This window comes from Barbus barbus, assembly GCF_936440315.1.
Source record: "Barbus barbus genome assembly, chromosome: 33".
Classification (NCBI taxonomy): Eukaryota; Metazoa; Chordata; class Actinopteri; order Cypriniformes; family Cyprinidae; genus Barbus; species Barbus barbus.
Window position 1 is genome coordinate 11,352,342 of NC_136761.1, and position 72,089 is coordinate 11,424,430.

Consider the following 72,089-nt stretch of genomic DNA (forward strand, 5'->3'; position numbering starts at 1 on the left):
CAGTCACAATACAGTAAGATTTCTACGCCATGAAGCATTAAAAAGACTGACGTCAATAAAGCAGCAACAAGCCTGGGTGCGCGCGCGCTCTCTCTCATCTCGTGCGCAGGGAAACCCCGAATCAGCCTCCGCGTGATGGCAGTATGAGGCAGTCCCTGCAAGCCAGAGCGTGGGAGTTCCTGTCTTCGCCATGTCGGGGTGGTGCTGCAACGCGTTGAGGATACCCTGAACCGAGCAGAAGTCTCCCAGCCCCCCTCCTGCTGCTCCATCCATCCATCTATCTGTCTACCCATCCGCCCCCACACGGCACCAGGCAGAGTCCAGCATCTCCAGCATAACAGTTTCCCCGGATCAACTGCGACACATCTTCCCCCCTGACCGACGGTGGACGGAGGAGAGACGCACCAAGTGATGCGGCTTCTGCAGCCCGCGCATCCCGCAGCACCGAAGACCGCACGCTCACCCGTTAGGAGTAGGCGCACTTTCCCCGTTATCTACAACAACCCATGAGAATGTCCAGCGCAGACATCATGGGTTTAAACCCTACCGACCGCTTGATCAAATGTAAGTGTTGTGTACCTTTTTAATCGTACTCAGCATTTTTAAGCATGCAGCGTTATGTGCGATTGTGCATGTTTCGCGATGATTCTGTTTCTGTGATGATGCGCTGTAAGGAAAATCTTTTTATCGAAGATTTTTTGAAAACCTCAAACGTCACGCATCAGTGATTGATCAGTGATCAAAGGATGCTTCGGTTGGTGTGTTTGCATCCAAAAAACTCTTTCCATTATATGAGATTGGCAACCCATTAAGGCTCCCTATATGCTCAGCGATGCTGATGCAGGAGAGGTATGGCAAGCCATGTTAACATTTTTTCCCCCCTAAAACTAACATTTTTATCTTAGCAAATTAGTAACAAGTGCTTATTTACTACAAAAAAGTTGTAAATAAAAGATTATTGGAGTGAGTTTTTCAAGAAAATACTAATTCAGTGTTTCAATTTCAAAATTTCAAGTTTAATTCAATGTGTTCCCTAACATTTATATGTAATTGTGATATTTAGTACCACTTTCTGAGTGAAAATTGTTTCTACGCATTTTTTCAGTGTACTATTTATTTTTTGCAACTAGTCACTTAAAAGCATCTTAATAGTAATCTCAAAAGTAAAGGGGGAAAAACAGTTGATAACTAGTGAAATAACAACTGAGGTAGTAACTAAATGGGTATGTAATAAGTGCAATAAAACTGAAATACACAATTTTTTTCGAAGATGTAAATACCCTAAAACAACACTGGAGGATGTTTTAAAAGAAAATACTATTTTGACTCAGTGTTTCTACTTCAAAATGGCACATTTAATTCAGTGTGTTACTTTTTCTTTGTAAATATTTGTGAATTACTAGCAATTTCTGAGTGAATGTTGTTTTTACACCTTTTTTGTTGTTGTTGACTGGATTTTGAATAAGTACTAGAATCTATATTACATGTATACATGTAGTAATTAAATCTAAATAGCAGTCCAGTCCTATAAATCTAAGAAACAGTTTTAAAGAAGAAAAGGCAAACAGCTTGCCACATCTGTGGAGCGCATCGACGGCTGCGCGCGCCTGCTGGCGGATGGATGAACTGTTATACAGTGCCAGGTTACCCGAGAAAGAGAGAGAGATAGAGGGGGGGAGGAGAGCAAAAGAGAGAGATTAACACCTCGATCCAATGAAATATTTTTGGCAGTTTGAGGATGACAGCGAAAGGACGACTTAAAGGTAGCGTGGCTTTTGTTTCATGCATCTCCTTGCGCTCGCCCATTCGCATCTTTTACTCCAATGTCAGTGCGCGCGCTTGTCGCGTAGCTACCAGCGCTCGGATAACGAGGTGATCTCGTGAGTTACAGTATCGATTGTGCGTGTAATGATGTGAAATGTGCAATGCCTCGAGACCTTGCACGAGTGCACTATTGTCATTCGGGGAAAATGCGCTGAGATGCTCGCAATGTTAGTTCGTGCACTGACATGTACATCCTTGCATAGACGGCCTATGAGGGTATTTTAGTGTATCATTCCGAATCAGTTTATCGATTCGTTGGTACAGCGTTACACACTGTAAACAAGGCTGCCCATAGAGGATGCGCTGCATCCAGAAATCCCAGTGGCATTAAAGCGAAATGTTATTGCAGAAAAACAAGTTGCTTTGCAGTACTATATATTTCATGCGATGTGATGCATAACTACGTTAAGAGACTATGCAAATCCATCATAAGTAGCCTATACCAATGCATGCGCTCACGCACTGTAAGCTTAGCAAAATTTAAAGCCATATTTATATTTCCAGTTTTTGTAATAGACAATAAATATATAATAAAAAAAGCAACAAATAGAATGGCAAATAGTGAAGATGTGGGCATTTCAGCATCACTGGATGATGGGATATGTGTATGTGGACGTATAGTGTAGGCGGTTAGTGGAGAGAGGGGTTAATTAGACTTCAGCGATGCCTGCAAACTGAAAAGCTACCCAAAAGCATCTGTATATGTGATCAGTTTGTTTGGATTATGGAAAGCAATTAAAGCGGACAGGGGAGACACGTTTTGGACCACCATAGTGTGTGAGCAAGTGTGGTTTGGGCAGAGAGAGAGAGGTGTCGTGTACTGTAAGGGCTATCCCGTCAACCCTGGAGTGTGGCTGCCTGTAATTATTTAGCAACATATGCCATTCTGCATTAAATAATCATATTGCAGCATATGCGTCACATTTATGTAATATTAACCGTTAGGTATCTTGGGTACTAAGCTTAAGGGAAGGTCTGTGTGAGAGCGTGTCCAGATATAACTGGCGTACGAGGAAGGCAAAGCAGCCAGTGTGAAGGTGAGAAAGGTATGAGGACACAGCGGAAGTGAGAAACTGCCTGATGGTTCATGGAAACCTTTAGGAAAAAAGTACAGTGGGTTATCCTTGATTATAAAAGCAGCATGGTGCGTTTGATATATATGCACATATTGCATGGTATTTACATATACTCCATATTCCCATGGTACATATCCAAAAATTCAAGAAACATGCTCAAAAAGACATGACATTACCATGGTACATTTTTGTTACACTTAAAATGTACCAAAAAGTACTATGATATTTTGAACATATACCACGTAGATACCAGGGTACATGGATTTCAGTACCATGGCATATTTCAAAGGACTATGGTATTATCATCTGATAACATCACTGTACTATGGTACAACCACAGAACCTGTTTGTAAGATTTGGAAAACGCCAATCCTGAGATTTATGTTATTTTGTCTATAAACAATGGTAATACTGTGTGGTACCAATGTCCAATATTTGGAGGATGTGATTCTTGACATGACTAGAATTTGCTTGGACCTCCAAAAGCTTTAATATAGTACTGTCAAGACAAAAATTTCAATGGTTACATTGTACTTTAGAAAGCATAATAGGTGTTTTAGTAAATTGTGTGCTTTGCATAATTATTTACATGTTACTCAAATAAATTCCAAATAATACTATGAATACTATAGAATACTAAAGAATACAAAGTATTACCATGATACTTGTATGTGTCCTATGGTAATACTATGGTACCAATGTCCAGTGCTGGGAAGATGCAATGCTTAGCATAATTATTTAGATGTTGCTCCAAGTATTATTATTGTATATAGTTTTTTTTTGTCTAAAAAAAACATAGTATTATCATAGTACTATATTCAGAAAAATTAACAAAACCTTGATGATAATACCATGGTGTTTTTTTAGTCTAGAAGATGCTTGGGATAATTATTCACATATTATTCAAAGAAACGTCAAAGAATACCATGGTATTACCATGATGCTTGTATATTTGTGCTAGTCAGAAACAATGGTAATATGGTATCGATATCCATTGTTGGGAAGATGGAATAAGATTCCTTAATTATTTAGATGTTGCTCCATGATATTTTACCATGGGAGCATGTCCAAAAAAACAAAGTATCACTATTGTACCATGTCCATGGTAATACTGTAGTACTTTTTGCAATTTTTTTCTATGGAGTAACAGAGAGTAAAAGTGGTGCATAGAAGATGGCACGCTTGAGACAAACACAAAGTGAGTAAGCAAGTAGATTGCTTGAGATGAATTTGCTCATTTCCACAAGTTATTATGTGCTGCATTCTCCATGAGACAGAATGCGCTTCACTGCCGTCTGTCTCCTCAAGGAATGTAGTAATGCGACAATAATGACTAGATTATTCTAATTGCATCATAGTGTATTTTTTATGATTGTTACTAATAGGTGTTCTTGGCCCATAGGAATGGAGAGGTTTTGAAACAGGAATATATTATTTGCATGCAGTCATAAACACACACTTTCATGGCATTACCGAAATGGCTTCAAAGATCGACATTTATTCGCCAGATTTTGTGTCTGTGTTAGTACATGCATGCCTCCTGCCGAGTGCCAACACGCAACATGAACAGGATGTTAAAGCCCAACACTGAAACTAAGAGAGTGTTGCCATGAGCCTGGAGATAAATGAAACGAGAGCAGGTGAAAGAAAAGAGAGGGGGAATGTGTGAAAAGTGTGGAGGATGAAAAGTGGGAGAGATGGGGAATTAGGCACTTGACATCAGATAGATGGATGGATGTGCATGCGCTGGTGTCCCAGCAATCTCTTTCTCTCGCACACAGGGGCAAACGCTCAGGCAGTGTTTGGAATTCAATTCTAGAGTACTGCATACTCCTCAGTATATACTGAATAACTGTGTTTAAAAAATAGTATGTGGACATTATGCAATTCTAATCAAACCAATGGTTTTTATTATACCACATTTGGAGAAAAAGGTACTTTTTAAAGAACATTAATTTACTTGATGGCCATATTTACAATGCAGCTACTTCGAGCCTGCAAGACCACCTCTTATATATCTGAATACTTCTAAATACTGAAATCTCAATGGCATATTTCAAATCAGCAATAAAGTCTGGCTTGTCTGATAAATGCTGAAATAGAATTAAAAAGGCATTAAAACCATAAAAATATAATAAATGCCAATAGGATGCTTGGCATAATTATGTAGATGTTTCTTGGTACCATGTCCAAAATAACAAACCTTTACTATAGTATTGTGTCCAGAAAAAAAAGAGAAAAATATGGTAGTACCATTACAATGAAAAAGCATGATACTACCATGGTGGTTTTAGTGAAGAAGATTGTGTGCTTTTCATAATTATTTACACTGTACTCAAAGAAACTTTATGGAAAACCATGGTATTACCATGATACTTTTGTATGTCCTATAAACCATGGTAATACTGTGGTACTAGTGTCCAATGTTGGGAAGATGGCATACTTGGCATAATTAATTAGACGTTTCTCCAATATATTATAGTTTTACCATGGTATCATGTCCAAAACACCATAGTATTACCATAGTATCATGTTTAAAAAAAACATGATAATACCAAAACATTGAACCTAAAAATGCATGATAATACCATAGTGTTTTTTCATCAAGAAGATTAGTTATATATTACTCAAAGACACTTCAAAGAATACCGTGGCATTATCATGATACTTGTAAATATTATAGAAACCATAGTAATGCTATGGTCCAGTGTCTAATTTTATCCAAAACATAAACTCTGAACTTAATCCTAGATGAGAAACTATAGCTTAGACAAAAGCAATGACCTGACATGGAACAATAAAGTGCTTCAATACAGAAATAGGAAAAATGTCAAGCATGAGGAAGTAAATTCAAGACTGTGTTAATCACATAACATAATCAATAAAAACAAGATAAGACAAAAAAACATGAACCAGTGAGAGAACAGAACTAATAATGAGAAAAGACAATGAAAACAAGACATGACAAGCTGGAACTGGAGGTCACATGACATGAATCAGGAAACATAACTGATACCAAACTAAAACACATGACATAAAAGACATGCCTTGATAGACCTGAACTGAATACATGAAACATGAACAAAAACCGTAGACAGACGCAGGGCTCTGAACCGGTTCAAGGAACGAAAACGAAAACCGGAAACAAACGAAATTTTGACTGGAACAGAACCGGAAACAGAAACAAAATCAAATTGAATAGTTCCCAACAGAAACGAAAATTTTAAATGGCCATTAACCGGTTAATAACGTTATTTTATCGTTCCATTTAATATTTGAAATTTGCTGTCAACCAATCAGGAATTCAAGTAGTAGGCTACAGACTATGCAAATATGACGCTGAGGCATCCAACCAGTTAAATGCCCGCCTGTGCTCAGCTGTGAGCTCTTGGTAAGTCGCAATGGCAATGCACTGGTGTTAAGGCCCGTTCACACCAAGCACAATAACGATAAAGATAACGATATTAGTGTCCACACCAGCGAACGATATCGTCTGTTTATTCTAAGCGCACGTGCGTCTGCCGCTTTAAATTCTCGAGCACATTACAGCAGGATGGATTCTGATTGGCTGTCAGTGTTTTTATCGTTCATCGGCTGGAAAAAAATCGTTCTGGAAGTGATTCCAACCATATCGTTTCTCTGTGCCTTTATCGTTATAGTTGTGGTGTGGACGCTGCTATTCTTTAATACTGAGAATGATTTTTAGAACTATATCTTTATCGTTATCTTTATCGTTATCGTGCTTGGTGTGAACGGGTCTTTAGAGTTTATCCGAGGATAGTGTAAGATGGATTCAACAGATCTTAGGCACCTGCAGCGCTTCTGTGAACGGAGAAAACGGAATAAAACTATAGGCATACATAAAAAGGAATATATGCATATACACTAAATATATTTAGCTTAAATCATTTACAGATTAACAAAACAAAAGAAAATATATGCTGAGTTAGGCCTACGGTTCACTATGATGCATTCCAAAGTTCTAGGAAAGACATTTTGTTGTTTTTTGGGGGGGTTTTTTGCAAAAGCTTTACAGTTTTATTTGTTTTGCATGATGTCTTGCACCTAACCAACCAGCTTTGGTATGGCCATATCGCACTGGCGCCTCACGCGCACAAAGACACAACATATTTTTGCGACATTGCAGCCTGTTCATTATCAAAATAAAATACAGTTAAAGGAACGAATAAAAAGTTACAGTGCTCTGTTGTCCGATCTGTTGCGTTCAGCGTGACCGCCTCACTGTGCTGATATAGCCGATGTGAAGGGTGATGTTTTACGTCAATGAAAGTACAAAGCCTATAATAACCTAAATAATATTTTAGCATCCAGATACGTCGCGATTCTCGCGAATATGGAAAAATTTGGATTCATGCCGAATGAGAGAGGTAGGCATCAGTTTCACCTTGAATTTGTTTTTGGATTGACGTTTTTATAGCCTATATAGTCTTAAATTTAGAGGATTTGTTGTGGAGAGAAACTAATAACTGTGTTTATAATGTTTGTAAACATTTTTGATTTACCGGCATTTTAGCCTTCATCATTTCTGAATGTAATAGCCTAATAAAATGCGACGCCACTTGTTTTTTGTTTGTTTGTTTCTTCCTCAAAATGCAATTTAATACAATTAGTGTTTTTTAACAATGCATTGATAGATTTTTTCTTTTGTTTAGTAGGCCTAGCCTACATTTAGGCAAATCTAGAAAAGATGATGCTGGATTGGCTGTGACTAAGCGCAGCGGGTTAAGATACCATCTCTTCCTGTTTTTTACTTTTCTTTATTTTTTTGTGTAAAGAAAACACTGTATTATTATTATTATTATTATTATAGGCAAAGACAATAAAAAAAAATAACGTTATTAACCGTTATTTTTTCTACTCGAACCGGTGTCGTAACGGTAATAATACAGAGGAATGCAGGAACAGAAACGTTAAAATATCGATTCTGCTCGGAGTGAACCGATTGACTCAAGCCCTGGACAAGTCCTGGACAGACGTGACATAAATAGAATTAAGAAAGTATGTTTTTCAGATCGGTCCCACCAATGCGCATGTGCAGTCTTAAGTGTATGCGAGTCTCAGGTTTCTATGGGAACCAGAGCTTCTAATGGCAGTGACTCTTTTATTTAGAAGGCAGGAGCCGTCATATTGCGCATTGCGGTTTCTCCCATTCATTAACTTTGTCACATGACCTCATTACATGCATGTTTGATCCTATTGGGATGTTCCTGCTTATGAGTTTAGAAGTCTTTATTATGATGTAATTGTGTTCAAGTGATTTTGTTTTGAAAAAAATTAATGCATTGGCCAATTTCAAAATTCTTTTAGTTTAACTATTGACAAAAACCCTTTAAAGAAAACAAATTGCACATTAAGTGTGTAACTGGTGCATTGTCAGTATATTTAACATTCTTCTTCTGCCACAGAGAATGTTGGGAAATATTTTGTCAAACAAGCCTGTTGCTTCAAAAAGCACGTTAACATGGTTTTATTAATTTACAATACACAAAATGTGTACAAATTAAAATTGTACAGAAAATATTCACAATTACGTAATGATAACCAATACCAATTTGTTTCCACCATTATTTTTAAACACATTCATATTTAGATCCTCCCAACTTAGAAAGTCAGACTCTCTTGCTGGTAATGACAAAATGTTGTGGTTTTCAATATGCAGTAAATTAGCATATTACAGTAAATGGAGTCAAGTTTCAGTTTTTTACATTTTTAATCCAATTTTCTGTAAAGTCATCTTAACTCTTGGCAGTCTGTTCATAACGAGGCCAGAAAAAGATGTATAGCATTGCAGCTGATAATACTGCTTGATTTGTCACACTGAAAATTGAAGGTCAAGTACACTGCATTGTGGGATATAGTACTCAGTGCATTGCATACTGCAGTACTCTTTTGTATACTGCAGATTTTGGCAAATGTCAAAGGTCATCCAGGTAGTTCGTGCATACAGAGAATTTGCATGCTGTATGCAGTGTACATCCTGCATACTGCAGAAATATTAAGACTGTAGTACTGTAATAAGAAGTATATAGTATGCTATTCCAAAAGTAGCCATAGTGTCACACACTTCAGTTCTGTTTCAAGCATGTGAGAATGCTTTTATTAAGGACTAAAGAGCTGCCCATCTAGCCAGATACTGAGCTAATCAACTTCATCGCCCACCTGAATGATGCAATGGAGAGAGAGAGTGAGAGAGAGGCAATCTCGCATCAAATGCAGTGATACAGAACTGCAGGAAAATGATGAAAACTGTTTCCTCCCACACAGATGCACAAACACACACAGATACACACACACATATGTTACGGGTCACTAGAGAATTTAACTTGAGCACACACATATACACTGAAACATACAGATGTGTGTAATGGAGAACGCTCACACGCTTGACCACCTTCACACACCGCAATCTGTGTCTCGCACACACACACACACACACACACACACACACACACACACACACACACACACAGGATGGAAAACAAAATGCAGTCATCTGTGCCCTGGGCAGGACCTCCAGCTAAAATCACACTCACCCCTAGTCTGTCTATCTATCATAACTTTTTATATGTCGTAAATTCATTTAAAGGGATAGTACAATTCTGACATTGTTTACTTATTAACTGCTTATTTACTGTATGCAAAAATCATGGCCCAGTGCACCAGCTGTTGTCAACAAAAGAAAATCTTAAAGGTCTTCCATCAAAATAAATGTGAAAATAAATATTCATTATTATAGTATAAGTATTTTTTTAAATACTCATTTTATTTTCAGTGATATATTACAATATGAATTAATTATTATTATTATTATTATAATCACTAAATATTGGGCCAAATTGTCCAGCCCAAGAAACAAGCACAAGACAATTTGGAGCTTGCTTGCTTGTCTGTCTGTCTGTTTGTTTGTTTATGTGTGTATGTATTTTTTTATTTATTTAAATCACAACTGCAATTTTTTTCCCTACATCATGCAGGCCTATATGTGATCTTTTCCCTTAAACAGGGTTTATTTATTTATTCATTTATTATTATTATTATTTTATAATATAATTACAAAATATGTATATTATATATGTGTATTTTAATATATAATCACAAAATGTGGGGGCCAAATTGTGCTCCCCATTAAACAAGAACAGCCAACTTGTTTTTATTATTATTTTGTTGTTGTTCTTGTTGTTATCTTTAATCACATTTTAACTATTAATCACAGTTTTATCAGAAAATTCACGTATCGTATTCTGATTTTTTCCTGTAAAGCAGCATCAGAATATCTCCTTTTGTGTTTGACGAATAAAACATAACAACATGCAGGTTTGTCTCAACATGAGGGTGAGTAAATAATGCCAGATTGTTCATTTTTGGCAGAACTGCTCCTTTAAAATGACACTAGACCTGGATGAGAATGCAGCAGGGTGACTGCCAGGAAATTGTAGGATATTCAAAATCATTAGTACACAACACAGGATGTGGACTAGGGTAAAAATAACATGCCGCCACATAGAGATACCCATACGCAGATCTGGTTCAAAACAGACTAAAGGTGAAGCTAGGAGGAAGAGTGGAAGAGGAAGAGAGAAAGAATGAGTGACACTAAATTTAGCCTCTTTAACATAAATACTTTGGGTGCGAGTTTGGAGCACAGAGGACACAGTGGATAGTGCAGAGCTGAGACCTAATGAGGCCATGCGAAAGCAGGAACGCTTCTGTGATCCAGAAATCCAGTAGAACGGATCTTTATCCTATATTTACTGCTGCCTGAGTGGATGACCTCATCATTTCTGGCCTGTCAGTCAACTCAGCTCACTCTGCTGATTGGTTCATCGGTGTGTTTGTCATCTTAAAGTCCCGCCTCCTGCTTTTGTGCACGTGCAGATGGCCCCTTCATGTGTGAAGCATGCATTAATTGTGCAACATCAAACGCCGCTTGTAAAAATCCCTCCGTCAAAGGCGCGTGATGCTGTTACCTTCTCCCGATCTGGGTCAGGCGCTACTCTCCCTCTTATCCGTCCTTTTAGTCAATTTTCTCCATTCTCATTCCGACAGTACATTTTCTTTCTCTTTGTCTCATCTCTATACAGAATTCTGGGATTGTCAGAAGATGTGGCAGCTGTATTTTTGAAGCTTGCCTGTAGTAACAATACAATGTTTATGTCTGACGCACAGCAAAATGTGTGTTCCATCGCTTTTAGGTCTCAGGGGCTGAAACAGAGCCGTCCCATGGCTGTGTGATCACAGGATGATGTATTTCAGATAGTCAGCAGTTTAATTACAGGATGTTGCAGCTTGCACACTGTAAGTGCTTCTGGAACGGTTCCGTGGGTGTCTGATGGTCTTCACTTGCTGCAGTTACAGCCACTTCACATCTCACAAGTTTGTTGTTCGACATCACAAATCTCTGAAATTATTTGTCCTACTCAGTGCAGTGCAGTGTGCTTCATAGAAGAGAGTCGTACAGGTTTGAAATGACATGAAAGTAAATCATTTCCATCTGTTTAACTGGCTATAATGCTACCATGCAAAAAGTACAACACAAATACTATGCTAACGCTAGAAGTATCAAAAATGGCTCAAAGTTTTTTTACTTTGATATCAGTTTTCGTTCATTCAATATATTCTTGCATTCATGCATAATAAAAGGTTTAGGTTTTCAACTGTAAGTAAATCCTACACTCTTAAAAATAAAGGTGCTTCACGATGCCATAGAAGAACCTTTTTGTCTAAATGGTTCCATAAAGAACCCTTTAACATCTGAAGAACCTTTCTGTTTCACAAAAGGTTCTTTGTGGTGAAAGAAGGTTCTTTAGGTTATAAAAAGTTAAGAAAGAGATGGTTCTTTAAAGAACCTTTGACTGAATGGTTCTTTGTGGAACCAAAAATGGTTCTATGGCATCCCTTGAAGAACCTTTTGAAGCACCTTTACTTTTTAAGAGTGTACTGTTCCAAATTTTGGTATCAGTAAGAATTTATGCTTTCAAAATATGTCTCTATTATGTTCAGCACGGCTACATTTATTTGATTAAAAATACGGTGAAAGCAATACTTTTGTGAAATGTTATTTCAATTTAAAATAACTGTTTTCTGTTGTGTTAAATTATAAGTGGAATTTATTCCTGTAATGCCAAAGCTGAATTTTCAGCATCATTACTCCAGTCTTCAGTGTCACATGATCCTTCAGAAATCATTCTAATATGCTGATTTTCTTACGGTGGCCGAGAGAGCTCAACGCACTGCCAATAGATAAACACCTGCAAATAAAGAAAACAACTTCCTCAATTTTACAATGCACACGCTGCAAATGCTCACAACAAAACCAAATAAAGAAACACACTGCAAATAGAAAAAAATGCCTGCAAATTAAGAAAACAACTTCCTTAATTTGACAACGCGCACACTCCAAATGCTCACAACAAAACCAAACAAAGAAATGTATTTGTTTGTGTTGTGAGCATTTGCAGTGTGTTTCTTTATTTGTTTGTGTTGTGAGCATTTGCACCACTTGCTGTCAAACTGATGAAGATGTTTTCTTGATTTGCTGGTGCTTTTTCTATTTGCATATGTTTTCTGAAGTTGCAGCGCGTTGAGTTCTCTCGGCCACCATATTTTCTGATCAAGAAACATTTATTATTATTGTCAATACGCGTGAGGGAGGGCCGGCCATTTGGAAGTGTTACTCTGAGAGGAACGTATCTTACAGGAGGTAGTCAAGGTGAGGTCGACTACTGGGAGCAGGAGGACAGAGTAAGAGACCGAAAAAATAGCAGGGAGTTAAAAGGAGAGAGAGTATCAACCAAAATACTGCACATTGTGGTTGGACTGCTGTTCATTGATATTTTGTTATATAATGCAAAGATATTTATTCGTACATACAAGTTTGACCTGAGTCTTGTCGAAACACACTAAATTATATTTTGAAAATAAATTGGATGTAAACAACAGTGTATACAACATATGTATATTTTTGAAAGTCACTCTGTGTTCCACATTTCTTATTATTGTCAATATGTCCAAAATTATCATTTATTCATTGAAATTGAATGCTTTGAACAGTAGTGTATATTGAAAAGACAAGTTATTTATTTGTAAAAGTAACTTATTGTATTTATTATATTCAGCTATTATATTCAACTTTCCTGCTTAAAATGTTGTTGCAGGGATTACTTTAAGAATATTTTAGTTTAAAGATGTTTGTCTGACCAAAAAGCTCACTAGGCTATTGCGCAACAAAAATTCCTAGATTGCTCCATCTATCATCCAACCAGTGGTATTATGGTACATTCAGTTTAAAGATGAATACTACTTTGATGTGAAAAGCAAGATTAAAAGAAAAAAAAAATTCATGTTTAGCTAACATGATTCATGATAAAACGCTAGTCTTTGAAGATGGTTTGTTTTGAGACAGCATGCTCATGGCGTTTATCGGTCTTCTAGTTTACTAACAGTTTCTCCTCCACAGCAGAGGTTCAGCCTCTAAGGCAAACATTTGTGAGTGTCTTCCTGTTAGTGGGGGTCAGGATGGGGCGAGGGCAAGAGTGAACGGTCAGGGAGGAGAGGGAAGGAAAGAGTGAGATAGAGAGAGAGAGTGAGATAGAGAGAGAGAGAGAGAGAGTGAGAGAGGCTCTAGCACAGCTGTGACCTGATTGAGTCCCTCCCCTCGTACCTCTGGGGTCCGGGAACAAGTGCGAGCCTGTCAGCGGCCTACTTTCCCAAAGTATGATTCTAGACCATTATCTGTGTTACCACTGGTGGGGCTCCAGCGGGCTCAACGGATCCGCAGAACAATCCTTTTCATCACCCGTGAACGCGTGAGGGAGGGCCGGCCATTTGGAAGTGTTACTCTGAGAGGAACGTATCTTACAGGAGGTAGTCAAGGTGAGGTCGACTACTGGGAGCAGGAGGACAGAGTAAGAGACCGAAAAAATAGCAGGGAGTTAAAAGGAGAGAGAGCATCAACCAAAATACTGCACATTGTGGTTGGACTGCTGTTCATTGATATTTTGTTATATAATGCAAAGATATTTATTCGTACATACAAGTTTGACCTGAGTCTTGTCGAAACACACAAATTTATATTTTGAAAATAAATTGGATGTAAACAACAGTGTATACAACATATGTATATTTTTGAAAGTCACTCTGTGTTCCACAGATGAAAAAGTAATTTGGAATGACATGAGGGTGAGTAAATGATGACAGATTTGTCATTTTTGAGTTTGAACTGTGCCTTTAATTCGTGTTCAAACTTGATGGAGAATTTATAGACAATCTCTAAGCTTTCTGACTAATTAGATCATTCGTTCATAGGCTCTATGTGACCCACAGTCTCTATCAATACTGTCACATTCCTCAGAGTCAACAACTGACTTGTTATTTCAGCACAATTTTAGCTGAAATAACAAGTTTAATAACGAGTTTAACTGCCATACAGTGGCCTCTTATGTATCTTACGTCTCTTTCCTAACCAAGGCTGCTTGATTGAAAATACAATAAAAACAGTAATGTTGTGAAATATTACAATTTAAAATAACTGTTTTGTCATAATATTGTTAATAAATTGTAAAATGTAATTTAATCCTGTGATGCAAAGTTGAAATTTCAGCAGCCATTACTCCAGTTTTCATTGTCACAAAAGAACAGCATTTATTTGAAATAGTAAAAACATTTATGATGCTACAAAAGAGCTCTCTCACTGTTGACCAGTTTAATACATCCTTGCTGAATAAGAGTATGAATTTCCTTTAAAAAAAATTCCTTTAAAAGAATTTAACTATCGATATGTTCCACTAAGGTTTGACAACCACAAATAGCCTACTTTTTGTATCTTAATTTAGAACAATATATTTTCTGTTATTATCAAAGCAGTTCTAGCTATACAAATGAAAACATAGAAGAGGATGCAGGAACAACAGCAGTAACTCAATTAATACATAAATTTTGGTTTCCAGCTGAAAACTGTGCCGCTCCTGACAGGATGAAAAATGGTACTACAGCAAACACAATCAAAGAGTTACAGAGTCTACATCACAAACTATATGTCTGCCATTGGACAGATTCACACAGACAAGTTTTTGATCTCCATTTCCTCTTGCAAGCTAGTTAGATGCATTTTTAATTTACCTTCAGACAACAATAGCTCAAACTGAACCACATGTTTTTTTGTTTTTTTTTGTCTTTTTAAAAGCTTTACAGCTGCTGGTGATTGTATAGAAAAGAGCAGCATAAACACTCAACAAAATGTCTCCTTTTCTGTTCAATGGATGAAAGTAAGTCATACAGGAAAGTGAGTAAATCATGACAAACTGGGTGTGCCAAGATACCAAATTCTGCAAAATATCAGTCAGAAAGGAGATGTGAGCAGTCAGAAATTTCTTTTTTGTTTGTTTGTTTGTTTGTGAATGCATTTGAGGCTTTTGTGAGTGTATTTGTATGTGTGCATTTGAGTGAGAGAGAGGGATCAGAGTGTTTGTGTGAGTGTGTGTTTGGTCTGGTGCTTGTTTTTTCAGTCTCTAGTAGATGCACAAGGAGTCTCAGCATCTGTCTCAGCAGCTGGAGGGTGTTACACACACATACACACATGCTCTCACACGTGGGTCAGTTATCCTGACCTCACACTGCCGCTGCTTGTCCTGCCTTGGCCTGCTGTATCACACATGCACACACATGCAGAGAGCGTGCAAGCTGTGAAAGGGCTAGAAGGAAGTTTGACAGAGAGAAGAAAATAAAGGCGCAGCGAGTATTCATGAAATGCTGATATTAAATTTCCATGCCAGAGGTCAAAGGTCAACACCAATGTTGACACAGAGCAGATGGCAGCTCCATATTGGCACTGCTGATCACAATATGCAAAAATGTGTATGTGGGTAGCTGACATGAAATACGTGTCCTATTTTAGGCAGCATTTTGCTAGTTTTCTTTTTTTTTAAATGTTTTGTTTGTTTAAAAAAAAACTTTTTTTGTTAATTAGAGGCACTAGTTGGAATATTTGAATATTTTTTCACTACAGGACTATTTAAAATAAACTACTAAAGAAAAATAATAATAATTTTAAAAAAGGTGAAAATGTATAACATTTTATATTCTGCACATTATAAATTTGAGCGAATCTCACTAAATTCAGCATTTAATATGGTTGACTTGAAATTGTGTTTTAATTTTAGACCAAATAATATAGAATTTTAATATTATCTATTTATCATTCATTGGCCAGGTTTATTTAATCAACTGAGGGACTATGGAATATTTGTACTTTTAAAAATTCATTGTTTTGGACACTTTCATATAAAATGCTGAAGCCAAAAAAAGGATAAAAAAATAGTGAAAATTTTATAACCCTAAAGTTAATTCTTAAAAAATCTAATGGATTAATAGTAATTAAATTAATAGTAATTTTCATTCTGTAATGTTGTGATGCCAAAACAGCACTAAATTCAGTTTTAAAAGTGGTTGATTCAAAATGTAGTTTTTTGATTTTTAGAAAAAAAGCATATCACAAATTTTAATTCATATTCATATACATATTCACAGGTTCATATGTCAGTTATACTCGTGTGTTTAATGTTTAGGCTGGTTCTGCTTCTCTGCAACACTCATGTTTATATTTAGCTCACATTGTTTTGCGCGGGTTCGTTCCGCTCTCTGATCAATGATTCATGAAGTTTCATTTCATTGTTGTGGTTCATAATCCAACATGTTTATTTACATTCAAATGCCTGTGAAAAGATGCACCACATGTGTGTTTATTGACATGAGATGGTGTGTGAGGCCCGTCACTCTATGACTGTGTCCATGACAACAATAATTATGCTCATGTTCAGAAAGAGGGCAGCATACAGTATGTGCTTATTCAAAAGGAACGTATGCAGATATCTGTACTGTAAAGGTGTGTGTTTGTGTGCTGCAAGTGTTTTAGGTAACCAGAAGAAAAAGGTTTTTATCTCATATGACCATTTCTTTCAAGTTTTAAGATGTTTTTTCCTATAATTTCTGAAATTAAAATAATCAAAATAGACACAAATGAGACAGTTGTTGACATCGAGTAAGATTACATAGTTTAAATGATTGAGGATAACAGCAAAATCTGATGAGAAACATCATGTGAGTTGATACTGAATCTCCTTTGATTGCAGACTTTAGTGTCCTGGAAAATCTGAGAACAGTTTGAGACATTGAGATCTTTTCTGAAACTTTAATGGAAATATGAGATTACTGGGTTCTTTTTCTCAGTTGAACAATAAAAGAAGTAAGAGCCTTAAGTCTTCATTTGCTCTCTCTGTTTTCATTAGGAGAAATAATTGAGATATTAAAGAAATTTATTTTCCTACGAGCATTTTCAAGTCTTTTTGAAAAATATGTGCAAATGCATGCACAAAATAATTACAAGCACATATCTGGCTTTGTACGAGTCATGCATATTTATTTTCTCATGGACATGTGTATGCATTTATCACGTGCAAGCGAATGCTTGTGGAGTCGGCAGTGTGTGTGTGTGTGTGTGTGTGTGTGAGTGCAGTGCATTTGCCTGAGGAGACAGTGTTATGTAAGTTATCTCTGCAGCATACTGCACTTCAATAATATACCCAAACTGCTAAATAAAGACACGCACACACTCATACTGTAAACACATACAATAACAAATCATATACAAAGCAGATCAGATTCTCAGGACACTCATTGTAGAGCTTGTCCTAACAAACTGTGCCTAGTAAAATGCCATAGTGTTCTTATCAGCAGGAAAGAAAAATCACAGATGACATCTCTGATATCTCAAATGTTTGTGATTGTGATTAAATGAAGAGATGCAGACTCTCCTGCTTCTCAGTTTCCCCTGAGAAAAAGACCCTAATATCTCCTTTGAGGGTTTTAGAAGACATCTCAACTGTGTCTCACACTATGCTCATATGAGCAGAATCAGGCTCAGAAGCGAACTCAGAGAAAGTCATACTTATAGGTTGCCCTTTCATAGCCCTTAAAACAGACCTATTATGACCCTTTTTATAATATGTAATATAAGTCTCAGGTGTCCCCAGAAGGTGTCTGTGAAGTTTCAGCTCAAAATACCCCACAGATCATGTATTATATCATTTTGAGCATACCTATTTTGAGTGGAAGCACGTTTTTGTGCATGTCTCTTTAAATGCAAATGAGCTGCTGCTGCTCCCCGCCCCCTTTTTTAGAATAGGGTTGTGCCTTTACAACTCTTACCTCAGATACTGTGGCGAAAAAAACATCTGTTTGCTTTTTATTATAATGTCTATCATGCTGAAATCATGCGTTTTAAACCATATTAGTTTAAACTTCTGATATATGGTTTTCTGAGCAGACACATCAGAAGCACGCACACAGAAAGCTGCGGTCACATGGTATGCATTTAATATAAACATGCGATTTCTTTCCTAGCTGTTTACATTCACAGAAATAACTGATTGTTTTTGTTATTCATGTGTGTTTTTAACATAAACCTGTGTGTATTTGACAGTTTAAATGCAATAAGACATGAAAGAGAACACAATTGCGTCCCTGTGGGTGGAAACTTGCAGATTAAGGGGCGGTAATATTATAATAAGATCCCCTTTCTACGTCACGGCGGGAGCAAAATCTGAGCGGCTTGTTTTTTCACAAGCTTGCAGAGAAAGGATTACCAAAAATTTACTGGGTTGTTCTTTTTCACATTTTCTGGGTTGGTACATGCACCGAGGACCCGATTATAGTACTTAAACACTGAAAAAGGAAACACGGATCATATGTCACCTTTAAGACTAAATGGGTCTTGGAGGAATTTTATGCAAAATGCTAGAGTTCATATTGAAATCTTGACTCATGGAGACATTGTTGAGATCTCTTCTGAAACTCTAGAGGAGATGTGGGGTTGTTTTCTCAGGAGAAGCATCAGACAAAACAGTCCATTTGCTCTCTGTTTATCTAATCAAGCAGCAACTAAGAAAGATATCTCATTTGTAATGTCTGCAAATCAAAAGTCAGAGATTTTAATATGAACTCAAACTTTCTCAACAAATTCTCCCATCCCCATTGGTTTTATAGCTCTATATTTTCTCTGTGCTTTCTCTGTCTCATTTGTGTCTCGTTTTATTGCTTGCAAGGAATTTAAGAGGAATCCCCTGAGACAAAGTTGACAATTTAACATGCTTGAGAACTCAAGGAAGTTATCTGAGCAGCAAAAGAGAAACTTTTGGCCAATAAAACTTGTTTCTGTGTATGATCTGATGTTCCACATCATGGAAGTGACCCCATTACTTTGTTCCTGAAATATGTAAATGTTATCTGACTGAATTCATCTTCACAGTTATTGTTTTGGCTGCTGCAGCACGTCTGCGTGGCTCGAAAGCTTGAAAAATAAGTTTCTGAAAACACATTTTTTGGATGTGGAAATGGGTTAGCATGTGGGCTGCTATGACTCAGTGTGTGTGTGTGTGTGTGTGTGTGTGTGTGTGAGATGCGCTTCACTGGTGGCATGCCAACCTCTGGCTGCTGTTGCCCGGTAACACTTTGCCACAGTTTTGCTTTCATTTCACCTTTTTACAGACTTTTTGTCTTTTTCTCTGTGTATCTATTTTTTCCCCTTTCATCATTGTTTCTGACATGTTATGTAATGTGGAAATGATAAAAAAAACAAAAAAACAATATCGCTGTTGTTTTATTGGGATTACTTGCCTGTCCTGACCTTTTCTCGCTTTTTAATCGAGAAACTCTAGAGTTTGTGTGTGGTTTTAGAAAGTATTTCCTAAAATAGATTTCCTAATATATATAAAAAATATTTGTTTCTTTTTTTAAATCTAGAAGAATTTGATGAGACATGTTTTGTATTGCAGACTTATCTTTGCCTTGTCTTCTATTGGAGCATATCTGAGCAAAGTTTGAGACATTGTTGAGGTCTCTTTAGAAATTCTAGCGGAAACACACAAGATAATATGATCTTATTTCATAGGGGAAGTCGTGGCCTAATGGTTAGAGAGTCGGACTTGTAATCCAAAGGTTGCGGGTTCGAGTCTCCGGCCGGCAGGAATTGTAGGTGGGGGGAGTGAATGTACAGCGCTCTCTCCACCCTCAATACCACGACTGAGGTGCCCTTGAGCAAGGCACCGAACCCCCAACTGCTCCCCGGGCGCTGCAGCATGGCTGCCCACTGCTCCGGGTGTGTGTTCACGGTGTGTGTGTGTTCACTGCTGTGTGTGTGTGCATGTTGGATAGGTTAAATGCAGAGCACGAATTCCGAGTATGGGTCACCATACTTGGCTGAATGTCACTTCACTTATTTCTGTTTGAGGAGAAACAATTGAGATAAGGAGAGTTACTTGTAGGAGTTTTTCCGAGTCTATTTGAAAAATATCTGTAAATGCCTGCACAAAATGATTATGTTTGGATTTGTTTATGAGCATTTTTCTTCACATATTTTGAAGTCACAAATTAAGGTTGAAGTTAGTATCTTCTATGGTAAAATCCCAGTTGAATTACAGTGTTAAAACATGTATGCTCACTGTAAGAAAAAAAAAAAAAGAGTTGAGTTGTTTCAACTGCTGCCTTAAAATTTTAAGTTCAGTCAACTTAAAAATGTATAGTTGTAGAAAGTGACTGCTTGGGTAGTTGACTAAACATTTTTTAACTTACAGTCCTCTAAAAAAAATATTTTTCGAAAATTGTAAATAAAGATTATTGTTTTGTTTTAAAAGAAAATACTATTTCAGTCATTCTACTTCAGTTTCATATTCCATTCATTGTGTTACTTGCCATTTGTTTGTAATTATTTGTCAAATTTTCCCACAAATTTCTGAGTGAAAATTGTTTCAAAAGTAAATTCTACACCTTTTTATTTCAGTGTATAAGTAATCTGTTTAGACATTTTGGTCAGTGTGTTTTAATGTGTAATCAGTACAGTAACATTTACTATATGCATGTCTATGTATGCCCACCCTCAAGTCTTTAAAATATTTTGGTCTTTAGATATGATTTGATCCTTCCTTCAGTGTAATTCTATGGGATTTTTTACCTGTTTTGTTTCATTTGTCGATTAAAATCAATAGTCGAATATTATTTATCAATATTATTTTGGGGATTGTGTTGGTGGATATTCCTGAGTTATCTAAATAGTGTAATCAGACTGGTTTCTCATCCTCATGTTCCTCACAAATTCATCTGGAGGTGTTTCATCGTGTATGTTTTATGCGCTCTAGCCTCACTCAGCATTCTGGATGTGTCACTATACAATGGACGTTTTTTGTAATCTGGTTCCCTTTTAGTTTTCTACACAGTTTACTCAGTTCTTTTCTCTGTCCTTTTCTTTCACTCACTGTAGCAGTGCCGTTTCCGCTGAGCCACAGGTTAAGCATGCGAGAGGTGTTCGACTGTGAGGGGAAACCACGTGTGGACCTGCTGAAGGCTCACCTCACTAAAGAGGGCCGCGTAGAGGAGACCGTCACTCTGCGCATCATCAACGAGGGGGCTGCCATCCTCCGCCAGGAGAAGACCATGCTAGACATAGAGGCCCCTGTCACAGGTTACTGATACAGACATCTCTGACAAGAAAACAGGGCATGATCTGTAAACTGTTATTAACTTATGCTTGCCAAGGCTGCATTTATTTGCTTAAAAATACAGTAAAAACAGTAACATTGTGAAATATTATTACAATTTAAATGAACTGTTTTATATTTGAATATATTTTAAAATGTAATTAATTCCTGTGATATAAATGAGAATTTTCAGCATCATTACTCCAGTCTTCAGTGTCACGATCCTTCAGAAATCATTCTAATATGCTGATTTTCTGCTCAATTATTGGTGCTTAATTATTATAAAATTTGAAAAGAATAATCTTGTCTTGGGACACGGTAGTTGATTTTTGGCTGGATGGTTGAGATCCTTCAAGCTGGTTTTTAGAACATGGCAGATGGTCTACCAGCTAATGACCAACCAGGTTAGGCCAGCTACAAACCAGCTACTACTGAGATGTAACCTCATAAGTGACATATTTGGATCACTACATAGGCAGCAACTCAATGCATCACACAAATAGCTCTCCACACGGGAGACTCAACTCATAATTGATTCCAGTAGGCCTAGAGTTTGATGTTAACATGTTGCTAAGCTTGCAACACGATATTCTAATTGCAATGAAAATACAGCATGCATAAGAACAGGGTGTAATAGTACATTTTTATTTTTCATTATTAAATTAAATATAAATCGCCAGTTCTTGCCATCTTGTATTTGTTGTGTACTCTGAGCTTAAGATTCAGGGATTGGCTTCACCACAAAGAATATGTGTGACACTGCATTAAAATTGTACAAAATAAGGCATCCAAGTATAATTATTTGATGTTATGTTATTATATTCAATGCTCTATTAGCTCTATTTCAAAATCTACTGAGTTGATAATCCCAGAATTCATTGTGTTGAGCTCTGTGAAAATTTGGCAGAGGTCCGTGAAATATAATGTTGAATTTAAATATACACATATTTTATTCATTACTAAAACTATTAATATCTGCAATATTTAATGTAAAGTTTACACTAGCGTTCAGGTTGGTACTATTTTAAGAAATGAGAGTAAATATATTTATAATGTTACAAAAGATTTGTATTTCAAATAAATGTTGTCCTTTTGAACTTCCTATTCATTAAAGAACCTGTTTTCAACATTGATAATATAAATGTTTCTTGAGCAGCAAATCAGCATATTAGAATGATTTCTGAAGGATCATGTGACACTAAAGACTGGAGTAATGATGCTGAAAATTCAGCTTTGCATCACAGCAATAAATTACATTTTAAAATATGTTTAAATATAAAACTGATCATTTAAATTGTAATAATATTTAACAATATTACTGTTTTTACTGTATTTTTAAATCACATAAATGCTGCCTTTTTATTTATGACAACCACAGTTTAACATGGCTGAATATTTACCTTTATATACCCATAATTTTGAACAAAAGGATTTATTATATTCACGTTCTAGAGTAAAATAAATAAGTGATATTTTGTCCTTTGTAAATTAATTTAGTCATATATCAGATGATAAAAAGATACATGAACAAATATATAAGTATGAATATAAAATATATCTCTAGAGATTAACAACAGGGAGTTTAAGATATGCATGTGCATGTATTTACGCAATTACACTACATACTAATGAATTTTATAACAGGAAAAGATTATCTCTCTCACCCTAATAAAGTAGACTACTTTTGAAAAAAAAAAAAAAAGGCTGAGAAGACGTTAGAGAATAAATGACATTGTTAGGAGAGGTCAGATAATGTACTGCACCTTGTGAACTTAATTTCCCATGAGTCACAGCGTAGTTCAGCACAGGCAGCGGGTCTGACGCAGGATGAAGATGTTGCTCCTCAGCTATGAAAATGCCATCATTTAGCAGGCAGAGAAGCTGAACACGAGCACCTTTCACACCTGAGACCGGACCTCTCCCTCTCTCCCAGCATGCATTTCTGAACCCTCATCAGCTGGTGGCCTGCAGGAGTCATTAAATATTAATGGCTCGCTGGATAACTGATTTAATTCCCTGGAACCCATTACAGAGAAAGATGGTTAGCTTTGTCAGCTATTTAGCAGTTCAGTCATTCAGACCTCGTGGCCTTTAACCCTTTGACCTCCCATTGGGAACACACACTCACATGTGAATAGCTCCAATTAGACGACTTCATTAGATATAAAACAACACTCACCTTCTCTTCAGTCTCTTTCTCTTTTTCTCAGTTACACACATTTCAATCAGGATGGTGATCAGCTTTTTCATTCTCATCTTAATGATGTTTATTGGAGGGTTTCAAACAGATTTCAGCTATAACTATTGGATTTTATCATCATAGCCAGAGACAAGATCTTACAGTGTTAACAAAATAACCATACTGTGTATATCACAGAATAATTGCAAGAACCATTTTGATGTTCTAAAATGTACTTATGTACTAAAAATTAGATAAACATATATATATTTATAAAATTCCAATTTCTCCACAATTTATGTTTACATATGTTCGTGACAGAAAAAGTAGCACAAGTACTTGTTGTGAGACTTTTAAAAATAGAAAATTGACTTTCAACATGACAGCCCACTTTAAACTTTTTGTTCAAGCATATATTATAAAAAATATTATATGTTTTATTTAATATACCTGTATGTTTAAAATTATTAGACAATTTACTGAATTAATAAATCAATCTAATCCTAAAATAAATAGAACTGTAAGGTTTCTATGCTAACACTTACTAACTTTATACCAATATTATTTATTTATTTTAAATAATGTTAAATAAATAAATCCTAAAACAATCTCTAATCCTAAAATAAATTTATTTAGCATTTTATTAGGCTTTTCTTTTCTTTTTTTAAATAAACAAAGTAGGAAGTTTTAATATCTTCCTTTGATTTTCACTGATAAATAAGTTTATGCCAGGGGTGTCATTGTTATATTTGCATACTGAATAGTTTTTTTTTTTTGTCAAACATTTGGGTTACATCAGAGTTTATTTAATGAAAACCGAACTACAGTTAAGAGGTCTCAATCTCTTTTTCAAACTTCTCAAACGGTCATTCTGCTAAATCCTTCCTTCTATTACTCTTTTGCAAGCACTATAGTTTCCTTCAGCCATTGGCAATCTTTTTTGTGTTATTGCAGTGTGCGGGGATATTCACGGGCAGTTCTTTGACCTGATGAAGTTATTTGAGGTTGGCGGGTCTCCTGCGACAACGAGGTACCTGTTTCTAGGGGACTATGTGGACCGAGGGTACTTCAGTATTGAGGTGAGTATGTCCTAAGGTTCTGTTCTACCCTGCTTAGGAAGCCTAGTTTGTAGTACACACCACCTTTGCCTAAATATCTTGATGTGGTCTGTGAAAGCATCTTTCTTTCTATCTATATTCTGTCCTTCAGTGTGTCCTTTACCTCTGGTCGCTGAAAATCCTCTACCCAAAGACGCTGTTTCTGCTGCGAGGAAACCATGAATGTAGACATTTGACTGAATATTTCACTTTCAAACAAGAATGTGAGTACTGACACGAGGAAAACTCTGTCTTTTCATTTACGTGTCTCTACACTTACATTGAAGGTGTGAAACTATACAATTCTTATAAATACAACATTTCACCTCTCCTCTCCTCTGATGGAGGTCTTTTTCTGGAGCAGTCTCTTGTCAGACAGAAAGAGAGATGCTGAGAGAGAAAGAGGGAGTATGATTAGCAGAAAATTAATTTGCCTGTTAATGTTGGGCCCAGGGAGCCTGTGAGTGTGATTTCCCTGATGAGGGGAGTGAGGAGGAGTGGGTGCCCTCCTTTACCATCTGCTGACTGACAGAACACACACACATTAATATGCTCAAACTTATATACAAATGTTTACTGTGCTTTCTAAATTGGGACACACAATTAAATTAGTTTAAAATAAAAGTAAAAACTAAGTACTACTACTTCTACTTCTGCTACTACTAATAAAGTATATTATTTAAAATAATCATTCAAGAATTAAAAGAATTATTTTATAAAAGAAAAAAATGTGTCATTTACTCATCCTCATGTTTGCGACTGAAAGTCATTATTCAATAATAATCTTCCTCTCTACATGAAGTCTGAAGTGTCATTAGCATGATATAAAATAAAAATTGTGAATATTAAAAATAATAATTTGAATTAGATCCAGCTGAATGAATGATTAAATATATATAAAAAATGTGTATATATGTACAGATATAAGCTCCAACTTTAAATAAATTTAATAAATAGTTATTATATATTTAAATAATTCAACATTTTAATGAGCTCCATGGTAATTTAAGTAATTAAATATATAATAAAAATGCATAAAATAAAAGTACTAGTAGTAAAGGAAGTGTATTTATGTGTATACTTAAGATAAACATTTTAATAAATTGGTAAATTATAACTAATAATGAACTACTTTTTTTGTATTTAGAATAAAACAAAGCAGTACTGTTTACATTTACATACTGTATATAATTTTTATTTTAAGAAAATTTTAAAAATTTATTTTGTGGGGTAATTTGTCAACTAATTTGCCTCGAGAGTATGACTTTATTAAACATTCCCTCATTGTGACGCACATTTGAGAAGGTCATCACATTCAGTATAGATTCCTGACACAGAGAACATTTGTATTCTTATTATTACTACACTACAACATTGTAGAATTTGTACATATTGATTGATCCAACTTCATTAATGAGACAGTATTTGTGTGTGATTAGAGGAAAGATGGAGAGATAATGCAGAGTGATGCAGTGATGTGGCTGAACAGATTGGTAGATTTGGAGCAGTGAGATTGACACAGCACAGACTGTCTCACACACACATCTCTGGTTTAGTGTCCTCTGAAAGTGTAAATGAATGCAGGAGCTTAATGTACAAATTAGTTTCATACAGAGAAAATAAACCCTTCAGAAGGAGCACACTTCATTTCTGAGCTCTGGAGTGACATTACTTCTCATCTGTATCTCTCCTGCTCTCTCTTTGTTTGTCTCTCACTGTCTGTCTCTCGGGTGAAATCAGACGCTCCGTGCAGGTGTGTGATCTCTGTCTCTCTTCCTTTCAGGTAAAATCAAATACTCAGAGCAGGTGTACGACGCATGCATGGATGCGTTCGACTGTCTGCCTCTGGCTGCTCTGATGAATCAGCAGTTTTTGTGTGTTCATGGCGGCCTGTCTCCAGAGATACACACATTAGATGACATTAAGAGGGTGAGGAGGAATGTGTGTGCGTGTATATATATATATTAGGGGTGGCACGGTACACAGATGTCACGGTTCGGTACGTACCTCGGTTCGGGGGTCACGGTTCGATACAATTTCGGTACAATAGGGGAAAAAAAAGACATCTACTTTGCTCAGTTTCTTTTATTTTGATGTGAAAATGCTAAATATTATTACATGTTATATATATAAAATCTGTTTTGTTTTCATTGTGAGTGTACACAAATAAAAGCAGACCTTTAACTACAAGCAACAGCACAAATAAAAATACAATAGAGTAAAGATACAAATAAAATAATCAGTGATTTTCAGGGGGTTTTTAGGTACAGAAATTGAAGTACGATTAAAGTAATCAAAGGTAAAACAGCATTGCATATTTGACTGTATAAATTAAAGATTACTCTTTATTAAAGTTACAAAAGCGATTCAATCAAGAGCAGTGAGTGATTTCTTTGTTGTTGCTGTTTATTTAATATTAACTGTCACTTTAAGAGAAAGCACTGATACTGTACACCCAGCCGGCTATGTCTGCTATAGGATACTTACCAAGACGGGCATTTTGACAGAATTTTGTGTGAATTTATCCATTAAAACACAATACTTCAGAGAGAGCTTCATATTTGCGCGCGTTCTGAGGCGCAGGTTTGTGCGCTTCTGATGAGCGCACGCACAAATCTTCTCACTGCGCGCGCGAACTCGCGTCCTCTGGCTCTTAAATATTTGAGCTGGCAAAGCTTACATGACTTTAGTCTAAACACCGATATCAACGTGTGCTGTTCAGGTCTCACCTGTGCGCGCGCTATCAGCACCCGGGTGATGACGGAATAAATGCTCATATTCCAGCATACGGCACTCGCATTGAACAAGAGTGAATGATTTGTCCACTTATTTTTTTTTCTTTCTCATCGCTGTTGTTATAATGTACTGGGAAGCCAGAATGCGCATCCATTAACAGAAACATACATTAGCCGAACCCTATTTGTTTTACGTGTTATTTATAACAAACCACATGCGTTGTCAGAATTCAGTTGAACCGCGGTCCTAGCGCGTGCCGAACCGTGTGTGGAGAACCGTGCGGTTCGGTTTTTTTCCGCGAACCGTGCCACCCCTAATATATATATATATATATATATATATATATATATATATATATATATATATATATATATATATATATATATATATATACACATATATATATATATATATATACACAGTGGTGTGAAAACGTGTTGATTTTTTGCTCAAAGATTAAAAATGTGTCATGGTTTTCACAAAACTATTAAGCAGCACGACTGTTTTCAACAAAAATAAGAAATGTTTCTTGAGCAGCAAATCAGCATATTAGAATGATTTCTGAAGGATCATGTGACACTGAAGACTGGAGTAATGATGCTGAAAATTCAGCTTTGCATCACAGGAATAAATCAGGTTTTAAAATATAATGCAAAATAAAACAGCTATTTTAAATTATAATATTATTTATCAATATTACAGTTTTTACTGTATTTTTGATTATACAAATACAGCCTTGGTGAGCATAAGAGGCTAAACCACTAAAAATCTTACCCACTCCAAACTTTTGAACGTTAAATCCAGTTCCTGTTCCCCAGAAATTGCTTATCAAGCAGTCCTAGATGATTTCAAATGTTTTATGGCTTAAGACTGAGCTCTAACAACAGACGTTTGATGGATCTTCTGTAAATCTCCCATTATGCTTCTGGTCTATTTTCTTTAGCAATGAACAGGCTGTGCACACCACTCTGTTTTATTATTATTATTATTATTATTATTATTATTATTGTCTTCTTTACTTTATACAACAAAGTACATTTTTATTTTTAATGCAAAAAAAAAAAACATTAATGCAAAATTAATTTAAAAAAATTGAGTAAAAACATAGTATTAACAAATTAAAACAATAGTGTGATATGGTTAAATATTAATAATGTTGTTCATTTATTAGTATTATTAGCATATTTAATAATATTTCATTTTAGTGATGTTGACACTGAGCAGACGACTCGCTGTATTTATGTACTTTATATCCTTAAGATAAACATTTGAATATTTAATTGGTAAATTATAACTAATACTGAGCCACTTTTATGCATTTAGAATGAAATAAAGCAACGTTGTTTACATTTTTACATTTATTTTAAGACATTTTAAAAAACGATTTGTGGGGAAATTTGTCAACTAATTTGCCTCCAGATTATGACTATGTTAAACATGTGCTCATTGTGACGCACATTTGAAAAGGTTTGTTAAATTCAGTATCGATTCTCGAAACAGAGCACATTTGTATTCTTATACTACTAGACAACTCACTGTCTCTCTGTTTGTCTCTCAGCTGGACAGGTTCAAGGAACCGCCAGCATTTGGCCCCATGTGTGATCTGCTCTGGTCCGACCCGCTGGAGGACTTTGGCAATGAAAAGAGTCAAGATTACTTCAGCCACAACAGTGTCCGTGGATGCTCCTACTTCTACAGGTAAACCACACAGCCTCCTTCAGTATCTCAGTGATTTCTCTTAGACAGCAAATTGAGACTCTCCTGCTCCTCACATTTCTCCTCAGAAAATCCCCCAGTAACTCAACAATGAAATCTCAACAGTGACTCAGTGACTTTATAACGCTATAATCTTACTGTGTCATTTATGTATCTTTATATTGCCTCCAGGGAATTTTAGGAGAGCCATCTTAAATTTAAGTCTTCTGCGCTATGAACGAGCAACCACTGAGTAAACCGATGTTCCTCAGGGACCGTTTGTACAGTGAAATAAAGGTGCAGATGAAAGTCCAGCGCCTGAAGTGCTGCACGAGTTTAATTGGAATTGTAAAGCAGTCCAAACAGTGACCAGCCTCAGCACAACACAGAATCCCCACAATCCCACGGGAATCTGCGCTCTGCCGTTACCATGACAACTGGCTACTACTGCCAGATCCGCTGAGATATGAAGATACAGAGATAAAGTGAGAACCTGAGAGAAAGACAGAAATGATGGAGCAGAAAAGGAAGAGAAGATAGAAAAGAGGGCCAAGCGATTAATCGAAATGAAACTGAAATCGTGACATGGCTTAGTGCGATTATCAAATCACGAAGGCTCTTATTTAATTAAATAAATAGTGAAGCATTTTGTAATGAGAAGCATTTTTAAACCTGTTGCCAACAAAGGAGAAGCAGGTTTCCACCAAATGAATGTACGATGGCTTAACATTTGAAAATAAAGACAATTAGTTTATTATATAATATTATATTCATATGTATATGATATTATTACATACAATATTATTATTTTTCTGTTACTGAAAATAAAATATTAATAATGCAGAATGTATGTATTTCGTATTTTGTTTATTTTTATTTAATAATAATAAAAATACTTAATAATAAATAAAAATAATATTTAATAAAAATAAATAAAATATAAATATTAAACAAAATAAGACAGACATTACTATTATAATATTTTAATATAAAATGGTATTTAATAAATAATAGTTATTATTATTATTATTTTATAGTCATTCATTGATATATGAATTTTAGTGTGAAATTACAAGGAATCACAGCAAACCTGCAGCAAGCAAACAAAAAACTAATACTTTTAGATTCATTTACTGGAAAATAGAGAGAGAGAGAGAGAGAGAGAGAGAGAGAGAGAGAGAGAGAGAGAGAAGGGATACCACAGCTAACATTGTGCAGAATGTGAATGAGAGCCTCGGGTGTGAACTTTATTACCCACAATCCTCACTGTTTTCACTTCTTATGAAACCTTCTGAAATCAATGAAACACAGTGGATGATCCCTGTGTCTGTGTGCGCTTTAGGTCTGTTACTTTCAGTATACCAGTATAAAAAAGAAAATAATAGACTGCTACGTTAAACTAACAAATAACGTGCAGGACAATTCTTCAACATGCAATCATACACCACCGAGTCTGAGTGCTCATCTCATCACATTTAGACCCTTCAGATATTTTGAGCAGAAAAAGTGATTTTTTTCACTGTAAGCTGCACATTTACATCACTGCTACCCCCTGGTGGCTGATAGCGGTAAGACAATAATAAACACGCTAGCAACGGATACATTATCAGAAATATCAGAAGTCTGTTTAATCAAATGAAACCTAATGAACTGGCAATGAGTTTTCCACAGATATGCTACATCTAAATCACAATTGCTAACTGGACTATTAGCAATGACACACTAAAATCCTGTAGGTGAAAGCAACAGTCTATGGTGGTTTGCTGATCTTAGCCTGGTTTTAGATGGTCTCTCAGTCTGGCTAAGCATGTATTTAGCTAGTTATTTAGTCAAATGAGTTGTGTTATCAGTGAAGGACTGTAAATAGTGTTTGTCAAGCCTCATTAATGTCTGTTTGATCATTTTTACAGCTATCCTGCGGTGTGTGAGTTTTTACAGACCAACAACTTACTGTCTGTCATCAGGGCACATGAGGCACAGGACGCAGGGTAAGAAACCAACATCACCTTTGACCTCTTGTCTCTTTCTGTATGGCTGCTTTTCTTTCTTTCCTCACCTCCTGCAGATGTAGAAACGTGATGAAACACCCACACAAAAGTACGCGTACGTGTATATTGACAGGCTGGTGGAGTTTGTGTTGATGGACGATCAAATACAGCAGACAGACAGACAGACGCAGAGAGCAATTGATTCTCCATAATCCACATACATTACAGTACAGTAGTGTTTATTGATCTGAAATGCCACCAAGGCACAAACATTCACCTATTCACTTCAGTCCAGGCCCATTTAACTGTCAGAGTAGCTTTAAATGAGCAGAGATACTCTACACTACTCCACAAAGGTGAACTATACTATACTAGTGAACTACATTCAGCTAAACAACAGTCAGTAATGCATCTACATCACTCAGTACAACAGACAGCATGTTAGCTGAGTACATTCATTTTACACAGACTAATAATATTAATGTTCTTTAAACATATTTAAAGCATTTTATGTTCATACTTTTGTTTTATTGTACTCATTCGCACATTAAAGGCCAAGTTCTTTAAAATAAACAGTGACTAAAGACTTCCAAACAATCATTTATTATGATCTGAGACTATGCTTTGAGAAACAATTTTTGGTGGGTTTTAAACAGGGTCTGCCACAAATAAGTAGTTAATGTTTAGGAAAAGGAAGAAGATTAGTTTTCCCTAACTTATTTCCTATTGTGATTCTGATTAAGTTTCTGATTGCCATACTGTTATTATCTTCTTTCTCTCTCAGTTACCGTATGTACAGGAAGAGTCAGACTACAGGTTTCCCTTCTCTCATCACCATCTTCTCTGCTCCAAACTACCTGGACGTTTACAACAACAAAGGTCTGAATTCAAGTTTTCTCTCTGCCACATGGTTACATGTCAACACATGTGGTTCATTATGTACGAGCAGAATAAATTAATTGTATCTTGAAGAAAAAAAAAAACTTATTCTTGTAATGATATTATATTTTTTGTGTGTGTGTGATTTTTTTTTCTATGATTTTAATGTAACACTTATACTCTGGTGTAGATCTGCATTAATTTAATTTAGTACAAAGTTATACAACAAATATAGACAACAAACAGTTTATTTATTAATGTAATATTTTTCATTAAATTTAAAAATGACATTAATAATATAATATAAATAATTAGGAATTATATATATATATATATATATATATATATATATAATAGAAAAAAATACATAATACAATTTATGTAATATATAATTATTCATTACAATCATTATTATTTACACACATATATTCATATACAGTATATCAACTTCCTGATTGTCCTGAAGAGGCTTAATTTTCTGTGCAAAATATTTTTTCTTATCTTTGTCTGAAATATGAAATGTAACCCAGACATTTTGTTGATAGGTTTCCATATGTCTCTCCTACACAAACCTGTTTTCTAAGATTTATAAATACTGAAGTCAAGTCTGTCAGAGGCCATTGTATGTAATGTAAAGTTGCAAGGCTGTGTTTTTGTTGTGTGTCAATCATGTGCAAAAAAAGTAAGTTACAGATGTTCATCAGAGAAGTAGAGATACTTATGTAAATACGTTTGTTTTGTGTGAATATAACTGCCTTCATGCCTGTCCGCAGCGGCCGTGCTTAAATACGAGAACAACGTAATGAACATACGGCAGTTCAACTGCTCGCCACATCCGTACTGGCTGCCCAACTTCATGGACGTCTTCACCTGGTCTCTTCCGTTCGTTGGAGAGAAAGGTGGGAAATTATAGGAAACATGTTCTTGAACAATGTTGCTAAACAGCTTGAGACAGTCTCATTCTGCCTGGAGACAGCCAGGCTTTTTGACTGCACAAATTCTTTCCGTTTTCTTCATTCTGGGGGTGTGACGAAAGTGGATGCACTCTTCTGCTGACTTGTTAAAACAAAGCAGATGGAATAGCTCCATCTCTCTGTCCCAACAAGTTCAACTAGAATGAAGCAAATGAGCCATCCAAAAATATTTCACTTGATAGAGATGGAGATTAAAGGATCAAGTTTATCCAGCATATCAATATAGCATTTCTTGTTATGGAGTTTTTGTGAATGTATTTGTTCAAAATGATCATAGTTTATGCTAAAATGTCAAAAGATCTTGCCTTTTTGACCTTTGACTCCTCTACAGTGACAGAAATGTTGGTGAATGTTCTCAGTATCTGCTCTGATGATGAGCTTATGAATGATGGAGATGAGATCTTTGATGGTGAGGACTACACATTACTCAATTTTTCCTCTAATGTTTTCTAAAACGCACAGGACTAGATCATTTAAATTATTACACCTATAGTTTAATACAAGTCAAATACAAAAATAAAATGCAACTAAAATAAACATTTTGCTTATTTTTTGGCATTCTCTAACAATTTAAATTGTTTAGCAGCTGAACAATGAACATGTATGTACTGTAGCTTTAAAAATAAGAATTAGACATCCCAGAGCCATAGCCAAACATTGCTTCATCTTGTTATGCAGAATATTCAGCTTCAGTATGTGGTTTATGAAATCTAAGTTTGTTTCCTGGTTCCTCTTAGCTAATGCTGCAGCCGCCCGTAAAGAGGTCATCAGAAACAAGATCCGTGCCATCGGCAAAATGGCCAAAATGTTCTCAGTCCTACGGTGAGTCTGGGAGGGGTTGGGAACATATATTTGTGGTTTGGGCGCGTAGGACATTAAAAATTATATACAGCAATATGTGTGTTCGTGCAGTGTGAGACAGTGTTGTCATTGCTACCATTAAAATTATTTTCATTAATTGAAAAAAAAGCTGGGAAAAAAAAAAAAACATTTTAAATGAAAAACTTGAATTTAATCTCAAATGACGATTATAAATGTTGCCTTGGCTACCCACTGAAATACGCTATATGGACAAAATTATTGGGATATCCCCTTCTAATGAACAGTTTTGACTACTTTTTAAATCATGGGTTAAAGCCACTTTTAACTTTGTTAAAATTGACTTTAATCACATGTCTAATGCAGTGCCAAAGATGACCATCATTAAAGGAACACTCCACTTTTTTTGGAAATAGGATCATTTTCCAACTCCCCTAGAGTTAAACAGTTGAGTTTTACCGTTTTTGAATCCATACAGCCGATCTCTGAGTCTGGCGGTAGCACTTTTAGCTTAGCTTACCATAGATCATTGAATCGGATTAGACCATTAGCATTTGGTCATCAAAAATGACCAAAGAGTTTCGATATTTTTCCTATTTAAAGCTTGCTTCTCCTGTGGTTACATCAGACCGACGGAAAATGAAAAGTTGCGATTTTCTAGTCCGATATGGCTAGGTACTATACTCTCATTCCGGCGTAATAATTTGCTGCCGTACCATGGGTGCAGCAGGCGCAATGATATTACGCAGCGCCTGAAAGTAGTCCCCAGCTAGATAGCACGCTAGATAGCTGGGGACTACTTTCAGGCGCATATCGGCCTAGAAAATCGCAGCTTTTCATTTTCCGTCGGTCTTAGTACACGATGTAACTACAGGAGAATCAAGATTTAAATAGGAAAAATATCGAAACTCTTTGGTCATTTTTGAGCGCGATGCTAATGGTCTAATCAGATTCAATGATCTATGCTAAGCTAAGCTAAAAGTGCTACTGCCAGACCCGGAGATCGGCTGAATGGATTCAAAATTGTAAAACTCAACTGTTTAACTCTAGGGGAGTTGTAAAATGAGTCTATTTCCAAAAAAGTGTAGTGTTCCTTTAAATATTCATGTGTTGATCTGCAAAAACATCCATGTGTTGTATTATTGTAGTACATTTCAGAAGACACATTTACACAAATGGACAAGCAGTTGCATGCTGAGCTTGTCCAATTAATGTCATTAACTTCATAATTATGCAAATAAGAATATTAAATAAAAAAATACCAATGGTTAACAGTTATTTAGTATTATTTATATAATATTACAGTGTTTATTAATATTTTGAATAATTTTTACTTTGTCAGTGTTCATTTTAAGTCATTTTATTCATTTTTTAGTTTCAGTCATTTAAATTTAGCTTTCATTTATTTTTATTTCAGTTTTATTAGTTGTAGTACTTATTTCAGTTCAGTTCATTTTCAGGCTTTTCATCTTATATGGATTTTTTTGAATTTCTTTATTTCAGTTAACAAAATTGATTTTTAAAAGTTTTAGTTAACAAAAACAACACTGAGTGTGACAAGCGCATTGTTGAGTTTGTGTGGCGTATATGAGTGTTTAATCGCAGACGTGTGGTTGTGTTTCAACAGAGAGGAGAGTGAGAATGTGTTAACCCTGAAAGGTCTGACCCCCACTGGCATGCTGCCGAGCGGCGTACTATCTGGAGGAAAACAGACCTTGCAGAGCGGTGAGTTACAAAAGCAAACATCGCTTGCTCTCTCTCCCATCACAGCCTCTTTTCTCTTTCAAGGTCACTAAGACAATGATTTACAAACTCATGGACATGTTTGCTAACCCCTCTCTTTTAGTCAAACACTTTCGTTCATTCTCTTCGCTAATTAAACCATCAGAAATGTACACACACATACAGGGACACTAACCAGCTAACGCTAACTGCTAACTGTCTGCGGCAGCTACTTGGCAGCTAATGCTGGGGGACTGTGCTGCATGCATGACTGTCACAATAAACTCCCCCATCCATCCTCCCTCTCTCCTTCTCTCCGTCTGTCTTTCTGTGCCTACTCAGCTACCATCGAGGCCATTGAAGCCGTGGAGACAGTTGAGGATGGAGAAGGTAAACTGGCCGGCCTCTATCTCTCTGTGCTGCTCAGAGGTTTCATAGCGACCGCCGTAACACGCTAGCTTGCTAGACAGCGCAGCCTAGCTAACTGAGCGTGTGGGGTGCTATGACTGGTCAGGGATTGTGTATTTCTGACACACACACACACACACACTTATCTAGATATCTATATTGGAACATACACTATTTAAAAGTTTCAAATATTTCAAATAAATACTGTTCGTTTGAACTTTATATTCATCAAAGAATCCTGAAAAATAAATATATCATGGTTTCCTGAAAAATATGAAGCTGCACAACTGTTTTCAATAGTGATAATAATCAGAAATGTTTTTTGAGCAGCAAATCAGCATATCAGAATGATTTCTGAAGGATCATGTGACACTGAAGACTGGAGTAATGATGCTGAAAATTCAGCTTTGCTGAATTTCACAGGAATTAATTACATTGTAAAACCAATTAAAATAGAAAAAAAATATTTTAAATTGTAATAATATTTTACAATTTTACAGTTTTTACTGTATTTTTAACCAAATTGTAGCCTTGGTGAGCATAAGAGACTTCTTTCAAAAACATTGACCATAGGCTTGTATTGTTCTCAATCTAGATCTCAATCCTGTTTAAATTGGTATATAAAATATGTCCTCTGTTGAGAATTGTAACTCAGAGGTTGTTTAGAAAGCTAGTTTGAATAGTGTTTTATAGAAATACACTGAGACATACATAGATATGTACACACACACATAACCACACAAACACACACATACACACACACACACACACACCTGTGTCTTCCTGCTTATGCAAATGCTGGACTCTGCTCTGCTGTTCTCCACTCTTTTTTCCAACGGCACATATTCTTATGTACCTAATCAGCAAGGTTACAGAATGACTCAGTAGACGGCAAGAATCTGGGCCATAGGCAGGTGAGGGCGCGTGCCCCTGCCTCTCACTAATGACCCAGTATTCTTACAACACACAGTATTCTTACAGCACCCCGCCACAAACGCTGATCACCCCAGCGCCGCTCCTCGAGCACTCACTCTGGGTTTGGTCTATCATGACCATGTGATCTGCAGGGATCATGTGATCTCTCTATGACAGGGTTTGTTATTTAGACTCATTCTAAATGGTCTTTGCTTAAATCTGGTAAACAATGGCTTAAAGGTCAATGAGGGTTCTGGATAATAAATGCCATTTAAAATCTCCATATAGCAAAATTGGCTTTAAATCAGTAACATATTAGCCTTGTGAGATTGACCTAGAGCTCCAAGGTTGTGAAGCAATGAAATACACTTATGTAGAAATGATTTGTACTTAAAAGAAAACAAAAAATATGTTCAACACCTGCAATCCTTTATTGTATCGCACTCATATTCACAATATAATACAAAACAAGTTGAATGAATTCTGTTTAGATCTTTCATAAGAAAAATAGATATTATGAAATGAGAATATTTCTGTAATTACAATTTTAATACTTCATTAAAGGTTCTGTTTATAAAACAAAGATAAAATAAAATAAATAATAATGAATACTTAATTTCTTAGTGGCAGATGTTAAGTATACAGCAGTGTTATTTTAATATTATTAATATTCTGTTATAGTATTTATTAATATTTAAAAAAAAAAAGCTTTTTATATTTTTACTTTTTATGTTAATGTAGTTTTTGGTAATTTGGTTATGTGCTTTTGTCATTTTTATAATTTTTTAATATTGAATTATTTTTAGTTTTAGTAATTTTAGTACTTCAAATTCAACTTATTTCAGTTAGTTTCAAAGGCAACATTTCTTATTTCATAATGTGCTTTAAATTTGAATTTTTCATCTAATGTTTTCAAACTTATTTCAGCTTTATTTGAATGAATGAAAATGATTTTTATTAGTAGTAGATTTTTTAGTTAATAGCAATGATGTCTTTTTTTTATAATATTGAAGTAGTTCTTTAAAATAACTCAAATGTTTTAGCATCATTATTCATATCAGAGCAAGTTGGTTAACTTCAAGGTTTATATACTTATCAAAGAATAGCTATGGAGAAAATCAGTGACAAAAATACTTCCAAAACTCTTTTCTCAGCACACAGGGTGAGAATGGAAGAGCTTCAATGTATTTGAAAGCCAAAAAGATCTCTGTTGTCTGAGAGCAAACCCAAGAGAGAATCTCACATCATCTCTGACTGTGGTATAAGGCACTATGTTTCCATCAGAATGGATCAAAGTACATTAAAAATTGACATTAAAAAACTATTTTGATGCTGGTGAAAAGGTTTTGTTTTCTAATGGAAACATTGACTGTGCTATTGGTCCTTGTGAGGTTTTCCAGTTGAAAGTGATAAGATGTAACGTCCATTATCATCGCCACAGCTGTTCCCTTGTACACCACATACAGTGTTGGGGAGTAACTAGTTACATGTAACTTCATTATATAATTTAATTACAAAATAAATGTAACTGTAATCCCGTTACAGTTACTGAGAAAAAAAGTGTAATTAAATTACAGTTACTTATGAACATGTTAATGATTACAAATGATTTGATTTGAATAGTATCTATTCATTCTTTTTAATATTTCACGTTTTTAACCTCAAACAATCTCAAAGTAAAAATAAGTGCTAAAGTCTGGCTGTGCTTTAAAAATAAATTATTATAATCTTAATCTAAGTGATGAGGACAGTAATCAGTGTTGAGTTCTACTGTAAGGTTAACCTGCCTGGTTTAAATGTCTGAAAATGATTTTAAAATGTAGAAATTTAGAAAAGCAATCAAATGTAATCACCTACATTACTTAAAGTAATTGAAATAGTACACATTTTATTGCATTTTAACTTGTAATCTGTAACCTATTACATTTCCAAAGTAACCTTCCCAACACTGATGATATATTATGTGTGTGACTGGTTGTGAAAAATGTGCAGTTGTGAATTTGTGCTTATAATGTGACTATTACATAGCAGAGTGACGCAGTTGAGTGTTTGAAGAGATACCAGATCACATTTCACTCCAATAATCAAAAGAAAAAAAATGTTTGCATAAAGAAAATATTAAAGTGTATGCAAAATATTAAAGAAATCAATATGTTTTGCAGTATTACTAATATTATTAATATTGAAATATAATGCCCGTGAAATATTCATTACTATAATTTGTCCAATATTGTAAAATAATTAATTTTATTATTTAGAAATTCGAAAAATAAATTTAAATTTTGTACAACAAATACCACCCTGGTCAAAAATAAATGTAAAATATATATTTTATATTACAGTAATCATTTTGTGAGGAAAATGTAAAAGTATGTTTTTATTTATACATGAATGCATGCATTTATTTATTTAAAATAAATATACAGTGGGGGGGGGGGGGGGGGGGGGGTATTTGATCCCCTGCTGATTTTGTACCTTTGCCCACTGACAAAGAAATGATCAGTCTATAATTTTAATGGCAGGTTTATTTGAGCAGTGAGAGACAGAATAGCAAAAAAAAAAAAAAAAACCCCAGAAAAAAGCATTTCAATAAAGTTATAAATTGATTTGCATTTTAATGAGTCAAATAAGTATTTAAGTATTCAAATAAATATATTGCTGATATGCTCACTGAATATAAACCGAACAGACCACTCAGATCATTAGGATCGAGTCAGTTAGAAATACCAAGGGTTCACACAAAACAAGGGGAGTCTGCTTTTAGCTATTATGCGGCCCGCAGTTGGAACCAGCTTCCAGAAGAGATCAGATGTGCTAAAACATTAGCCACATTTAAATCAAGACTCAAAAACTCATCTGTTTAACTGTGCATTTGAATGAGCACTGTGCTATATGTCCGAACTGACTGCAATACATTTTATGTATAATCATTTTCTTTAAATTTATTTTAAATCAATCTCTATATCATTTTAAAATTCCTTGTTTTTATTATTTTTATTTCCATGTTTTTATTGATTTTTAATGTCTATTTCACTTTCTTTTATGTAAAGCACTTTGAATTACCACTGTGTATGAAATGTGCTATATAAATAAACTTGCCTTGCCTTGCCTTGCCTATTTGATCCCCTATCAATCAGTAAGATTTCTGGCTCCCAGGTGTCTTTTACACAGGTAAGGAGCTGAGATTAGGAGCAATCTCTTAAAGGGGGTGCTCCTAATCTCAGTTTGTTACCTGTATAAACAGAAGCAATCAATCAATCAGATTCCAAACTCTCCACCATGGCCAAGACAAAAGAGCTGTCCAAGGATGTCAGGGACAAGATTGTAGACCTACACAAGGCTGGAATGGACTACAAGACCATCGCCATGCAGTTTGATGAGAAGGTGACAACAGTTGGTGCAATTATTCGCAAATGGAAGAAACACAAGATAACTGTTAATCTCCCTTGGACTGGGGTCATGGATGGGTATTGCAGCATGACAATGACCCAAAACACACGGCCAAGGCAACAAAGGAGTGGCTCAAAAAGAAGCACATCAAGGTCCTGGAGTGGCCTAGACAGACCTTAATCCCATAGAAAATCAGTGGAGGGAGCTGAAAGTTTGAGTTGCCAAACATCAGCCTCGAAACCTTAATGACTTGGAGAGGATCTGCAAAGAGGAGTGGGACAAAATCCCTCCTGAGATGTGTGCAAACCTGGTGGCCAACTACAAGAAACGTCTGACCTCTCTGATTGCTAACAAGTACTAAGTCATGTTTTGCAAAGGGGTCAAATACTTATTTCACTCATTAAAATGCAAATCAATTCATAACTTTTTTTAAATGTGTTTTTCTGGATTTTTTGTTGTTATTCTGTCTCTCACTGTTCAAATAAACCTACCATTAAAATTATAGCTTGAGCATTTCTTTCTCAGTGGGCAAACGTACAAAATCAGCAGGGGATCAAATAATTTTTTCCCCCAACTGTATATTACTAAATATTATATTTTTGAACTTTTTCAAACAAGTTGCAAACTCCAAAATATGATTTTGAAGTGAAATATGACCCAGACATGTGTATGTTTGTATCTCTTGATATAGACATATCATCATGTCAAGAGAACACTCTGTGACTCGACCCAATTTATAGAATAATCTACTCATCTGTCTAACAGTATGTGATCATTTGTGGTATGTCTGCTTGTGTTTAGATTTTGCCCATGCGCAATTGGTGACTGCTCTTCTTTTCTCTCAATTTTTCTCTCGTAGCCATCCGTGGCTTTTCTCCACAGCACAAAATCAAAAGTTTCGAGGAGGCGAAGGGCCTGGACCGCATAAACGAGCGCATGCCGCCTCGCCGAGACGTGGTCAACAGCGTGGGGCTGTCGATGGGCAAGATGAACATGGCCGAATCCAATGGCACGGACGACAACAGCAATATCCAGTGATTCATCTCCTCCTCCTCCTCACGTCCCTCGCTTGCCCCTGCTCCTCCTCCCATAATGCAATTCTCCCCTCTCCCTTCATTTTCACTGCTACCGTCTATGTAGCAGATGGATTATGTGATATATTTAGACAGAACTCCCTGCTTGACGTTCAACGGCCTCAACGACAAGAGACGGGCCGCACGAAGATGATCATGCGTGAGAGTTGCATGATGGGATATGTAGTTTTATGGATATGGGGCTATGTAATGGAAGTACGAACACGGAGTGCATTTCCTGTTCCTTTGTCCGAAGAGATGTTTATTTATGCGTGTTTGCACTTTGCGTGCGTGTCTGTGTGCGTGCCTGGGCGACATGTGATATATAATTACTATACGATGATGATGATAAGTAGGTTTTCACAAACGCTTACCTTTTTTTTCTTGGCCTGCTTTGAAACATAAAACACAAGGCCGACGCACTATTTATTCGAAAGCGTCGGAGCGTAACTTACGTTTGCGAGAAGCTTGTAACCGTTTACTTTCACACTTCTCTTGCAGTTCTATGTTTTGCTACTAGTAATCACTATATCTATGGAATAACTAATATTACACAGAATAACTTCACACAGGTTATCACGATTAATCCACAAATAACAGAGAGGTTTGGAGTCGCCGTAACGCCCCTCAGTGCTCGCTGTGTTGTGTAAATCCTCCGTTGTCACGTCGTGCTGCGGTTGCTATGGCAGTCTGACACTTTCCCGCCTCCGGAGCTGAGCGCGGGGGGGGGGGGGGGGGGGGGGGTTCAGTCAGCTGCGTGCGTGTGTGTGCACTGATTTGAGCTGAGGGATTGCGTCGGGCTGTTATGGGTGGTTTCAAACAGGTCCTTGTCCTGTGTTGCCGCACTAGACAGAGCGGATTTCCAGCAACGCGTAATTCATGGGAGTTTATTTTGTATATAAATGGCGTATATTTTTAAGGACCGTTTTGTTATCGCTTATTTTCATGTTATTTTATTTTGTATTCAGGCTATTTATTTATTTATTGTTTGTTGGGTTCTTTTTTGTTTGTTTACATTGCTGTACAGTTAATTAAGCTCCGACGAGGTGTTAAACCTTTTGCGTTTCTTTATCAATGTACAGAAGTTATCCAGTAGTGTGAAGGAACATATAATTCTGTGAAAAGACATCCAGGCTGCCAAAGCATGACTGCATGGTTATTTCAAATGTAAATCGAATATGGACACACCTTAACGTGTCTCACATTTTTAAGGAGAAGTATATTCTGATCATTATTCTAAACAATATTCTGGTTACTTATGATTATTATTATTATTAAGAGTTCTGCTGGTTTATTCCACTTTGCCTCATCCTTGTTTTGGTTGCTCATTGTGCTTTACTTTATGAATAATGAAAACGTTCATGAGTTATGTGTGATTCTATATCTTGTATTTTTCTCTTGAGCTTCATTCTGAGCATCATGATTTCCTGACCTACAGTACGGACAGTGTGAGCATGCCCTATGGGACAAATCTCTTTTTTTACTCTTGAATAAAATATGCATGAACCTTTTGGATTTTTCGGATTTATTCAACTCGCATTGCCAGCATGTTTCACAAACAGTAAACTACAAATCATCTCCTCCATAAAACAAAAAATGTTCAACATATGCCACATTAGTGAGTGAAAATCATGAAGATATGACCAGGTCACATTGCACAAATCACATAAGCGTGCAAAAGTCTGTAAAATTTGTTTTTAAAAGATTTTTATGTTCATGCATATGCATTTTTGATCAAACATACAGTCAGAAACTGTAATACTGTGAAATATATTACAATTTAAAATGTGACAGTGTCACAGTGTCTCTATTGTTAAGTTGCATTAGTAAAATTACTTTATCATAACAAGAAATGTGTCAACTGCAGTGGTTGTCAGGTAATTCTAACTTCTCGATTTTGTCTTCCCAAGATGTTGCTGAAAGCAAGAGGGATGAGCTAATATTCATATACAAGTCACTAAATACACAGATGACTCATAATTCTTTAAAAATGTTCTAGCATCACATACCAGACTCTTGTGATCAGCAGATGGCAATTTAGAATGATATTTGATGAACAAAGTGCTTAAACACAAACAAATGGTCATTAATACAAATAAATAGAACAAAGAATGCAAATATAATGCAACTAAAAGTCAATGTGACTTTTTTACATGTATACTTGCACTTGTATTTAAAATTTAAGACCCTTAAAATGTAACTAAAATTTTTGAAAATAAATTAAAATATAACTACCTATACCTGCCACACTCAAAAGAGACCATAACATAGACATGAAGGCATACATAAATAAAAACCGTTCCAAAGAAAGTCACAGCAGAAGCACTTCATTCAGTGACTCACTCATGAAGACTTTAGTTGCAAGAATCATCTTTCTGGAACAAATCGGTGAATGATTCAGGACTCATTGCTTGTTTGTTTCTTGAACGAACCTGTAGTCGGGGAAGTCGTGGCCTAATGGTTAGAGAGTCGGACTCGTAATCAAAAGGTTGCAGGTTTGAGTCTCGTGCCGGCAGGGATTGTAGGTGGGGGGAGTGAATCTCCAGTCCTCTCAATACCATGACTGAGGTGCCCTTGAGCAAGGCACCAAACCCCCAACTGCTCCCCGAGTGCCGCAGCATAACTGGCTGCCCACTGCTCCGGGTGTATGTTCACTACTGTGTGTACACTTGGATGGGTTAAATGCAGAGCACAAATTCCGAATATGGGTCACACACCACCCTAGTGTTTTGAACAAATCTGCTGAATGAATGATTCAATGACTCTTTTGCTTCTGAATGTAGCAGCGTTTGTAGAACGAATCGCTAAATTAATGATTCAGTGACTCATTCAAGGGCAGTGGCTGCATCCAAAAATGCATATTTCATAAGCCCCTCCCCTCGAACGCAGATGAGCCAATAGCAGTCGAGTATCAGTTGCATGGGGAGCAGAACTTGGACATAGGTTTCAGCACCAGAAACTTTGGAAGATCCGAAGCTCGCATCGGTTTGATGGCGTTTATGCTACAAAAATGGAAAAACGATGTGCCTGGGGTACTTGTAACACTGATTCTAAGTATTCTGAGAGGACGGGCAATGTAATTTATTTTATTCCATTTCCTGAACCCAAACAAAATAGAGAAAAATGTCTGTAAGCATTCAACTCTAATCCCAATGAAGACGAAAACGTTTGTTTTCTTGTTGTCATATTCTCATTAAGTTACAATCATCTTTTCAAGCAGAACGTTAATGTCATCTTGTGCTTCAGCAAGGTATCTCTGGCTAAAACTAGCTAACGTTGAAGTTAGTGAGTCCATGCCAAAGTATTTTATGCGGACTGTTCTTACGTCATGTAGGCTACAATGTAGGTCAAAAACACATAAACAAAGGTCTACATCTATAAAGGAATACTAGCTACTATTGGAATTAACCAATGTTTTTGAATCAGCTAAATTAATAATTCAGGACCCCTTATAATGGCAGTGGCTTATCTCAAGCCTAAATGAATCATTATGAAGGAGTCTGATTAAGCCAGTCACCTGACGGCACCTACTGGGTCATACTTCATTTGTGGTGGCAAGTGGTGTCCCTCTACTTTACAACAGTTGAAATAAACTTTAAATACCAATAAATCATAAAATGTTTGTATTCTGTAGGGTATAAATGTGCACTGTTAATAATTTTTGTTTTGTTTTAAAATACATATTTAACTGAGTTTTATCATTTGTAACAAAATATCAATGTTCCCGCCATACCTTAGAGAGGTATCATGGAATGTAATTGCAACAATATAACATTTTTTAATACAAATAAAGTGGTTATGTTGTGAATATAGGTTTTATTTAACGTACCATTTTATTAAATTTTGGACTTCTTCCTGTGTGTAAATGTCACTGCAGGTGCTGGTTGATCTGAGGGGTGCATAGGGAGTACATTCATCCTTTCTTATTAATTTTCTTAAAGTTAGCTAAATTTCTGACAATTTCATGTGTCGCACCTTATTAGTGTTTGTGGTGTTATGTTGATAACTTGCAGATCTGACATATTTTAATCAAAATTGTGATAAATACATAGGCTACTCATTAATATTTCCAAAATGTCCCCTGATCTTGAATTGCACGTTACTTACTATAAGCTCTGTGGTGTTACCAGAAAAGACAGTTACACTACAGACAGTAACACCGCAGACAAATCAGCCTAAATCCAGACTTTTCTAAAATGGAGGCTGCCATCATGAAATTATCATTCAATATGTCTTCACTGGAAGGACAACTGACCTTCTGTAGCCTACTGTTAACATTATATAAATATCATGAATTTAATTATTTGATTATGACCTAAAGTGCAAATCATTGTTTTCTTTTTCCATCTTACATTAAGCCCTAAAACATTTGCAGGTTTGAGTCCCAGATTTTCAATGTTCTCTTACACTTATGGACCCCACTGCACTTCCCTATCCACATGTAAATATAGACTCTATATGTTAAATATTTTATACTGTTTTATAGCCTACTTATACATATATTTTTGAAGGCAACATATATTTTCGAAGCCTATATATCTTTTATTTTTTAAGATTAGCCTACTTGTAGTGTGCATTAAAAACCATTTGGAACACATAACTCCAAACTTGTTTGGACAAGGACTTTATATTTCCATTACTGAAAGTGAAAGTGAATGGCCAGACAAAGAAGGTTGTGAAAGCGAAGACAGAACCAACCATTAAACACAAAGAGCGAAGGAAAAAGATCAGAAGATTGCACGAAAGACAGAGGATAAAAGTCAAACTGGTCACAGTCAAAGGTAAGCTTGAACATGTATTATAATTTCTTATAATCAACCTTCTTATAATTTTAAATGTACAGTAATTGTATTACAAGGCAAAATATCAAAAGCAAGCAGCATAATAGGTGAAAGAAAGCACAAGCATACTTTTGAACATTTTATCTGACGCACTTAATACATTAATCTGGCTTTAGAGTCCAAATATTTTTGGGACCAGTGTATATTTTTTGCAAATCAGTTTATTTTTTTAATAGGGTTTTGCATTTAACATTTTTATTAGCTGAACGTTCCCACACAGGAGGTATGACAACTACACTTTCTAAAACGGGGGATAGATAAGAGAAAATAAATATATTTTTTAATCGTTTAATATAGGCCTATAGGCTACTGCTAATCAAATCTGTCTAAATTTGCAAAAACTGCGTTTGAATTGAAGCGAATCCACCCAAAGACTTTCGACTGTATATAATGACACTGAGCGTTATCTTTATGAAGTTTTGTACGCGTCAGGTTAGATCGAGTAATTTCTGTGGTTACAGTAGTTGGATATCGAAATAAAGCAGCAGGTGCTGAGAACCTCTCACACGACAACAGCTGCAGGTGTTTTTCCCCTCACTTGCGATTTGCATTGTCCTTATCTTTATGGTGATGCTCTCCATCTCTCATATCGGAAATGCAAACAAGCTCCACTAAATGATATCCAAATGAAGCTTCAGAGACGACAGTGGCATAACAAGGAGTGGCATAGCCTACATTATCGTAATTTAAAACTTGTAGTAGTTCCCGTAAACCCAAATAATCTGTGTGATGAAATCCATTGCACGTCTGTTAGAGGCTACAACATTATGTCTAAAACAAGAACCAATTCAGAATCGAAAGTAGAAGTAGAATTTGGATTTGTTTAATTTTGAATCTGAAATTTAGAAGTATACAACACAATAAAAATAGATTTAGATGGGTGTATCTTTAACTATGGACACGTTTTTCATATTATAGAAATCACAGGGGAATTCTGTTATGAAAACCACTAACATTTCCAACAAATCCTAAATTCTGTGTTGTTTTTAAAAGCATTCTGGAAATGTTAGTGGTGGAAATGACATTGTTGGAATAAAATGGCCAACTGTCTTGCAAAGGATAATTTCATTTTAGATGTCCTGAATAATAATAATGATAAAAAACACACAATCCCATTATAATCCAATAAATTATATTCATGATAAATATATTAATAATGAAAACTTAAGGGTTTAAACCGATTAGTTTTGATTAAAAATCTGGGGCATGAAAGTGCATTCTATCTGTGGAGTTAATGAGTGGTTGATATGTGATGAGTTCAGATATCTGGTGTGATGGGAGAAGACGGTCTGGTCCCCAGACCACGCAGCAGGCTGCCAGTGGTGTGTTCTGCTGGACTGGGGCTTCTCATGCTGCTGTTTGCTTGGCTGCTGGACTCTGACAGGTTCAGAGAGAGAGCTGGAATGATCACTTTTTGCATTACAGTAGAAAGGTTTATTCACAGTATGTGCTTGTTTGCAGAGGAGTGGCTCTTCCATGCAAGGCAAAGGTTAGAAAATTATTTTTATACCATGTATTTCCTTGCAATTTAGTTGCAAGATGTGATGAAATGTTCACTCTTAAAAATAAAGATTTTAAAAGGTTTTTTCTTTCTTTCTTTTGTGCAGCAATGCCATAGAAGAACCATTTTTGATTCCCCAAAGAACCTTTTCCACTATTTTGTGGAACAGAAAGTTTCCATGGATGTTATAGGTTCTTCGTGGAATCATATGCCAAAAAAAAAAAAGTGTTGGATGAAAGTATTCAAAAATGTGTTGTTTCAATATATTATATTCTCTTTTCTAGGTATCGTGACAGAATAAATGAGATCTTTCAAGCTTGCTTTAGAGGGCATGTCGTTTTCGGAATGTGTGCTATATTCCTGATGCTGTTGGGTGGAGTTTCATTCTCTAAAGAACAGTGGAGCACCATAACCCTCATGTGTGCTGTTTACCTGTTACTCAAAAGCTTGGGGTTTCTGGTAAGATTCATCACATGCCCTGAGAGCAAAGTCTAAATCAAATAATTATGTGAAATATATTCAGTACATACTTGTTCAACTGGTTCAGTTACATGCTAAAGGAACAGTATGCAATATAGTCTCAGCCTCCGATAGGGACATTTCCATGCCCTGAAACAAACTATGATTGGTTGTTTGACATGTCGGTCAAACGCCTCATGGGCAGGCCTTGGCCAATGAAATCGGCCATCTATTCCAGACCTTCAGCCGTCAGTCTGAAGGTTTGGCTACGCAATGTGGCACAGCATATTTTCAGTGGTTTTGAAGCGGTCTACACAGAGTCTATAATTAGAGGGTCTTCAAAAAATTTCAGATAGTCACACTCAAAAAGCACAATTTGAATGGTAAAAGACATACAGTCTTGATTTGAAACACTACACAGGAAACATAAAACACCCAGAACTGAAAAACATTTAAAGTACACTGTATGCATTATATAACGATCAACTTAAACCTGTATAGTGTATAACACTGTATAATCTCAGCTGCTTCACTTTTGCTTTCACAGAGACTTGTGGGATTTATCAGGACACCAGATTCTGATATTTAATAGCTCAGAGATATTCAGAATACCCCTGTGGTTTTCTGATCGCAGTTTCTCTCTTCAGCTCAGGTTTCCAACTAAAACCACATCTCATTTTTTTTTATGTATAAATTACTATTAATATTGAATATTACACAATATCATCCTCCACAGCAGCTTGGTTCATTACTTGTTCTTAACTTCAGGATTACTGTGGAAGCTAAAATTCCCATTCCAGCCATACATTTATCTCCATACATCTCACTCAATTATAATTTCTTGCAAACAACTATGTGTTTGTACGGCAATTTAGCTGTGGATTATCAAAAATAAAAACAATTGAAAAAAAAAACTACAAATTAAACAAGTATATAGATTTATCAAAATTGTATATTTCTGTGTTTTTGCAGGGCCCTGCTCCAGTTGAGATCTCAGAAATCTGTGAAATGAAGAAGATGAATGTGGCACATGGTTTGGCCTGGTCTTTCTATACCGGCTACCTCAAATTTGTCCTTCCAGGTACATTCATTAGCACTCTACATGTGAGACCATGTTTATTGAGGCCTCTAGGGAGCAGTAATGACACACTGTTTACTCAAAGGCTGCTAACTTTTAAATAGCTATTAATCATGTCATAGTTCTAACTTAGATTCATTTAAACCAGAAAATAATTAAAAGAAAAGATAAAATTGTTCTTGTGAGATCCTATAAAGTAATAACAAGCTATCTTGTAGTAGACTATACTGGCTGCACAGACCTTAATCAGGGTAGCGCTTTTCATTTTTGACAGTAATGAAAACGAGGCTGTGAGGGATAGACATACAGCAAGTTCAATTGATTGTACTGTTGTTTAACAACAGGGTTAGATGAAAACTTCATAAAACAGTTTTGAAAGTTGAGAAAATTACATGATCTATGACTTTTATATAGTGTGTGACACTGAAAAGATTTCTGAAATATCCCTCACAGCCTCATTTTCATTCACGTTCAATTCAAATCTGACTAAGATAGTCCTTAGCTTAAATAATAAAACATGGTGCTAGCAATACCAAAGTGAATCCAATATAAGTCACTTTGGATGAAAGTGCCAAATAATGTTGTGTATCCAAAACTAAGGAATAGTTTAGCCTAAGGCTGATGATACATGGGGAAAATTTGAGCAAAAAGTTGCCCCATGTATCATCATCTTAATAATATCCTAGCATTATGCATTTCTAAATGTGGTTGACGTTGTGTATAACTTTTTGCGTAACATCAAGGGAGATTTTTGCAGAAAGTGCATAAATAAGAACTAAGGCTCATTTACACAACAACAACAGTGTATTAGAAGTGTAGAAAAATATGACCCTGGACCTCAAAACTAGTCATAAGGGTCCAGTTTTGGAAATTGAGATTTATACCTCATCCGAAAGCTGAATAAATAAGATTTTCATTGATGTATGGGACAATGGGACAATAATTGGCCGAGATACAAAACTTTGAATATCTGGAATCTGAGGGTGCAAAAAAATCTAAATATTGAGAAAATCGCCAAGTTGTCCAAATGAAGTCCTTAGCACTGCATATTCCTAATCAAAAATTAAGTTTTGCTATATTTACAGTAGTAAATTGACAAAATATCTTCATGGAACATGATCTTTACTTAATATCATAATGAGTTTTGGCATAAAAGAAAAATCAATAATTTTGACCCATACAGTGTATTTTTGGCTATTGCTACAAATATACCCCAGCGACTTAAGACTGGTTTTGTGGTCCAGGGTCACATATGTCTTTGAATTTTTAAAAAGTTTTGCATATATATGACAATGTTGTCAAAATGATCCACTTTTGAAATGGCCTGCCAAAACAACTAAAAATGCTACATTATGGTTGTCAAGTACTTGCACATGTCTATAGACCGAACACGTAATACACAGGCGCATGACGTCATTGTTTTCATTGTAGTTCACACAGAGACAATAACAATATTATTTTCAAAAACTTGCACTTTGAAACCCGTTTTCGAAAGTTAGCGTTTTTATGCCCCCAAAATGCCATTATCGTGTAAATGAACAGCCAAAACACAAAATGTTTTCTGTTTTTAGATGAAAATGGTGTCGTGTGAACGCCACCTAAAGATTATTTAGAAATTTTATAACAATGACATAAAATTTGTGTTCTTCACACAAAGTTATTAAATGGCTTCAGAAGATTCTAAATTTAGTGCACAAAACTAATATGAACTAATTTTATGGTGGTTTTGGGGGCAGGGTAGTCCCTGACCACTTTCTGCTTTCATATGAAAGTGTGCAGCGTGCATATTCTTCTTAATTTCAAAGTCATGTTTCAAACGTGTGATTAAATGATGACCCTGAGCTCTAAAAGCATCTGATCATATGAAAGATTCTGCTCTCTTTCTATTTTCACCTGCAGATTTACAGAACAAGGTGAGCCAGTACTCCTCCACCCGGGGGAAACTGAGCTCTCCACGTCTACACATCCTTCTGCCGGTCAACGCCAAGGTTCCAACCAAACCTGAAGAGGAGGACACTAATGTGATCTTCCATGAGAACCTTCCAGAACTGGAGCGGGACACAGCAGGGGTGCGGAAACGTAGCTACAAGAACAGTGTCTACAAGATCACCCAGGACAAAGAGGTGGGCTAATGCTAATTACTGATTATTGAAGTTCTTTGATACTGGACATGATCAAGAACTTTTTCAAAGAAATCATTGCAAAGATATGATATACAGAGCATTTAAACTAGCACCAGTGTGTCCATTGATTGAGAGATAGATCTGTTGCCTGTTAATGCGCATGCTTCTCGTCTGAACTTCTCTGGTGTTCAGGAATTCCATACTTTTAAGTAGGCTGTGTGGTAAGGTTATATGCCAGAACTTAGTGATGAGAGAAACACAATCAACAGAACCAGTTGCTTCACAAAATGATAAACACCACTGGTGACACTGGTCAACTTTCTTTTTTCTTTTTTTTTTCACTTTTTATGTTTTATTGAAAGTGTTATCTATTAAATGCAATTAACAAAGCATCTAATAGTATTAACATTGTTATTTTATTAAACTTGTTTTGTTTGTTTTATAGAGAATTTGGCTAATCGGGCTAGTAGACTATTAACTACAGTACAACTCCTTTTTGTTATATAAATGTGCCTTTAAAAATGTTTACAAATTTATTAAACAGACCAGAGTAAAAACCATACAGACACTTATTCATGGACTCACAGAATCAAACCCTATAGCAGCAAACCACTGAAAATTTGACATTTTTCCACATTATGGTGTAACAAAGCAGTCGTGGCCTAATGGTTAGAGAGTTGGACTTGTAACCCGAAGGTTGTGGGTTTGAGTCTCAGGTCCGGCAGGGATTGTAGGTGGGGGGAGTGAATGTCCAGCGCTCTCTCCACCCTCAATACCACGACTGAGGTGAGACCCTTGAGCAAGGCACCGGCTGCCCACTGCTCCGGGTGTGTGGTCACAGTGTGTGTGTGTTTGTTCACTTCTCACTGCAAGTGTGTGTGTGCACTTGGATGGGTTAAATGCAGAGCACAAATTCCAAGTATGGGACACCATACTTGGCCACACGTCACGTCCTTTTCTTTACTGAAATCACTGAATCACTGAGTTTGGCATTTGCTCTGAATCAACAAATGATCCACAAAAGTTTCAAAGCTTCACAAAGCACTAGCACACACATAACTGAATTAATGTTTTTTTGTTTTGTTTTTTTGCCTTTAAGCTAGGATTACTTTAAGACAAATATAAATGGCTTCTAGATCAAATAAATTGCCTTAAAATAAATGAACTGCCTTGAAATGTGTTATAATATTTGTTTACAAATTTGAAAGACAAGTGGCAGCTTTGATCTTGTATTCCTCACCAACTGAAAATGTGAGCACTAGTGTTGCACTAGGCTATGATAGCTTTTGATAATATTTTGAATTAGATTTTTTAATATACTTTGTTTTCACTTTAATTTGAGTTAAAGTCTTAGTCATTTTGTTATATTTGTTGTGAAAATCCACCTGAAATACTAGGCACCACTAGCATACAGTTTTCAATGAAGTGCATTGAAATAGCAGGGATAGTAGAGTAGGATGGATAATATGCAAATTGAGATGCAGCAACACAACCATTTGACTGTCAAAACAGCATCTCCTTGTGGCTAAAAGCTGCAGTGGCACTGAAAATAAATCCAAGGTCTTACCTTCTTTTTGTGTTCCTGTAGACTTTTAGTTGTGTTCTGGAATACGCCACGCCACTGCTGACGCTGTATCGGATGTCCCATGAGAGCAGTGCAGGGTTTGGAGAAAGAGAACGGAAACAGCAGGTCCTGTTGTTCTACAGAACGCTCAACCAAATTCTGGAAGATTCTCTAGAGTGCCGGAACCTTTACCGGCTCATCCTGCTCAACGGTCAGAATTCAAATTTAAAATAGACTATAAAATCTTATCTGGATAAAATTCTTGCAGTTTTCTCCTACAGTTCTCCTACATCTCTAATACTGAATTTTATACACCTGTTTTTCAGATGAGCATACAGGTGACCCTCATTACCTCTCCAGAGCGATCATCCAGCACCTCAAACAGCAAGACGGAGAGATTCACATGGATCCCATCCAAGAGCTACCGAATGAAGTGCATCCTGTTCCAGAAGAGGGTCCAATTAGGAATTTTAATGGTGTGCATCATGCCACTGATCCAGAAGACCCAATAAGCAAGGACCCCACCCTCATGTTCAGCCAACCACAATCCTTAAGATCTGAACCAGTGGAGACCACTGATTATTTTAACCAACCTAATGCAAAGAGATGAGACTGAATCATGCAGTGCTCTGTGTGAGTTCTTGGTTGCTTGTGTTCAGTCTTAGAATTATTTAATAGACCTTGATGTAATTATAATATTTAAGAATCCATTAAATCAGCTGCTCATTAGCACCCTAATTTTCTCTGTGTTTCCTCTCTGTCGTTTCAATGAGAATGATCTGCCAGCACCCAAATAAAGGCTCATGACACTTGACTCAGTGTTATTTTAGAATAATTTTTATTTTAGTATATTTACTTTAATATTTTAATATTATTATTTTATATATATATATATATATATATATATATATATATATATATATATATATATATATATATATATACTATAGGTTTTGTTAATGTTGTGAATTTTTAGTTGAGGTTTTAGCAATTTCGTTATATGTTTTGGCCATTTTTATTTAGCTTTTTAAAAAAAAGTGTATATAGTTTTACTTACTGTTGCTAAAAAAAATAAAAGAAAAAAAATAAATAAAAAGATGTTACAAGAAATAAAATTAATTTTTGCCTATTAAAAATGTTAACCTTAAAATGAATGTCTTTATTGCTGTGTATGGTTTTTCCCTTACTGAAGAAATACTTATTCTCAATAAATGCTGTTGAAAAATTCCTTGCTTCTTCCAGTGAAACGGCTCTACCCTGACTGACTCTTTCCATGTCCTGCGGCAGAACACTTACAGTGAATGAGAAAAACAAGTTTAAACAAGTCACGATGACAGAGGTGATGCATAACACTGGGAATGATCATTTAAGCTGAATCACACTGCTCGTCCATGACAAACATGTTTAAATCTAACATTCATCCACATATCAAATGTCTTATCCAGTTGAGATAGCTAATTTGAAATAATCTATAAAGAGCTTACTCTAAAGCTAAGCAATTTATCTGAGCAATATTTTTTTTTATGAAGCCATAAACTAGTCCATCAGGTTTCTACAGCTGAGCTGATGTAATTTGGCTGCTGTATAAAATGATTTATCTGACACTCAGATGATAAATGAAAACTAGGGGTTAAGTTTATGCATGGTTTATCTCTGCACATTTGATCATCTTTTTATAGTTTGAAAATGACTTTGAGGGTTTTCATATGAAGTGATCCATATATGCAGCTGATTGAAAGAACATGTCCATCAGGTTTTGATTTGACAGTGATGGATTAACTATCACGGGTTTCACTATCATCTGTTTGTGATCAAAATCAACAAAGACTGTAGTTGTGAGGAGCTGTGAACTGGAAAGGAGGAAAAACTCAAACTATTTCAAAACATATGGTTGAAATAAATCTAAGGTCACATGAATACATTGTCTTAACAGCTGATTCAGTGAAGACACAACCATTTTCTGTACGTCACATTATGAAAGCACTCCATGGTCAAAGGTTTCCAAATAGCTTACTCTTCCTTCCTCATTCACCCACTGAGTAAAACATATACGAGATCTGTGATTCATTTATTCTGCCCTCATTTACATAACTTCTGGAAGGTGCTTTTTCAATTCCTCATTGTAATATCGTAAGATGATTCTCCACTTCTGAGTGGGGCAATGCGACGTCACTGCGCATTAACCAACCACTGGTTGGTTAATGACAGAGAACAAAGGTGAGGTCACAAGGAAAAGTCCCTCATCGTGACTCACAGACAGACAGACGGCAAACAGACAGTTGCTGATGATGCCAGTAAAACTGTAAAAGCACTTTCTAGATCAAACCTGCAGCAGATCAGACTGAAGTCACAGATCTGCTTTCTTTTGGTTTATATTGTATTATTTACTTCATTAAGACATTTCTGTGTGAAAACTGCCAGAAAAAGAAATTAATGTTAAAGAAAAGTAATGTTAAAGCTGCAAATTAAACAGGACCTAAACAGGTAAAAAGGTTCTGTTTGTTTATTAATTCAATGTAATTTGAAATATTAAGGTTTCAAAGAGTGATTGTAATAAGAGTGTAAATGTGTTTCATAGAGAAGGCTGCTGAACTGGATTTTACTGACCGGGTGTTTGTCTTTCTGGTCATGTGAGTCTCACCAGTGAATAATAACACCTCACCTCACACCGTCTGAATCACTTTCTAGAAATCACACTTTTAGTACAGCACTATTTGTTCTGTCCATCAGCATTTATGTGCTTGTGTTATGTCAATTTGAATCACCTGTCACAATGATTAAGACATATATAGGCACTTCTGTTCATTTAAAGGTCACTATCCTTTACACTAAATTTATTTGTTTTATTGATAAATAATTAGGATATTTTTTTTTCATGTTGTTTCAGTGGTTGTAGCTATTTATTTATTTATTTTTAACCAAGGGTCTCAAATGTAATATTCCCATAGTTGTCTGTAATAGGCTATTGTTTGAGAAAATATGCATGTAAAATAAGCAAGTAAAAAATAAATATGGAAGGAAGCGCAGGACTAGTGAATTAGTGAAAAAGTAAAAGTAGATTAAAAATTGTGGAAAAAGAAATAGTAAATATACAAACATGGGGGGGGGGGGGGGATATAATATTCCCATAAATGGCTGCTACGGATGAAAGTAGCTTAGTAATGTTTAGGATATCATATTATTTGAGAATCTGCATGTAAACAAACAAATAGACAAATGAATGAATGAATAAATTAATATTGCAGGACTAAACGTTAAAAGTTGATTAAAACTGTGGGAAAAGAAATAGCGAATTAAATACAATAAATAAATAACAATAAAATAAATAACAATGCTATATTCACATAATGTCTGCTACTGATTAAAAGTTTAGCCGTGTTTATGACCTAATATACTACATGTAAATTACATAAATAATAACTGAGTTAAATGATTAAAATTGTTGAAAAAGAAAAACACTGCGCAGCTAAAAACAATCAAACATATAAAGCTTATAAAGGTGATTTAAAAATGTGGAAAACTAAAATGTGACCAGCCAGATTATCGTAAAATATAATAATTCCATAGGTTTAATAGAAATAGTCTACATAAAATTTAATCCAAAAAGTTAATGTCCATGTTTATTTGTCAGCTACTGTTTGCTTAATATAATATAATCGCAAGAAGCCTGCTCGGTTGCATGTACTGGTATGATTTCACCTCTCTTGGGTTTGCGTAATGCAGCCCATCCCACAAACTTCAGCTGATGCAACATTGCATCTCAGTATAAAACCGGCTGCCGCCAGAAGAGCAACACATTCAACCTCTCGCATTCATGGAAGGAACAAAGCAACACTCAGTGGAAGAGCTGCGCGAGCTGTCGGGGAAACACTCGGAGGAAATCACTTTAAAATGGTCTATACACAAGCCCTTGTGTTCGGTAACGGGATGTCCATCAGGAGCGAGCAGGAAAACCTAGCTGAGGACCTGAGCTTTCTACAGCACTTCAGCATAGACGGACACAAACTCAAACACTGCGGCAGACTCATGAAAGCACACAGCTCGTCAAGTAAGTATCCTATTCCAGTCTAAATCATATGTTGTAAGAGAAACCGGGGCAAGTAGTCACAGCTAGGCGCGCTCTCTCAGTAGGCTAACAAAAGTCAAAATTTTGGGTTTTGCATGTTGATTTGAAATAACCTAGCTCACAAATGTTAAATTGACATATTTAAATAAATTTAAAAACAGGATGACACTGAAGCAAAGGTAAGTTTAAAAGTACAATGAACGTTGATGTCAGGTTGAGTCACGTGTTTTGTGTAGGCCTACATTTGATTTTTATAGGCTATATTTTGAAAATGACAGAATATTCCCATTATGACAACTTACCCCCTTATAGTGTATCAAACCTTCTTTTAATGTTCAAAAGCTTTTAGATCAGACACGTGATTTATTTATGAGCAGGGATGCACATTGTTCCAGTTTTCCAAAATTGCAACATATTAATTCTGCCAGCTAAAGTCCATGGCAGCTTAGATCAGCTGATGACACCGTATCAGAGGCTAACAGTGTTTGTTTCTTGATCATAATCTAATGAGCCAATGGTCACTCAACCTGCTGAGGCGTAAAGTTCCTGTCCGGTCAGCTGAGCCTGATGCCTTATTTACTCATTCACAGGTCTGGGATCCGAGTGCAGTTTAGAAGAGGAAGAAGGAGAAGACGCGTGTCTTCAATTGGACCTGGCCAAACGCATTGAGAAGTGTCTCTATGAGGCCAAAGGAGCCAGTCTGAGCTGTCAGGAGCTGCGTCTGCCCAGACGCATGACCACACGCGTGGCCGGAGACATCCTGCGTTCATCCACGGATGAGCCGTGTGGGATACGAGGCGCGCTGATCCACATGTTCATGGAAAGCAAGGGCACACTACTGAAACTGGGCACCGTCATTCCCAATCAGAGTCTCACGCCGACCTTTGAGATCTCGGTGGTTCTGCACCCTGATCTGGGTGGATGGCCTCCACTGAAGATCCTGTTCGGAGGCGGGAAGGTCTTGAGCCTCAGACGGGAATATCAGCTGATCAAGCGGAAGCTCTACTCGTCTGCCACTCCTACTGTACTTGAGTTTTATTAAAAGTTTGGTATTAAGAGTAAAGGGGAGGAGAGGACAATGCCTGAGGTCTTAGAGGAAGAGGACAACTTTAGAAAAAGCTCATTTTGCACATTATTATTATTATTATAACTGTTACATCAGTGTATTTCAGAGCTCACTGAATGGTGTTTAAAAATGTAGGTGATCTTGTGCAACTGAAGTTTCTAACACCGGATGAGCAGCTGCTATAATGCTGCATTATGTTTGCTTAAAATATCATTAATATACATACAAATAGTTATAACATAGAACCTGATGCATACACACTATCATTCAAAAGTGTGGGGTCAGTAATAAAATGTATTTATTAATTTGATGGCAAATCTGCATTTTTGGCAGCCATTACTTCAGTCTTCAACCTTCAGAAATCATTCTGCCGATTTGGTGCTCAAGAAACGGCATAATCAATGTTGAAAACAGCCGTTGCTTAAATTTTTACATTTAATTCCTATTATATTACATATAAATTTTTTTAAGGATTCTTTGATCAGGAAGTTCAGAAGAACACCATTTATGCCTAAAAGTAAGAATTTCTTTCATAAAAAAACCTCACTGACCCAGAGCTTTTGAACAGTAATGAATATCCATGTGTAGCCTGGGATTTTACATTGTTGTAAAAGTTCAAAGCATTGTCATATCTTGAGGTTTATGACAAACACTACTGTCAGGTGACACAGATCATCTTTGTATGACTACGAGGGGTGTGTTGAGACTGCAGTATGTTCAGTTTCAATTCTCCACTATTTACTGATGTTCAGGGATATAGGATGGTTCACATTGTGTATGAATCACACCACTGATATATGTTGACGTCTTTTTTTTGTGTGACTTTGAACAGGACAAGCTGGAATTGTCCTCCCAGTTAAGCATTTGTACTATTATTTTTGTTTGAAAGCACAAGTTGAATAAATTATTCTTAAAATAACAATTTGTAATTGCAAGACTCTCATGTTTTATTAAAACATTTCACGACACAATATACAAAAACACTGTACACAAAGACCCTGTACAAAACTATATGTTCTTTCTAAACACAGATGTCAAATTAAGTCTCACTTAAAGAATGAAAACAAACCGAACATAGTACAGTAGGCCTTTAACTGTAAACCAAAGCATCCATAATCCTGACTAGGCAAAAATCAAGTCAAAAGAAACATCGGATCCATCTTCATTCCTATAGAAGAAAAAAAGCGTACTTTTATCACTCCCTCCTCCGTCGTTCAGCGTTCCATATCATCTCAAACTGATAAGGCGATAGTAATCTTTGTTTTGAACAATGGCTTGGTTTCATTCTTAGCTCTAGAAATTGACATTCTGATTTCTAACCATCCAGTGGTCATGATGGTGGTACATTCAGCTTTTTTTCTTTTTAAAGGCCAGAGATGACAGCTAAATTTGACATCAACAAAATAAAGGTACTTAAAAAGGTTCTTCACAGCAATGCCATAGAAGAACCATTCAGTCAAAGGTTCTTTAAAGAACCATCTCTTTTTTACCTTTTTATAATTTGAAGAACCTTCTTTCACCACAAAGAACCTTTTTTGAAACAGAAAGGTTCTTCAGGTGTTAAAGATTTTTAATGGAACCATTTAGACAAAAAAAGGTTCTTCTATGGCATCGTGAAGCACCTTTATTTTTAAGAGTGAAGTCAAAAACTGTTAAGCAACTCTTCTAAACCCAAATAAACACAAGGTCAGTTTGTCCTGTCCTGTGAGTCTAGAATCAGAGCACACTTGACCAGTGTTTCCGGTCTAGTTTCTGTGAAGGCAGGTCAAACCCTTAAAAAATTCCCTTCTTTCTGTGTCCTTCTGTAATTAGACTGTCGAATTGCTGCGTCAAGCCACCGCGGCATTGAGTAACTAAACTTAACCAGAATGTCCTAACAAAACAGGGAAATAAAGCCTATTTGAACTTCCATAACAGCTGCAGTGTGACATCTCAGTTCACTTTTTCATCTTCATATCTGCCTCAATGGCACTGCGGCGCCCTCTGGTGCCTCCATCCTGGAAGAGCAGAGAAGCAGGCCAGCAGTGAGAAAGTGCAAACAGCTACCCATTCACTGCCCTAACACACCAGACCATCAGTGTGAGAAACTAACTAGTTTGACCTGAGAACGGGAAGAGTGTGTGTGTGTGTGTGTGTTGTATTGTGTTGTGTGTGTGTGTGTGTGTCACTAGAACAAGTACTTCATCTTAAAGTGACTTCAGAACACTGCAATACATAGCTACGAAATTGAAGAGTACAGGCTAAAAAACTGCCACAACAGTGAAAAGTGCATAAAAATGTAGCGCTTAGTAGTGAATGTGTTAATAGTTAAAGTTGCTTACGGAGGAGTTGTGTCGTTTCTTGAGGGGAGGGGAGGGGGAGGGGAGTGTGTGTGTGTGTGTGTGTGTGTGGGGGGGGGGGGGTTATAAAACATCTCTTGTGCTCACCAAGGCTGTATTCCCTTTGATTAAATATACCATAAAAATTAGCAATATTGTCAAACATTATTACAATTTAAAGTACCTGTTTTCTATTTTAATATATCTTCAAATGTAATTTATTCCTGTGATGGAAAGCTGAATTTTCAGCATCATTGCTCCAGTCTTCAGTGTCGCATGATCCTTCAGAAATCATTGTAATGTTGATTTGCTGCTCATGAAACATTTTTCATTAATATCAATGTTGAAAACAGCTGCCCTGCTTAATATTTTGTGGAAACAGTGACACATTTTTGTTCAGGATTCTTTTGATTAACACTTAAATGCATGGATGCTTAACCAATCATTATTACATATTCAGATCTTTAGCACCCCGGGCCTATATATCCAACATGGATGGATCTCGAACTGCTGCAACAGCATAAAATTATCCTCGTATTTTAATAACAATTACAAAAGAATAAAATAAAGCATATTTCGTTACCTTTTAACGAAATATGTTAAACACAGAAGGGTTCAATTTGATCAGATGCTTTTACCATTAACCCATTTCCCCACTACATTCATAATCTGGCTCATATTCGCGATCTCAACCATATTCTCAAAACTATCATTTTCAATTACTTCAGAAATCAATATTGTGATTGCTGGCAGCTTATTCACCACATCCACCATCAAATGAGAGTGACACTTATATTTAATCGCTTACAGTAATTGCTCTGCAGTAAAAGCCATTCAAGCAATTCAGTCAAGTTCAATACTGCTGATGATATTCTTTTGTTTTATGCCTGAGGTAATTATGAATAAAACATCACGCCATCATTCTCTAACAAACGGTGTCACCTTGAGGAATAAATGTGATTATTGTGCACGTATTGAGTCGTCAGATATATAATTATTGTTGCACAGGAAAAAAATACTCGTATAGCAACCCGATACACTTACAAAAAAATTAATCAGAAAACATTCTTTTATATATTTTTTTCTTGTTATATGGTTTATATTGACTGGATTGAGGAATACTAAGAAAGTTGACTTAAAAAAACGTTGCTAAAGACCCGAGGTATATATTTAAGGGTTAACAGAATTTCAAAACAAATGCCTTTATTTGAAAAAAAAAAAAAAAAGTGTTACATTAAAATGCCTTGACTGTCACTTTCGATCAATTTATCACATCCTTGCTGAATAAAAGCATTCAATACAAAAGAAATTAGGATTTAATAAATGATGACAATTTATTCACAACCTTTTAACATACCAACCTGGACGCAAGCGAGCGATCAGCTCTAACCAATCAGAGAATTGTGTCAGAGTATAAATGTGTGAGATTGTGTTTGGTATGAAGGAACGGGAAATATCTTGTGCCTGGATACTTACAAAGAGAGAGAGAAGGAAAGCAGGAGAGGCCATGGAGAGGCTGTCCTGTAGAAGGACAAACAGCACAGTGAGAAAAAGAGAGTTCACTATTTAAAACCTATTCTAGACACAGCCAGAGAGACAGACGTACAACAGAGCAAAAGCAGGTGTTATGGGAGCAAACGGCAGGTATACTATTCTAAAACCCTGATCATGAGATGGAAACCATCAGAGACATGTGCAGAGAGACTAGAATGACCAGATGTGTTTTTTATGAGCCATATCCAATGTCTTGATGGCCTTACATTCACTTGACCCAATAATTAGTCTTTAGTTTGATTACTATAAATAGAGTAGAGTGGAAGGATGGGATATCTGTTGCTTTCCCTTTATACTATGAAGAGATAAGATGAAAATATCCGTCATGCACGTGCAAAATGACTGACAAAATCTTTAAGGAGAAACAGATTGTCGTTCTGACAATAAAATCAGAAAAAAGCGATTTAATCATCTTCTAATTGCTTATAAAAACAAACCTACTCACGATATAAATTAATTATTTTCATTAACATGTTTTACAGACTCGCTTTTTTTAAAATCTGGCAAAACATTTACATTGCCAGTCATCTTAAAAACATCTTACGATGACTTGAGGCCAACAAAACATTTGCTTTCCACTGGATTTTTTTCCCCAGATGGTTGTGAATTAAAACAAAAACATGAACTTTTATAGTGGGATGGATTTGAACTCTGGTTTCCTGCATATAAAACGTGGGAGGACAGAGCAGTTTTCTATCACGATCACCTGGTCACCCTAGAAGCTTCTCTACATAAAGACACACAGCTGAGAAAGAAAAGGAGGATGAAATGGAATCACGATGGAAAAGAGAATCCTAAGACTGTAGATACTAAAGGGAGGATTTGAGGGGTTGATGAGTAACAGTGATGTGTATATATGTGTGTTAGCCGGATGAAGACATGAGGTGTTCATGTATGTGTGAGTGTGTTGTAACGGTTTCCGTGAGCACTCCGACATTAACTCAAATAGATGGTGATGAAATGAGTGTCCAGTCATTTGAATGACCTCAATCACACTGCAAACAGCTCAGTGTGAAAGCATCACTGAGACTGAAACCATGCAAACTAAAAACAAAAAAAAACCTTGTTTAACTTTGGTCTGGTGTGTGTTAAAAATAAAAATGGCACACAGATTCAACAAAAAAAAGCATCAAATGGCTGTTTAACCCAACCCTTGCACTACACACATATTACACACATTATTTACATGCTTACAATAATCACATTTCTATTCGGTTTATAATAAAATAATACACTACTGTTCAAATGTTTGAGGTCATTAAGAATTTTGTTTAATTAATACTAAAAAAAAAACCATTTATAATGCTGCAAAAGTTTGAAATTCTATTTCAAATAATCCTGAAAAAAATCCTGAAACATCAGTTTCCAGAAAAATAGTAAGTAAATGTTTTCAACATTGATAATTAAAAATATTTTTGAGGAGCAAATCAGCATATTAGAATGATTTCTAAAGGATCATGTGACACTGAAGACTGGAGTAATGATGCTGAAAATTCAGCTTTGAATCACACAAATAAATTACATTTTAAAATATATTCAAATAGAAAACAGATATTTCAAATTGTAATACTATTTCACAATATTAAACTGTTTTCATTGAATTTTTGATATAACAAATGCAGCCTTGGTGAGCTCAAGAAAGTTTATTGCAAAAACATTAAAAACTGACCCTAAACTTTTGAACAGTATTGTGTGTGTATAAGCAGACAGACAGGTAGATAGACAGATATTCTCCCATATTTATGAAAATGTTAGATTATTCTACGTATAACCACACTTGCAATACAATCATTTACAGAACAACTAGGCCACAAATATGGTGCTATGTGGAAACCTGGAAGAGAAACTCGAGCGTTAATACTCAATGTTTGTGCATGGGTTAGTACAGAAGTCCTCTCACCTACAGTGCCCTTGATTCTCACCTGTGAGTATGTGTTTGTGTGTGTACAGCACTGACCTTCTCATTAGTGTCTTGTTTGGAGTTGTTCCTTTTCCTTCTCGCTGGTAGTTCTGGCTCTAAATGAGGGTCTTTGTGTGCAGGACTCAGGGTCTACATACGAGACTGTGTGTTAGTGCAAGTAACGCTAACCTTACTGTCAGGGACTTCAGCAGTTCACTTGTGTGTGTGTGTGTGTGTATGAGTGTGAGTAAGGGACAGAAAGTATTTTATTTGGGTCCTATCAGAAGGAGTTTCATCTATATGGAATGTGTAGAAACCAATTGCTTTTGGATCAATCTCACACAAACATGTCCTGCCCCATTTCTGCCCAAAATAAAAGGTACAGTGCATTCAGAAAAACTCAATAACTGACTTTTTTTTGTGTTGTAGATTTAAAATGCTTTATATTATTATCTTTTTCACATCCATCTACACTCCGTCCCCTATAAAGCTGCATTTTTGTGCATATTATTTCAGTTGCATGTGATATTTCTTTTTTTTTCTTTTTAAATCTTTCCCCGCCAGCGTTTTTGAAAAAAGTTGCCAGCCACCGCCAGCATCTTTGATGATTTTCGCTAAAATTCATGGCCCCAAGAATATTTTATCGTATGAACATCTGAACACACATTACATCAAAATAAAGTAGTAAGGCTCTACTTTTAAGCAAAAAAATCTGTTTTATTCTAGTTTCAAGCATTCTTTTTTTTTTATCAACACTTGTATGTAGGCAGGTTTCATAAAAAAGCTACATTTTGAGCAAAAAGCTGAGAAAATGGCATTTTTATCAAATACTATGCATGGATCATATTCAGTACGATGATCAAAGCAAAGATGCAGCAGATGGCTTCCATCAGCACCCCCAAAGCTTGCACAGTCCTTTAACACTTCCTGGATCAACATTGCGCTCGGTAACATTAGGCAGTTTCCATTTACATGCTGTTTATTGTTGATGATCGCATTATTTTTCCATATGCATCTGCTTTCATATGAGATTACTCGTTTTTGCATCTTCCTCACCTGTGTTTTTGATCAGGACATTCTAGACTCATTCAGGAGATGCGTAATAGCGCCCCGAGCATATAACAGCAAGAATGCAGAAACCCAAAAAATTCTGTGTTTGGTAGGGAAAGAGTTAATTAATGTGTAAAAACATTACCCCCTGGTTTCACAGACAAGGCTTAAACCTAATCCCAGACTAAAATCTGAGTAATAAAAGTCTGAGCTGTTTCAACTAAAAGAAACTTGCTCTGATTGATCTTAAAATATATCAGTGCCTTTATTTTGTCTCAAAATGCACACCAGTACTGTTTTTTCTAAGGCACATTTATAAAAATGACTTAAATGTCCTAATTTGAACATGACCTAATCCTGGTTTAGTCTAAGCCCCGTCTGTGAAACCAGGCCATCAAGTCTGGTTTTAACTTTGTTATTATTGGCTCTGGATTGTAGATTGCTGTGAAATGGTGTGCATTTTAAAGCTGCCACATAATAAATATGAAAAAAATGAAGGGGTCTGAATAATTTCTAAATGCATTGTATTTTATATTTGACTATTTTCATGACAATTAAACATCTGGGTCTTATTTTATGCTTCTCATTTTGGGGTGAAATATGAACAAGGTTTTGTGAGATTCACCATACAAGGTTTGCATTTCTGAGTTCGTACAGAAAGTATTTGGACAGTGACACTTTTTCCTGCATTTCAGCATTTTTGGATTTTAAATAAAACTTAGCTCAGGGACTAAGTGCTGAAACGACAATTTGAGTGCAGCCATCCCATTAAGAGCTAGAAAATCAATTTGTGCAGATTACCTGTGAGTATTACAACAATGGCATGTGCAGTTCGTGGTCGCAAATCCATTTTGTGTGTATTGACAGCCATTAAGTCTGCAGGCTAAAGACATTACGAGTTATATTTCCTGATGATGCTTCAGTTTGTGCTTTCCCGTTCATTCTCAGATGAACTGAAATCAGGTCAATTTGCTGGTACTGGCTGTTTGGTGCCACTGCCAGCCAATAGTTAGAGGCAAATGGTTTTAAAGTGATGTTTTCAGGACACTTTTGAATTAATGCTGCTTCAACAGAGACAGAAATAAGAGCCAGTCCCACAGCGTCATCCTCACAGATAAAGCTTCATGCTGTGATGCACAGGAAGCTGTTTTTTACTTTCCTTTCTATGACTCTGAGCTCACTCTTCCTAAACCGTTTCACTGTCCACAATACTTCACTTCAGATGTCCACAGACTCTTTGATGTACTTTGATGTCCTGTCCTTGAGACGTTTGAAGCTTCTAGCCTGCTCTCTGAAAAACATCTCAGCCTATATCCTGGAAAAAAATCAAGCATCTTGATTTGTTCTAGAGATGCTATTTTTCCTTTATAACTGCACATACTTTTCTCTCAACAGTCCAGAGTTGTTTTATCATTTTAGAGAACTGAAATAAGGATGTAATAAAATTAAATATAAGTATTAGATAAACAAAAAAAAATGCTGCCTTGGTAATCAACTGAAATAATAAAAAAAATAAGTTAAATAAACAAAATTAAAAAGATATTAAATATAAAAATAACAACTAATTCAAAATATGAATAACTTAATATTCTTAAATATCTTTTAGTCTTAAATATCTTTTAATGTCTTCCTGCTTCTTTAAGCTCTCTTTTGTCTCACTGAATAGTTTGTCTGTTGAAAAACTATTAAATGTCACTGGCCAAATAATTAGCAGTGAAAGCACTGTGCCATTATGTCTCCTTACAGTGTCACTGTGTGTGTGTGTGTGTGTGTGCGCGTGTGTTGATATTCCTCCATCCTTCTCCACAGCGTTTTGTTTCCACTTGTGGTTTCGGTGTGTGTGTGTGTGTGTGTGTCTCGCTAACCTTCTCATTGGGGTCTTGTTTGCGGTTGGCCTCCCTTCCACGCAGGCTCTTGGTGCTGATGCCTGATTCTGATGTCTGCATGATCAGCTGAGTGGCCAAGAACTGCTGGATCTGTTCCAGAACATCCCTCTGCATCTCTAGGGCCATGTGGTAGACGTCATGATCCGAGCTGTTGTACATCACCGCGTTCTGGAACATCAGCATGATGTCACGCTGGAACTCCGCCGTCGTGCGGATCTGCCCAGACTCGATGTTCTTCTTGATGGCTGATAGGTCCATCGGTCTGAGGAGGTGGAGATTTCAGGAAGGACAAAAACATAAACTGGTAACACTGTACTATAAGGTTCCTTTAGTTGACATTAGTTAATACATTAACATAAACTAACAGCTGTTTGAACTCTCATTTTAACTGCACCCATTCACTGCAGAGGATCTACTGGTGAGCAAGCAATGTAATGTAAATTTCTCCAAATCTGTTCTAATGAAGAAACAAATTCATCTACATCTTGCATGGTCTGAGGGTGAGTACATTTTCTGCAAATTTTCATTTTTCAGTGAACTATTCCCACAATACTAGTAAATGTTGAAGTTAACATAGATCAGTAAAACCTTTAGAAGTATTTTTCATTGTCAGTTCTCAAATTTTTATTTTAAACCTTTCTTGATAACGTTGGTTTTGGTTTTAATTTGTCTGGACACTTACGTTTTCATGGTTAAATATTAGCAATTTTAGTGATTAAAAAGCATGTCTATTCCCTTGAAGTCACAAAACCTATACTATTTAACCAAAATGTCATTTTTACAGTCCTATGAAATGCATTTCATTTTTTCCCAAACTGTGTTTTATTCTTCCCAAATTCCATGTTTGCTGTTTTAATTTTTCTAAACTTCATTTTAATGAATTAAATATATTTTAATAAAAAGCATATCAAATTAATTCCTGACACTTTAACAATTTAATAACCTATTATAATTTTTTCAACAATAGGGCCCTATGAACCTTTTTATTTATTCATTCATTATTTTTTAATACAGCTTTATTATCATTATTCAAACACACTCATCCATATCTTGATTTGGTTAATTATTCACAGATTTATTCACCCAAAATTCTGTGTTATATAGTAAATTCCATTTTTATGACTGGATTACAAGATTATATTCAAGTTTTCTGCATCACGAAAATCACGATTTTTTTTAGAAATATCACGATTTTATCACGATTCTTTGTCATGTTGGTTTTACTATTTTGGTTTTACAAGTTGTCTGAGCATTACAGCCAAACTAGAAAGACAAAGCCTTTCAAGGTAACAAAAAACAAAAAAAAAGACATGGCAGATATTTAGGCCAAAGTGGGCGAAGATAAAAAATCTGTGTCATCATTTTATCTTTCTTATTAAAAAATAAGAACAAAGATACACATTACAAATACACATAATATACAAATACAACAAACAGTGTTTTATTTTCAGGTACAATAGGTGTATTTAGCAGAGCATTCAATGAAATTGAATGAACAAATATAAAAATAAAACACTACATAGACTGATTCCTAAAGCAACTGTATTAAAAGATTTTCAGTCAAGAATAGTGAGTGATTTTTTTTCTCTTTGCGTTTTGTTGTTTTGTTAACGTTAAATGAATAGTTCCCCCAAAAATAAATATTCTGTCATCTGTATGTCAATTCTGTCATAATGTTTTATTTTTATACCATCATTTACTTAAAAGTTGTTTTCAACCTGAATGAGTTTCTTTCTTCTGCTGAACATAAATGCTATTTTGAAGAAGGTGGAAAACCAAACATTTGCTGGTCCTCAGTGACTTCCATAGGATTTTTCTTTCCTGCTATCAAAGTCAATGTGGACCAGCAACTGTTTGGTTACCCTCATTTTTCTAAATATCTTATTTTGGGTTCAGCACAAGAAATTAATAGAGGTTTGGGACAACATGTGAGTGAGTAAATAATGACAGAAATTAAATTTTAGGGTGAACTATACCTTTAATGACAGTCGACAGCATGTTTAGTGTCCTGTCCCTTTAAGAGCTGCACGCATCTAATATACAGACACGCATCCGTTTCTCTCTAAACTATTTACTTTCATTTTAGAGATAACCAACTGAGTCTGTATGTAAACCTTGTGTGTTTTGACAGTATTAGCGCAAAAGATAAATTAGTTGAGTAATCAGGCGCTGTTAGACAGGCTTTTTAGTGCGCGTGCTTCAGGTGTATGCGATCAGAACAAGCGCACGTCAGACCAGCGCGCGAATTAAACATTTAACCAGCAAGGCTTGTATGCAAATAATGTACTTTTGCGATCGTGAATAAGTGCAGTGTCCTGTCTGAGTAACTCTACTGCTGTATGTCGTGTTGTACAGTATATATAGACGGAGGCGCCAGAACTGTATTTGACAATGTGCGCTGTAGCACGATACTACGATATTTCTTCAAAAGCAGATCGTGGAGACATTTTTATCGTCCACGATCAAAAATCGTCATATCGCACACCCCTACCCTACATACTCAAAAAAATAAGAGTCTCATCTTGATACCTGTGTACAATGCTGTGATAACCAGGGGCGATATCATCAGACACAGGCTGCAGAAACACACTTGCATACCTGAAACACAAAACAATAAATGACAAACGCATACAACACATTTCCGTCTACAGGTCAGTGCTCATCATAAAACAGCAGCATAGGTAAGTATGAATGAGAAGTTCACCTGTGATTGGCTGCGGCCCGCCACACCAGCATGATGGCTTTCTTCCAGATTTTCTGAGCCTGCAAGGCCTCTTGATCTTCACTGCACATGGAGCTGAGAGAGAGAGTTGTTAAAGGCAAATGAAAGCTTGAAACAAACAGAATACAAGCTCACACACAAACACTCACAACTGTGATGAGGCAGGGCTGCTGGCGGTGGAGTCCGCTGTGGTGTAGCGCTGAGAGTGACTGCCGTATCCATCCTCACTCTCACTGGCAGGAGGATCGACCTCTGAGAGATACGGCCCCTCTCCGTCCCCATCGCCACACTCTTTCATCTCCATCCCTTCATCCACATCCACCTCACTGCCTCCATCCTCTTCCTTCAGCTCCTACAGCATTTGAAGAAGGAATATTAAACAGAGTGCTACTAATTCATCCTTTAAGTCAATCTGTGAGGGAAATGCAAGGGGTTTGTGAGTTGATGAAGTGTAAAATTTAAATAAAAAAATATTATTTGCTTACCTGTATGTCATGTGACAATTAACCAACATCAGAGAACCAAGAAAATTTGAATTTATTATTAAAATATTAACTTTTTATAAGAATATTAGAATTTAGGTAACTATTTTAGGTCAAAAGGGTTAAAAAAAAGTGCAGTTTCTGTTATAATTAGCTCATTCTAATTCTTCTGAATTGCTTTTCTACAGGAAAAAAGTCCAGAATTATGTTGTTACTGAATCATTTTCTTCCAATTCACTACAGCTCAGATCACATATGCATTCAGTCATTTAAATGCTTCAGACCAGGTTTGATGCCCAATGTGTCTTGTCATACATATTTGAATGCAAATAAGTTTGAGAGTTTCAAAAGGTATAATTTTTTATGATTAATAACTTAAATTTTGTTCTTTTACTCACATAAATCAATGATATGACTTCATAAGACTTGCGCATGGTGTGGTGCATTGCGTATGGTGACTTGTTTTATAGTAGACTAAGCTAAATATTTTTTTTCCAAACATATGTTTTGAAAACATGTTAATATTGTGAACTATTATTACAATTTAAAATAACTTTTATATTTTTAAATGTATTTTAATCCAGTGATGGCAAAGCTTTTTTTTAGCATCACTACTCCAGTCTTCAGTGTCACATGATCCTTTAGAAATACATTCTAATATGCAGAGTAACATTTCTTCTTATTATTATCAATGTTGAAAACAGTTGTGCTGCTTCATATTTTTGAGGAAAACATGATACATTTTGATCAGGATTCTTAGATGAATAGAAAGTTCAAAAGAACAACACATGTATATGAAGACAGTTTTCATTTAGCTGCTATTTGCGGATACCTTTGTGTCTTTAGCCGAGGCTGAGCTATCTTCTGAGTCCAGACAGGGCGTCACAGTCTCTGGCTGAACCCAGTCCTCCCCCTCACACTTCACAGCTGGACTCGGGGTTCTGTTCTCCTGCTGCGTTTCCTCCATCCCTCCTTCTCCCTCTCCTTCCCTTTCACCTTCAGTCTTAACCTCAGAGTCCTGGCTTTGCTCTGTGTCAGGGGCGGCAGGCGCCACAGTGTCCCCTGTCACTTCGTCAACTGCTTCGGTTTCTGTAGCCTCCTCTACCAGAACCTCCATTTCTCCCTGCACACCCGCAGGGTCAGGGCAGCTCTGTGTGACCGCTGGGGCAGGACTCTGCTGGACGATGGGCTCTGGTTCGGCTGCCTTATAGGTCTGTGATTCCCAAGGGCTGGTGAGGGGGTGGCCACCAACTGCTGGGTCCTCACAGAGAGAGAGAGCTGCCTCCACTGCGGCTGCATCCAAAGCCTCCACAGGATCGTCCACCTGAGACAGATATATTGATTTACTATTTGGCAACAGAAAGTAAAAGCTTTTGAACTATTTTCTGTTTTAAGAGTCTATTAAAAAATGGAGGGAACTGTGAAAGCACTTGGTGGGTCAGAGAGTTGAATGGTACCCACCGACATACATGGTATTTTTTCTTTTCATACTATGGAAGTCAATGGCTACCGTCAACTGGTTGGTTAGCAACATTCTTCAGAATATATTTTTTTTGTACTCAAGACAAGAAACTTGTACAGGTTTGGAACAACTTGAGGGTAAGTAAATGATGACAGAACTTTAATATTTTGGAAGAACTATCCCTTTGACACTACAAGTAGCAACCAATCACACCATCACAACCATACACATGTGTCTGTGTGCATATACCTTCTCTTCTATGATTGCAATGATGTCTCCCACTGTCTCCAGGTCCAGTTCGTGAGCCATGTATGACACTGACACCACTGTGTCCTCCTCCACCAGCTCTGCCTCCTTCCCCTCCACCTCCGCTGGTGTGGACGACCCTGCCATTACCGCTTCTGCTCCAGAACCTTCAGCAACGGCTGCAGCTCCTAAACACAACAGAAAACACATCGCTTAGAGTACTCTTATATGGTTCATTTCTTTCATGAGTGCTCTGAAGAGGAAGTAATGGCTCTTTTTAAGAGGAAAAACCACAACATTTTTAAAGGGGTAGGTTACCCAAAAATGAAAATTATGTCATCACTTACTCATCACTGTTCCAAACCACAAGTCATTGACTTAAAAAAAAAATACTATGGAGGTGAATAGCTACCATTAACTGTTTGACTGTAGCTATTGACTTTTGCCTAGC

General features: G+C 36.1%; 4 protein-coding genes across 13 annotated transcripts in view; 3 read left to right on the plus strand and 1 right to left on the minus strand.

The window, feature by feature from the left end:
- Positions 1-506: 506 nt before the first annotated feature.
- Positions 507-42,831, plus strand: LOC306853494 (protein phosphatase 3 catalytic subunit alpha-like; the record flags this gene model as incomplete). 3 transcript variants are annotated; one of them, XM_079390964.1, is made up of 14 exons in its annotated part: positions 507-564; positions 21,229-21,429; positions 24,579-24,703; positions 24,834-24,945; positions 26,505-26,650; positions 29,016-29,155; positions 31,063-31,140; positions 31,925-32,019; positions 32,793-32,918; positions 33,325-33,402; positions 33,731-33,815; positions 35,440-35,537; positions 35,877-35,924; positions 41,107-42,831. In XM_079390964.1, 14 exons carry the CDS (start codon positions 507-509, stop codon positions 41,283-41,285), a joined length of 1,569 nt encoding a protein of 522 aa, XP_079247090.1. In that variant the 3' UTR covers positions 41,286-42,831. The 3 variants fall into 3 exon arrangements, with proteins under 3 accessions (XP_079247090.1, XP_079247089.1, XP_079247088.1); XM_079390962.1 differs by lacking the exon at positions 507-564 and adding an exon at positions 1,651-1,763; XM_079390963.1 differs by lacking the exons at positions 507-564; positions 35,877-35,924 and adding an exon at positions 1,636-1,763.
- Positions 42,832-45,967: 3,136 nt separating this feature from the next.
- On the plus strand, positions 45,968-53,699 carry LOC306853498 (stimulator of interferon genes protein-like). Its single transcript, XM_079390968.1, has 7 exons — positions 45,968-46,101; positions 47,424-47,650; positions 47,947-48,121; positions 49,094-49,202; positions 51,099-51,322; positions 52,911-53,097; positions 53,213-53,699. The coding sequence occupies exons 2-7, from the start codon at positions 47,436-47,438 to the stop codon at positions 53,494-53,496; spliced, it is 1,194 nt and encodes a 397-aa protein (XP_079247094.1). The 5' UTR covers positions 45,968-46,101; positions 47,424-47,435; the 3' UTR covers positions 53,497-53,699.
- A 2,912-nt stretch (positions 53,700-56,611) lies between these two features.
- Positions 56,612-58,951, plus strand: LOC306853502 (DNA damage-inducible transcript 4-like protein). Its single transcript, XM_079390979.1, has 2 exons — positions 56,612-56,934; positions 57,543-58,951. Exons 1-2 carry the CDS (start codon positions 56,778-56,780, stop codon positions 57,992-57,994), a joined length of 609 nt encoding a protein of 202 aa, XP_079247105.1. The 5' UTR covers positions 56,612-56,777; the 3' UTR covers positions 57,995-58,951.
- LOC306853490 (bromodomain-containing protein 8-like) overlaps positions 58,931-72,089 on the minus strand; it is a 19,697-nt gene continuing 6,538 nt past the window's right edge. For 2 of the 8 annotated variants that reach the window (XM_079390950.1, XM_079390955.1), the window contains 8 exons: positions 71,642-71,826; positions 70,763-71,254; positions 69,598-69,800; positions 69,431-69,523; positions 69,256-69,324; positions 66,706-66,988; positions 63,848-63,940; positions 58,932-60,015 (listed from right to left, as the gene is read on the minus strand). In XM_079390950.1, coding sequence (XP_079247076.1) covers positions 59,956-60,015; positions 63,848-63,940; positions 66,706-66,988; positions 69,256-69,324; positions 69,431-69,523; positions 69,598-69,800; positions 70,763-71,254; positions 71,642-71,826 — 1,478 coding nt within the window. In that variant the 3' untranslated portion in view covers positions 58,932-59,955. Of the gene's footprint in view, positions 60,016-61,812; positions 61,858-63,847; positions 63,941-66,705; positions 66,989-69,255; positions 69,325-69,430; positions 69,524-69,597; positions 69,801-70,762; positions 71,255-71,641; positions 71,827-72,089 lie in introns of all 8 variants that reach the window. The other 6 variants (XM_079390951.1, XM_079390953.1, XM_079390952.1 and 3 more) reach the window with 6 other exon arrangements.

Excerpts from the sequence above, each read along its gene's own strand:
- LOC306853498 (XM_079390968.1), top strand. The coding sequence starts at position 47,436 with ATGGGAGAAGACGGTCTGGTCCCCAGACCACGCAGCAGGCTGCCAGTG. Across the intron at positions 49,203-51,098 it reads CCTCAAATTTGTCCTTCCAG|ATTTACAGAACAAGGTGAGC; the intron begins GTACATTCATTA and ends TTTCACCTGCAG. Across the intron at positions 53,098-53,212 it reads CCGGCTCATCCTGCTCAACG|ATGAGCATACAGGTGACCCT; the intron begins GTCAGAATTCAA and ends CCTGTTTTTCAG.
- LOC306853502 (XM_079390979.1), top strand. The coding sequence starts at position 56,778 with ATGGTCTATACACAAGCCCTTGTGTTCGGTAACGGGATGTCCATCAGG. Across the intron at positions 56,935-57,542 it reads GAAAGCACACAGCTCGTCAA|GTCTGGGATCCGAGTGCAGT; the intron begins GTAAGTATCCTA and ends ACTCATTCACAG.